General features: G+C 44.3%; 1 protein-coding gene and 1 non-coding gene across 3 annotated transcripts; one reads left to right on the top strand and one right to left on the bottom strand.

Annotated features, from left to right (window-relative positions):
• The first annotated feature begins 16,343 nt into the window (after positions 1 to 16,343).
• Positions 16,344 to 37,304, top strand: HDHD5 (haloacid dehalogenase like hydrolase domain containing 5). 2 transcript variants are annotated; one of them, XM_066381139.1, is made up of 8 exons: positions 16,344 to 16,499; positions 25,250 to 25,453; positions 26,728 to 26,840; positions 28,381 to 28,474; positions 29,690 to 29,723; positions 31,661 to 31,835; positions 34,054 to 34,242; positions 36,478 to 37,304. In XM_066381139.1, exons 1-8 carry the CDS (start codon positions 16,365 to 16,367, stop codon positions 36,809 to 36,811), a joined length of 1,278 nt encoding a protein of 425 aa, XP_066237236.1. In that variant the 5' UTR covers positions 16,344 to 16,364; the 3' UTR covers positions 36,812 to 37,304. The 2 variants fall into 2 exon arrangements, with proteins under 2 accessions (XP_066237236.1, XP_066237237.1); XM_066381140.1 differs by lacking the exons at positions 26,728 to 26,840; positions 28,381 to 28,474.
• On the bottom strand, positions 18,058 to 18,133 carry TRNAD-GUC (transfer RNA aspartic acid (anticodon GUC)). The gene has a single exon. It is a non-coding gene; the product is annotated as a tRNA-Asp (tRNA).
• Positions 37,305 to 70,563: the final 33,259 nt, after the last annotated feature.

The raw sequence follows: 70,563 nt of genomic DNA, 5'->3' as shown, positions 1-70,563 counted from the left end.
GTCTGGTGAGCTAGAAACCTTTGATTCTAGGAAACTCGGATAAGTCAGTAGCTTTGTGAGCACTGAATGTGAGTGGGTTTTAGAGCCCAGTGTATGTTTTTACTTGCCCGCGGGGTGCAAGCTAGGATTAAAGACTATGGCCCACCAGTTTGTGGCTCCGTTGTTTCTTTACCGACTGTCCGAATCCCATGCGAACCTGCATAGGCCGGGCTGCTGTGATGGTGGCCCTGGCCGTGGCTCCTGGCTTTACAGGTGAATTGGAAGGAGTTATGTGTAAGGTATTTTTCCCTGCCAAGGAAGAAGGAAGGGCGTTAGCCACGAAGTGTAGAATAGTAAAAGCTTTATTGAGTACAGAGCGCATCCTACCCGACGATGTTCCCTGGTCCCGGGGACACAGAGGCCAGGGAAGTTGCATACGGTGACTTCCGTGGGGAATATTTAAAGGGTCCTGGCTAGGGTGGTCACGCTAATATGACGTGTTGAAATCTCACTGGCTGATGGATAGTCGCTCTTTTTCCAAGGACCCCTGAGAAGTTTCTTTTGGCGTGCATGAATGTGGGCAGCTCTAGCCAAAGTTCTCAGGTCTGGTTTCTCACATAACCTTTCCCCAATGCCCACCGACCTTACATTATGTTCACTCCTACATCCTCTCATCCTCTTTCCCACCCCACCCATTTTCCCCACTATGTTTCCATTTCTTGTTTTCTTTTTTTTTCTTTATTTTAAAATTTATCGTATTGACATGGTTTCAAGTGTCCCACTCAATATAATACCATGTACACCCCTCATCATGCCCCCTGTAATAAGTTGTCAAAGAACTGTAAAACTTAGTATCGGCAACGCCATTTTAAAGAGGAAAAGTCAGGCTTCTTGCCCCCTCCTTTCTGTGGAGAGTGGAGGGAGAAGAATGTAGAACTTCCCAGCTTACAAGGACAACTGGGTCATCTAGTCATAATTTAACTATAGTTCTCTGGAAGGACTGAGGCCACTACTTGCAAGACAACAAAGAGGATAAAACTTATCTGAAAACTTCCTCTTCCCCATCCTTAAGATGCTTTAGGAGACAGTGTTTATATATCTTAAGAATTCCAACACTCTGACTCACTCTCCCCTCCTGGAGTCCTGAGAGTGACATATATCAATATATACCTCTAAACAAAGGGATCACTTGTTTGAAAAACTCCCCTTGTTTGAAAAACATGCATTCTATAACATTTTATATGCTTTCTAATAATCATCCCTTTTGAAATTCTTTATATGTAAAAAACTTGTAAACTAAACAAGCTAGTCCCACCACTTTTAGCAAAGGTATTTTTTATTTGGTCTCTCTCCTTATCCTAAGCTAAACATTTTATAGTGACAGGGATGGGGGTAGACACTAGAAGATTTGGAAATGTCTTTGCCTGGTATGTAAAACAATTACCACTACTGTGTTATCTCGTGGTGTAGGAATGCTTTTTCCTTTTAATATATCCTATAGATATGTGTTGTAAGCTTGTTAGTAATTGACCATGCTCCATCCTTACCCACCCCAACCAGTACTTGATTTTGTATAAAAGAAGGTCTAGAGCCTGACTAGGTGGTGGTGCAGTGGATAGAGCGTCGGACTGGGATGTGGAGGACCCAGGTTCAGGACTCTGAGGTTGCCAGCTTGAGCGCAGGCTCATCTGGTTTGAGCAAAGCTCACTGGCTTGGACCCAAGGTCGCTGGCTCAAGCAAGGGGTTACTCAGTCTGCTGTAGCCCCACGGCCAAGGCACATATGACAAAGCAATCAATGAACAACTAAGGTGTCGCAACAAAAAACTGATAATTGATGCTTCTCATCTCTCTTCGTTCCTGTCTGTCTGTCCCTATCTATCCCTCTGTCTGACTCTCTGTAAAAAAAAAAAAAGTAAAGAAAAAAAGGAGGTCTAGAACGGTAAGAGGGCCTACATGATTTGGGATCGTGCCCCATGTAGCTAGCCGGCTAACTAGTAAATTCCTCAAAAATTCATTTGGACTTGGTGTCTCTATGTAACCCATGGATTAAGGCAGTGATTTTCAACCTTTTTTGAGCTGCGGCACATTTTTTACATTTACAAAATCCTGGGGCACACCACCTACCAAAATGACACAAAATGACACTCTAATACAGTACATATTATACATATAGTTAATAATACAGTTTCTAAATGTATTTATACTCACTTAGTGTGAAACCTGGGCCTGTTTTGATGAACACAAAAGGGATATCCTGGCAGGAATGGTAGAAAGACACACACGAAGCTCTTCCTCAACAGTTCTCAGTCTCTCTCTGTTTTTAGTTTTTATCGCTGTCAAACTTGAGAAGCTCAGCTCACATAGATATGTGGTTGAAAATGGGAGCAATGTCAAAATAGCTTTGTTGTCCAGAATGGGGAACTCCTTGGTAATAGATAACCAAAAACTGTCCAAAGGAAGATCAGCAAACTGTAGCTTTAAAGTTAGATAACAGTGTGATACATTGTGATGCATTGTATATCACCCTCTGCGGGGGCCTCTTTTAAAAAGAAAAAGGTCAAATATCTATATACACCATCAGGATAGACATAACCACCTGAGGCTGAGGCTTCATCTAGTGGTGGCAACATTTACCTCCAGTCCTGACCAGGATTAGAAATCGGGACCATGGGGAGGAGTAGCAGCTTCAACTATTTGCAGCGGCCACACAATGACAAGTGCGAGGCAGCCCGAGTGGGGACCTTCCTGGGTGTGGATGCGAGGTGGCCTACTATTGGTTCATCGCTAGTGATCAGGATGAATCCTAGAAGGTGATTGGTCAGTGAGCGTTCCCTGTGCCTCCACTCTTCCTGTCACTGATAGCTGGAGGGATTGTGAGGGGAATGTTTATGTTCGGATGGAGGTGGCTGGCGGCGGGCCAGATAAATAGCCTCCCCGGGCTGTATCCAGCACGCGGGCTGTAGTTTGGGGACCCACGTTTAATTACCCCATGGCACACCTGACCATGTCTCATGGCACACTAGTGTGCCATGGCACACTGGTTGAAAAACACTGGTAAGGTACGGTACTTTACAACAGTGGTCCCCAACCCCCAGGGCCGCGGACCATTACCGGTCTGTGGGGCATTTGGTACTGGTCCACATAGAAAGAATAAATAACTTACATTATTTTCGTTTTATTTATCTTTAAGTCTGAACAATGTTTTATTTTTTAAAAATGACCAGATTCCCTCTGTTACATCCATCTAAGACTCTTTCTTGACGCTTGTCTTAGTCACGTGATACATTTATCTGTTCCACCTTAAAGGCCGGTCCGTGAAAATATTTTCTGACATTAAACCGGTCCGTGGCCCAAAAAGGTTGGGGACCACTGCTTTACAACACCCCACCCCATACGAAGTCTCTTTCCATTCCTATTTCACCCCTTATATCCCCCCTTCTATTTCCATTCCCCTTTTACTTCTGGATATTGCTACCCTGCTGTCTGTATCTATGTAAAATTTGACTAATCCCTTCACCTTCTTTAATCCGGTCTTCTCTTCCCTCTTCTCTCTGACAGCCATCCATCTGCTTCCTGTGACCTGCTTCTGCTTCTATTTTGTTCCTCAGTTTATTGTGTTCATTAGATTCCACATATAAGTGAGTTCACATGGTATTTGTCTTCCTCTTCCTGGCTTATTTCACTTAATATAATAGTCTCCAGGTCTATCCATGCTGATGCAAAAGATTAGATTTTTTTTTGTTTGTTTATTTTCTTTTCTTTTCTTTTTTTTTTTTAAGTTTTTATTTATTAATTTTTAGAGAGAGGAAAGAGAGAGAAGGGGAAGAGAGAAGCAAGAGTAGGTGTTTCTCCCATGTGCCTTGACCAGGCAAGCCCAGGGCCTTGAACCGGCAACCTCACTGTTCCAGGTCACCGCTTTATCCACTGTGCCACCACAGGTCAGGCTGATTTTTTTTTTTTTTTTTTTTTTCATTTTTCTGAAGCTGGAAACAGGGAGAGACAGTCTGACAGACTCCCGCATGCGCCCGACCGGGATCCACCCGGCACACCCACCAGGGGCGACGCTCTGCCCACCAGGGGGCGATGCTCTGCCCATCCTGGGGGTCGCCATGTTGCGACCAGAGCCACTCTAGCGCCTGAGGCAGAGGCCACAGAGCCATCCCCAGCGCCCGGGCCATTTTTGCTCCAATGGAGCCTTGGCTGCGGGAGGGGAAGAGAGAGACAGAGAGGAAAGCGCAGCGGAGGGGTGGAGAAGCAAATGGGCGCTTCTCCTGTGTGCCCTGGCCGGGAATCGAACCCGGGTCCTCCACACGCTAGGCCGACGCTCTACCGCTGAGCCAACCGGCCAGGGCTGATTTTTTTTTTTTAATGGCCGCATACTATCCCATTGTGTAAGTTTATCACAACTTTTTTTTTTTTTTTTTTTTTTTATTAAGCTGGAAACGGGGAGAGACAGTCAGACAGACTCCCGCATGCGCCCGACCAGGATCCACCCGGCACGCCCACCAGGGGTGACGCTCTGCCCACCAGGGGGCAATGCTCTGCCTCTCCGGGGCGTCGCTCTGCCGCAACCAGAGCCACTCTAGTGCCTGGGGCAGAGGCCAAGGAGCCATCCCCAGTGCCCGGGCCATCTTTGCTCCAATGGAGCCTTGGCTGTGGGAGGGGAAGAGAGAGACAGAGAGGAAGGAGGGAGGGGTGGAGGAGCAAATGGGCGCTTCTCCTATGTGCCCTGGCCGGGAATCGAACCTGGGTCCCCCGCACGCCAGGCTGACGCTCTACCGCTGAGCCAACCGGCCAGGGCTACAACTTTTTTTTAATAGGTTATTGTAACATCTTTATTTTTATTTATTTATTATTTTTATAGGGACAGAGAGAGTCAGAGAGAGGGATAGACAGGAATGGAGAGAGATGAGAAGCATCAATCATCAGTTTTTCATTGCAACACCTTAGTTGTTCATTGATTGCTTTCTCATATGTGCCTTGACCTCAGGCCTTCAGCAGACCGAGTAACCCCTTGCTTGAGCCAGCGAACTTGGGTCCAAGCTGGTGAGCTTTTTTGCTTGAGCCAGATGAGCCCGTGCTCAAGCTGGAGACCTTGGGGTCTCGAACCTGGGTCCTTTGCATCCCAGTCCAACGCTCTACCCACTGCACCACCACCTGGTCAGGCTCACAGCTTTTTTATCCACTTGTCCACTGATAGGCACTTGGGCTCTTTCCAGATCTTGGCTCTTGTAAATAATGATGCGGTGAACATGAAGGAGCATATATTCTTTTGAATTAGTGTTTTGAGATTAAAATGAACCTAATAAGCCTCAGCAATCTTGAAAATGAAGAACAAAGTGAGAGGTATCTCACATCCTGATAGCAAGTTATACTACAGGGCACTGCAATCAAAACAGTCTGGTGCTGGCAGAAAAACAGGTATACAGATCAATGAAAAAGAATAGAAAACCCAGAAATAAGCTCACACCTCTATCATCAATTATTAGTTGACAAAGGAGGCAAGACTATATGTTGGTCAAATAAGTTTGTAAATATGATATATGTTTGCTCGCTTATAGTTTGTATTGGGTGTGGGGGACAGGCTGTAAGCAGGCAGGGTCATTATAGCCTAAGGCTTAGTTTTAAGACTAAGCTTTTCCCCCACACCCTTGACTGTTGCATGATGTGGGGTGATACACTCTCATGAGGAATCACATTATGCCTCAGATAAGTGACTTTGTATCAGAGACTTCCTTGTTTGTATATTGGATTAAAGGTTTTGGTTTCTACACTGTATGGCCAGTAGCCACAGCCACCATAACAGCTGCCTGGCCCGTGCAGATTTGCATTAATTCGGACAGATGGTAATGAAACGATGGAGCCAAAAACTGGTAGGCCATCATCTTTAATCCTAGCTTGCATCCGGCAGGCAAGCAATACACACAGTGGGAAGACACTTCCCTTTCCATTCAGGGCTCCCAAAGCCACTGACTTATCTGAGTTTCCTAGAATCAAAGGTTTCTAGCCTGACCAGGCGGTGGCACAGTGGATAGCGCGTCAGACTGGGATGCAGAGGACCCAGGTTCTGGGATGCAGAGGACCCAGGTTCGAGACCCCGAGGTAGCCAGCTTGAGCGTGGGCTCATCTGGTTTGAGCAAAAGTTCACCAGCTTGAACCCAAGGTCATTGGCTCGAGCAAGGGGTTACTCGGTCTGCTGCAGCCCCACGGTCAAGGCACATATGAGAAAGCAATCAATGAACAACTAAGGTGTTGCAGCGCGCAATGAAAAACTAATGATTGATGCTTCTCATCTCTCTCCGTTCCTGTCTGTCTGTCCCTGTCTATTCCTCTCTCTGACTCTCTCTCTGTCTCTGTAAAAAAATAAAATAAAATAAAGTAGATGCTCTTTGAAAAAAAAAAAAAGGTTTCGAGCTCACCAGCCTTATTCACCTCTGTTCCCCATCTCCTTCTCTCTGCACAAACTGACTTATCCAAGTTTTCCTAGAACAAAGGTTTGTACCTTACCAGCCTTATTTACCTCTGTTCCCCATCTCTTCCTTTCTGCACAAACTCTGCACAAACTGGCTTCTCCCTCAGCACTCCGCCATCTTGGCTGCTTCTCCTGTCCTCCTCCACATGGCCTTTCTCTGCTCTCCTACAGCATGAGCTTCTCCTAGAATGCAATCACTTTCTCCCGGAAAAACGTGATCTCTCTATCTTTTAAAAAATCTTTTGGTGCAAAAGTCCTCCCCCAACACACATTAACATAATCACGCCCATCCCAAGCAAGAAGGGCAACTAGTATCATCACCTGGGCAACGGGCTTCCATGTGGGCAGCGCCATTTTTAACAAAGTGAGCATAATATATTTTATTTGCCCAACATACACTATAAGAGGAGAGCAGAGAAAGGCCACGTAGAGGAGAGGAGAAGTAGCCAAGATGGCAGAGTGCTGAAGGAGAAGCCAGTTTGTACCGAGTTTGTGGAGAGAGAAGGAGATGGGGAACAGAGGTAAATAAGGCTGGTAAGGTACAAACCTTTGTTCCAGGAAAACTTGGATAAGTCAGTGGCTTTGGGAGCCTGAATGGAAAGGAAAGTGTTTTCCTACTGTGTATATTTCTTGCCTGTCAGGTACAAGCTAGGATTAAAGCTAATGGCCCACCAGTTCTTGGCTCCTTTATTTCATTACCATCTGTCCGAATCAAATATGAACCTGCACAGGTCAGGCGGCAGTGATGGTGGCCGTGGATACTGGCTTTACAGTATGCAATGGAGTAAAAACAGTCTCTTTAAAATGGTGTTGGGAAAACTGGACAGGTATATGCAAAAAAATAAAACCAGACTATCAATTTACACCATTCACAAAAATAAACTCAAAATGGACAAAATGCTTAAATGTAAGTTGCAAAACCATAAAAATCCTAGAAGAAAACATAGGCAGTAGACTTTCAGACATTTCTCATAGCAATATGTATGCTGATATATATACTGCTCACAAAAATTAGGGGATATTTCAAAATAAATATGAAGCTATAAAATATCCTTTAATTTTTGCAAGCACAATATATATTTGGGAAAATTAAATAAAGGACAAAATAAACATGGGAATATGTCAAACTAAAAAACTTTTGCACAGCAAAAGACACCATGATCAAAATAAAAAGACAACCCACTCACTGGGAGAACATATCCGCTGACATATCCAATAAGGGCTTAATAACCAAAACGTATAAAGAACTTATAAAACTCAACAACAGGAAGACAAACAATTCAATTTAAAAATGGTCAAAGGGCCTGACCAGGCAGTGGCGCAGTGGATAGAGTGTTGGACTGCGGTGCAGAGGACCCAGGTTCGAGACCCTGAGGTTGCCAGCTTGAGCATGGGCTCATCTAGTTTGAGCAAAGCTCAACAGCTTGGACCCAAGGTCGCTGGCTCGAGCAAAGGGTCTACTGAAGGCCCACGGTCAAGGCACATATGAGAAAGCAATCAATGAACAACTAAGGTGTCGCAACGAAAAACTAATGATTGATGCTTCTCATTTCTCTCCATTCCTGTCTGTCTGACTCTCTCTCTGTCTCTGTAAAAAAAAAAAAAAAAAAAGGTAAAAGGACCTGAATAGACACTTCTCCAAAGAAGACATACAGATGGCCAATAGGCATATGAAAAAACGTTCAACCGTTCAACACCACAAATCATTAGAGAAATGCAAATTATAACACAATGAGATATCATCTCACAGATGTCAGAATGGCGCTCATCAACAAAGCAACAAACAACTAGTGCTGGCGAGGGTGTGGAGAAAGGGGAACCCTCCTGCACTGTTGGTGGGACTGCAGACTGGTGCAGCCACTGTGGAAAACAGTATGGAGTTTCCTCAAAAAATTAGAAATGAAGCAGCCTTATGACCCAGCTATCCTACTTCTAGGAATATATCTTGTATTTTTTTATGCAAAATAAATGAATACAAATATAACCATTCTATGTTCCCCTTCCTGATATAATAGACAGCATATTTTCCATACTTCTCTGAACTCTGCTCTTTTTACTTAACAATATGCCCTGGGGATCTTTTCATTTTGCTCCTTTCAAAGTACTTTTTTTTCCTCTAAATCCGCTGCTCTAAATGATAATGTTTCATTGTGGAAACACACTATAGTTTAATTAACAAGGCCCCTGTAGTTTGGCACTTGGATTGCTTTCAAATATCTGTTATTATAAAAATTGTTAGAATTTAAGTGATTATTTAGTGAATGAATAAGGGCAGGTGACTAGAGTTTCCTCGGGTCTACAGACATTCCTCCCTCACCCATTCCTCCATGACATGAAGGAGGCCTAGAGAAGTTGCTACATAGTCATGTGTGCATCAGCTGGTGGGCAGCCAGGTCTTTCTTTATAGATCAAAGACTTGGTCCAGGTATATTAGAAGTAGAAATGAAAAAAAGAAAAATAAATGAACAAAGTTTTGAAGGAAAAAAATAAGAAATCAAACATAACCTTTTTTCAAATTTTATTTATTGATTTTTAGAGAGAGGAGAGGAAGAGAGAGAAAGAAGCGGGGGGGGGGGGTGGAGGGGCGAAGCATGAAGCATCAACTCATAGTAGTTGCTTCCTGTATGTGCCTTGACCAGGCAAGTCCAGGGTTTTGAACTAGCAACCTCAGCATTCAAGGTCAATGCTTATATCCACTGTGCCACCACAGGTCAGGTTCAAACATACCGTAATTTTCTGTAGTAGAGAAGGGACTCTTGCAACATCATCTGCGCTGAAGGAGGGTGGAGGCCCTCTTCCTTGCTGGCCACAACCATTCCCTAAAACTGGGAGCTATACTTAGGGTTCCAGATCTCTTTCAGAAAACCCCTGCCCTTCTTTACACCTGAATATCCACAGGTCAGGCAATATACCATATTTCCCCATTATAAGACGCTCCCATGTATAAGACGCACCTTAATTTTGGGGTCCGAAATCTGAAAAAAAAAATGTATTTCATAAAGTTATTGAACTCAAGATTTATTCAGGCCCTGGCCGGTTGGCTCAGCGGTAGAGCGTCAGCCTGGCATGCGGGGGACCCGGGTTTGATTCCCGGACAGGGCACATAGGAGAAGCGCCCATTTGCTTCTCCACCCCCCCCCTCCTTCCTCTCTGTCTCTCTCTTCCCCTCCCGCAGCCAAGGCTCCATTGGAGCAAAGATGGCCCGGGCGCTGGGAATGGCTCCTTGGCCTCTGCCCCAGGCGCTAGAGTGGCTCTGGTAGCAGCAGAGCGACGCCCCGGAGGGGCAGAGCATCGCCCCCTGGTGGGCAGAGCGTTGCCCCTGGTGGGCGTGCCGGGTGGATCCCGTCGGGTGCATGCGGGAGTCTGTCTGACTGTCTCTCCCCGTTTCCAGCTTCAGAAAGATACAAAAAAAAAAAAAAAGATTTATTCATCATAAAATTCATACAACTTCTTATCTGCATGAGAAAGCAGAAAATGCAAATAAAAAAAAAACTATAATCACGGTATAAGATGCACCATTTTTGGACCCCAAATTTTCCAGAAAAGGGTGCATCTTATATATGGGGGCATATGGTATTGCGTTTCTATACATTAATAATGAATTATCAGAAAAATAAATTAAGGAAACAATTCATTTACAATTAAGAAAGAGTAACATACCTAGGAATAAATTAAACCAAGGAGGTGAAAAACTTGTACACTGAAAACTGTAACATATTGATGGAAGAAGTTGAAGAAAACACAAATAAATGGAAAGACATTTCATGATCATGGACTTGAGGAATTAATATTGTTAAAATATTTATACTATCCAAAACAATCTATAAATTCCATGCAATCTCTATGAAAAACCCTATGGCATTTTTCACAGAAATAGAACAAACAATCCTAAAATTTATTTGAAACAACACTAGACCCCAAGAGCCAAAGCAATCTTGAGAAAGAACAAAACTGGGGCCATCAGGCTGCTTGATTTCAAACTATATTGCAGAGCTATAGTAATCAAAAAGGACACATAGACCAATGGAACAGAATGGAGAGCCCAGAAATAAACTAACACCTATATGGTCAATTAACCTGTGATGCAGAGCCAAGCATACATGATGGGGAAAAGACAGTCTCTCCAATAAATGGTGCCAGGAAAACTGAATGGCTATATGCAAAAGATAAAACTGGACCTCTACCTTACATCATACACAAAAATAAACTCAAAATAGATTAAAGACCAGAAGTCATAAAACTCCTAGGAGAAAACATAGGCGGTAAGCTCCTTAACATTGGTCGTGGTTATGATTCTTTGGATTTGACACCAAAACCAAAGGCAACAAAAGCAAAAATAATTAAGTGAGATTGTATCAAACTAAAAAAGCGTCTGTTACAGCAAAGGAAACCATCAATAAAATAAAAAGGCAACCTACTGAATTGGAAATAAATATTTGCAAATACTGTATCTAATAAGATGTTAATATCTAAAATAGGTCCTGGATAGTTGGCTCAGTGGTAGAGCATTGGCCTAGTGTGTGGATGTCCCGGGTTTGATTCCCAATCAGGGCACACAGGAGAAACGCCCATCTGCTTCTCCAGCTCTCCCCCTCTTGCTTCTCTCTCTCTCTCTCTCTCTCTCTCTCTCTCTCTTCTCCTCCTGCAGCCATGTCTCAATTGGAGAGAGTTGGCCCTGGGCTCTGGGGATGGCTCCATGGCCTTGGCCTCAGGTACTAAAAAGAGCTTCATTGCGTTGCAGAGCAACATCCCAAATGGGCAGAGCATTGCCCCCTAGTGGGCTTGCTAGGTGGATCCCGGTCAGGGTGCATGTGGGAGTTTGTCTCTGCCTCCCCTCCTCTCACTGAAAAAAAAAAAAATAAATAAAAATATATATATAAAAAAACCTCATACAACTCAATAGCCAAAAAACCCAAACACTCTGATTTAAAAATGGGCAGGGGATCTGTATATATATTTTTCCAAAGAAGACATACAGATGGCCAACAGATACATGAGAAGGTGCTCCATGTTACTAATCATCAGGGAAATGCAAATCAAAACCACAGTCAGCCTGACCTGTGGTGGCGCAGTGGATAAAGTGTTGACCTGGAACCCTGAGGTCCCAGGTTTGAAACCCTGGGCTTGCCTGGTCAAGGCACATGTGGGAGTTGATGCTTCCTGCTTCTCTCCATTCTCTCTCTCTCTCTCCTCTCTAAAATGAATAAAGTCTTAAAAAAAAACAAACCCACACCATAATCAGATATCACCTAACCTGTTAGAATGGCTCTTCTCTCACGAAAATCAATAAATAAAATTTTAAAACACCCCCAAAACAAAATACGGAAACAATTTAAGTGCCAAGCATGGATGAAGGATAAAGAAAATGTGGTGCATACATATATATATAATGTAATATTACTCAGAAATAAAAACAATGAAATCTTGCCATTTGCAACAACCTGATGGACTTTGAGGGCCTCATGCTAAGGCAGCGTTTTTCAACCTTTTTCATCTCATGGCACATATAAACTAATAAAATTCTGTGGCACACCAAAAAATATATTTTTTGCTAATTTAACAAAAAAATTAGGTATAATTTTGATTCATTTATACCAGATGGCTATATGTTGTGTTGGCTGTTGTCATTTTTTTATATGACAATCTAAGGTAAAAGAGGTCAGTGCTTCTGACTAAATGGTCAGGTATTGCATGTTTTTTGTTTGTTTTAAGATTTTATTTATTTACTTTAGAGAGAGGGGCAGGGGAGAGAAGTGGAAAGCATTAACTCATAGTTGCTTCTCATATGTGCCTTGACCTGGCAAGCCCAGGATTTTGAACCAGCGACCTCAGCACTCCAAGTCAACTCTTTATCCACTGTGCCACCACAGATCAGGCAGATATTGCATGTTTTTTAAATTCCTGAAGCACACCAGTGTGCTACAGCACAATGGTTGAAAATCGCTGTGCTAAGGGAAATGAGACTGAGAAAGACAGATACCATATACTCTCTTATATGTGGAATCAAAAACAAACAACCCATCCCAAAACCAAGGTCATAACGAGAACAGGAAGACAGATTGGTAGTTACCGGAGGCAGGGATGGGTGAAATGGCTGAAGGGGGTCAAAAGGTATGAACTTCTGTTAGTGTAGGCAGCTCCAGATTAAAAGAGAAGAGAGCTAGAGTGGCTGGACCTGGTTGACTCTGGGAGTTACACTTAATCAGGCTTAGATCTGGAAGTTACAGCTACAGACACCCTAAAGCAGTGGTTCTCAAACTTTTTGCAGTTGGGATGCATTTAAAATCCTGCAAATAACTATAGGCGTACTATATAGAAATTTCTGAGAAATATGTTATAATAAGTAAAATATTAAAGAAAAAATATAAAGTCCAAGCGTGCTTTTATGATAATTAAATGAAATAAATACGACAAAATTAAATTTATTCTGATATTAAAAAACATTTTTCTGTTACATTTTTTGAGTTATGCTTTTTAGAATTCGTAAAAAAGAGGGGTTAAAAAATAAAAAAACGACAAAAGAGTTATCTTTTTATATATATATAGATACATTCTTAGTAAGATTTAGTAAATTTGGCAGGTCCCAGCGTGAATGTGTTAAGTTTTTCACTCTTGTGTTGATGAGAAACATGAGCTTGATGTGTCCTAGTGATTTCTTCAATGTTTGGGCATATATTTGAAAGGCAAACTCTCATTTCCTTGTCAAAACATTGAAGAATTCCTCTCTTTTTACTCTTAATTGTGTTGAGTGCAGAAAACCCCCACCATACATATCATCTTAACTTTACACCAAACAAAGCATAGAAGAAACTTGCCTCCAGTCTTTCCGGGGAACATGGGGGGTAGTGTAAACAATCCAGCACCACAGCTTAACAGCCTTTTGCAACCTAATCAGGCAAGTGAGGTGGGGGGTTGGGCAGACTGTCAGCTTACAGCCAATTCTCCACACCTCTGTTTCCCCAAAATCTAACTCCAAAAACCCTGTTGGTTTTTTGGTCCCCAACAGGCACATATATCTCTGGAATACCATAGGGTGCACCTGGAAATCTTCTAGGGCACACCAGTGTGCCCTGGCACACACTTTGAGAACCACTGCCCTAAAGGATAGCAGAATTCCTGCCCAGGGGATTAACATCCTTCCACTCCACTTTCTGTGTAGGGAGGAAGGACCAGCGTTCCTATTCCCCCAGAGAAATACCACTCTATTTCCCACAGACTACTGAGGTGAGAAAGAACCAGTAAAGGGGGAAGTTCCTTTGCTGGGTGCATGCGTGGTAGAAACCAAGATGATGCAAGCAGAAGTGAGCACATGGTCAGTAGAAACCAGATGACATAGCAGAATTTTGGGACATGCACAGTAAAAACCAAGATGATGCAGGGGAAGGCCTTATACTTTCAGGCATGTACAGTAGGAGCCAAGATGGTGACCATAAAGGGGAAGTGTCTAACCTGGGAAAAGAACCAGATGGGATGAGGGACATGAAACCCACAAAGATCAAGGAAAGGGATTGGGTAGGGGGAGAACCCAGCACAAGCATGTGATGGATTAGAAAAGAGATTGGTTAGTCTGAAAGAAAGCTGGCTCTTTCCCAAGCCTGAGATAATATAATCAAAGCTTAACACAGGTTTCTGTGGTGCAGTGGATAGAGTGTCAGACTGGGATGCATAGAACCCAGGTTCGAGACTCCAAGGTCACCAGCTTGAGCGCGGGCTCATCTGGTTTGAGCAAGGCTCACCTGCTTGAGCCCAAGGTTGCTGGCTTGAGCAAGGGGTCACTCGCTCTGCTGTAGCCCCCCGGTCAAAGCACATATGAGAAAGCAATCACTGAGCAACTAAGGTGCTGCAACGAAGACTTGATGCTTCTCATTTCTCTCCCTTTCTGTCTGTCTGTCTGTCCCTATTTGTCTGTCCTTCTCTCTGTTTATGTCACAAAAAATAAATAAATTTTAAAAAAACAATAAAAAAAAGCTTAACACAGTCTTGTCTGGGTGGCACAAGTTTATTCGTTTGCTGGCCTGTTCATCCGTGCATTCTCTCTGCAGCAGCTGCACAGCCCCAAGTGCAGGCTGGGGTGCAGCGGACAATGTTGGCTGGAGCAGAGCTGACAAGAGACTAAGCTAGCCAGACAGGGCTAGAGACTAGCTGGACTAAACCTTGGCATAGACTGAACTGAATTACAAAAGCCTCGGATGCTCTGCTGATTGCCCTTCTCCAGGGCTTGATGAAGACAAGGCTGAACTTCTTTCACAGTGGAGTGGAGTTAAGCCACTTGCTCGTGGATGAGACACTGGGCACAAGGGAACAGTCTTATGTATTTGCTCCAGCTGCAACAACTCTTACCACTACACCTAATCCTCCCATACATGGGTCCCTGAAATGCTTCTCTTGCAACTCTGTGGAAGAATCCCATTTCCACAACCAACACTTCTAGCTATAAGTAAATAAGCCCTATGGATGTAAAGTACAGCATGGCAACTATAGTTAATAGTAGATTGTGTATTTAAAAGCTGTTAAAAGAAGCCTGACCAGGTGGTGGTGCAGTGGATAGAGCGTCGGACTGGAATGCTGCGGACCCAGGTTCGAGACCCGAGGTCGCCAGCTTAAGCGCGGGCTCATCTGGTTTGAGCAAGGCTCACCTCAAGAAAGGGGTTACTCGGTCTGCTGAAGGCCCAAGGTCAAGGCACATATAAGAGAGCAACCAATGAACAACTAAGGTGTCGCAACGAAAAAACTGATGATTGATGCTTCTCATCTCTCTTCGTTCCTGTCTGTCTATCCTTATCTGTCTCTCTCTCTCTGTCACTGAAAAAATAAATTAATTAATTTTTAAAAATTCTAAAAAAAAAGCTGTTAAAAGAATAGATCTTAAAAAAAAATTCTTGGCCTCAAAGCTGAGGACCAGAGGGTATTATTGCTAACCCCTGAGTTAGCAGCGTCCCTGTCCGTCCCTGATGCCCACCTTTCTTCTTCTCCCTAATGTTAGATACATTGTAGGCTCACCTATTCTTAGTAATAACTACCATATCCCAGGACAAATCAAATGGTCTTGCCCTGGCTGGGTGGCTCAGTGAATAGAATGTCATCCTGGCTCACCGAGGTTGCAGGTTTGATCCTAGGTCAGGGCATGTAAGAGAAGCAATCAATAAGTGCACAACTAAATGGAACTAAGTGGAATGAGTTGATGCTTCTCTCTCTCTCTCTCTCTCTCTCTCTCTCTCTCTCTCTCCCTCCCACCCCCTCTCAAATTAATGGAAACAAAAGATTTGATCAGTTCATTAAAAAAGGGGCGGGGTCCAAAGGTGACATCCTACACATTTCAAATGGTGGGAACACACAACTGTGCTTAATTAGTAATCCAATCTTCTTTTGGGACAGTTACTATCTCAGGACTTTGTATTACAATCAGGTCTCAACCACCATACAAAGTGTAAGTCTGGAGGGATTACTTCTTTCCCCAGGCAACAGCACAGAGCCCAGCAGAAAGTAGGACTATAGTAAATATTCACAAATACAAAAATGAAGAATTGATGTCTGGGGATTTGAACTTGAAAAGAAAGGTTTGCTCTCCCACCCCTTCCTGGCAATCAAAAGTTTAGTTCCCTCCACATGCATCCCCTCCCCAGATGTCATCAAGGGTTGAGGGAGCTGGAACTTGGGGCTGAGCCCTACGATCCAGGAAGATAGCAGGCACAAAGGCCATGCCAACCGTGCACGACAGCCTGTGACCCCAAATGTCTGCCTACCTTGAGCCTCTTAGCTGGCCCGCGTGCTGCCTGCCCCGCACACTGCCTATGTCCCCGACACACACGCGCGGGACTACAACTCCCAGGAGGACTCGGGCGGCGCGGGCCGCTGATTGGCTGCACCGCGGCCGTGGGCCGGACAGACGCAGAACGCACAGGAGGCGGCCAGATGGCTGTTCTCGGCTCTCTGGCCTTGGTTCGTGGGGCAGCTGGGCTCTGGCGGCGGTCGGTGTGCGCGGGGCTCCGGGCCCGCTGCCCCGGGAAAGGTTATGCGGTGGGCCCCGCGCTAGGGAAGACCGCGCAGGTGAGCGGTCCGCTGGGCTCGTGGCGAGGCCGGGAGCGGCGGGAGGAAGGGAGGGCCGCCGGAGAGCGGCCGTGACTGGGCAGCTGCTGCCGGGACGCCTGGGGCGCTCATGTACCCCTCACTGTCTCTCCGACGACGCGGGCGGCCCGGCCTGTCTCTAGCCGGGGGCACGGCCCTTCTGGCGGGGCGCCCGGAGATAGCCCCCGGCCTCTTGCCCGTCTCGACCCCCGCCAGCCCCTGCGTTTTCTGCCCGTTGGTTTCGCAGGTCAGGGAATGGTGCGTGCGCCTCCCCTCTGGCTCCCACGATCACAGCCTTCTGTTTAATTCCCAGCTACATTTGAAAGAGGCTGGGGACTCGTGACGGCCTCCCCTGCGTAGCCGTACGGGGAAGGGGACACCCCTTTGCTGTGGCCGCGGTGCCCTGCGGCCTGCGGGTGAGGAGCCGCTGAGGTCCGCTTGTTACAGCGAAATCGAATTACCTAGCTCTCTTGGGCTTGGAGGTCGGTGTAACCCCGGTAAAAAACTCCGAAGCTGCAGTTCGGAGTCAAGTTTTGTTGTTGTTGTTTTTGTGACAAGCAGTCAGTGAGAGTCAGAGAGAGGGACAGACAGACAGGAAGGGAGATGAGAAACATCAATTTTTTGTTGTGGCTCCTTAGTTCATTGATTTCTCATATGTGCCTTGACCGTGGGCCTTCAGCAGACCGAAGGACCCCTTGCTCAAGCCAGCGACTTTGGGCTCAAGCTGGTGAGCCTTGCTCAAACCAGATGAGCCCGCATTCAAGCTGGTGACCTCGGAGTCCCAAACCTGGGTCCTCCACATCCCAGTCTGACACACTGTGCCACTGCCTGATCAGGCTGAAGTCAAGTTTTTAGAAACTTTTTTTTTTTTTTTTTTTGTATTTTTCTGAAGTTGGAAACAGGGCGGCAGTCAGACAGACTCCCGCATGCGCCCTACCGGGATCCACCTGGCATGTCCACCAGGGGGCGATGCTCTGCCCATCTGGGGCTTCGCTCTGTTGCAACCAGAGCCATTCTAGCACCTGAGGCAGAGGCCATAGAGCCATCCTCAGCTCCCGGGCCAGCTTTGCTCCAATGGAGCCTTGGCTGCGAGAGAAGAGAGAGACAGAGAGGAAGGAGAGGGGGAAGGGTGGAGAAGTAGATGGGCACTTTTCCTGTGTGCCCTGGCCGGAAATTGAACCCGGGACTCCTGCACACCAGGCTGATGTTCTACCACTGAGCCAACTGGCCAGGGCAGCAACTTTTTTTTTTTTTTTTTTTGTATTTTTCTGAAGCTGGAAATGGGGAGAGACAGTCAGACAAACTCCCGCATGCGCCCGACCGGATCCACCCGGCACGCCCACCATGGGCGAAGCTCTGCCCACCAGGGGGCGATGCTCTGCCGCGACCAGAGCCACTCCAGTGGCTGGGGCAGAGGCCAAGGAGCCATCCCCAGCGCTCGGGCCATCTTTGCTCCAATGGAGCCTTGGCTGCAGGAGGGGAAGAGAGAGACAGAGAGGAAGGGGGGGGGGTGGAGAAGCAAATGGGCGCTTCTCCTATGTGCCCTGGCCGGGAATTGAACCCGGGTCCCCCGCACGACAGGCCGATGCTCTACCACTGAACCAACCGGCCAGGGCTACAACTTTTTTTTAAAAGGCCAAACACATGTGGTAGACCACAGTGGTGGGTTGCTAAGCCTGGTGGTCACATCTGTCACCCTCACTTTCCCCTGTGCCACTTTGCCTTCTAAATCCATACTTTCTGTGAGTAATGATGATAATATTACACATTTCTATAATGCTTTCACAATAACCTTTGAGGTATTTTAAGTTAATTTAATTATTTAAAAAAACAAAAACAGCCTGACCAGGCGGTGGTGCAGTGGATAGAGCATCGGACTGGGATGCAGAGGACCCAGGTTCAAGACCCCGAGGTCACCAGCTTGAGCGCTGGCTCATCTGGTTTGAGCAAAATCCCACCAGCTTGAACCCAAGGTCGCTGGCTCCAGCAAGGGGTTACTCGGTCTGCTGAAGGCCCGCGGTCAAGGCACATATGAGAAAGCAATCAATGAACAACTAAAGTATTGCAACGTGCAATGAAAAACTAATGATTGATGCTTCTCATCTCTCTCCGTTCCAGTCTATCCCTCTCTCTGACCTCTCTGACTCACTCTCTGTCTCTGTAAAAAATAAAAAAAATAAAGGATCTTTCAAAAAACAACAACAACAACAACAAAAAACCAACCAGACCAGGCGGTGGCACAGTGAATAGAGCATCAGACTGGGATGTGGAGGACCCAGGTTCAAAACCTGGAGGTCACTGGCTTGAGCGAGAAGTGGCTGGCTTGAGAGTGGGATCACAGACCTGACTCCATGGTCGCTGCCTTGAGCCCAAGGTTGCTGGCTTGAAGCTGGAGGTCACTGGCTTGAGCACGGGGTCACTAGTTCTGCTGTAGCGCCTACCCTTCCCCATCAAGGCACATGAGAAAGCAGTCAATGAACAGCTAGAGTGCTGCAGGGAAGAATTGATGCTTCTCATCTCTCCCTTCCTATCTGTCCCTCTTTATCTCTCTCTCACTGTCACAAAAAACAAGCAAACAAAAAATACCGTATTTTCCCATGTATATCATGCACCCTTTTTTGAAAAATTTGGGTTCTGAAAACTGGGTGCATATTATACAGTGGTTGTAGGTTTTTTTACTTGTATTTCATGCTTTTTCACACTTGTTAATGGTATGTTATGGTAGGTTACGTTTTGCCATGTTCTGCCCAGAAATGGCTCAGAAAAGAGTTTTGTACAGTGCTGAATTCAAGTTAAAAGTGATCCAGCCCTGGCCGGTTGGCTCAGTGGTAGAGTGTCGTCGGCCTGGCGTGCAGGAGTCCTAGGTTCGATTCCCGGCCAGGGCACACAGAAGAAGTGCCCATCTGCTTCTCCATCCCTCTCCTTCCTCTCTGTCTCTCTCTTCCCCTCCTGCAGCCAAGGCTCCATTGGAGCAAAGTTGGCCTGGGTGCTGGGGATGGCTCTACAGCCTCTGCCTCAGGCGCTAGAATGGCTCTGGTTGCAACAGAGCAACACCCCAGATGGACAGAGCATCGCCCCCTGGTGAGCATGCCGGGTGGATCCCGGTCGGGCGCATGTGGGAGTCTGTCTGACTGCCTCCCCGTTTCCAGCTTCAAAAAAATACAAAAAAAAAAAAAAAAGTGATCCAGTTTGCAAAAGTGAATGGAAATCGTGCTGCTGAACATAAGTTTGGTCCTCCTCCAACTGAGAAATCAATCCAAGACTGGCTACGGGAAGAAGAAACCCTACTGAAAACGCCACGGCAGAAGAAGGCCACGAGAAGCAAGTCAGCAAAATGGCCTGATTTAGAGAGGGAACTGAAGATATGTATTGAAGAGCAAAGGGCAACTGGAATTTCTATGTCCACAAAGATGGTTCAGCATGAGGGAAGAATTGCTGATGAAAACGAAGTTACTGATTTCAAAGGAGGACACAATTGTTGCTTCAGATTCATGAAACAGAATGGACTAAGCATGCATACATGCACCAGATTTGCTCAAAAGATGCCTAAAAAAGTTATGAGCAGAAAGTCTTTGAATTTCATCGTTTTGTCATTCAATATTGGAAGACACATCAGTTTGAGTTGGGATGGATTGCAAATGTGGACAAAGTCCCCCTTCAGTTTGATGTCCCAGGAAACAGAACTGTTGATAAGAAGGGGGTGAAGCCTGACCAGGCAGTGGTGCAGTGGATAGAGTGTTGGACTGGGATGTGAAGGACCCAGGTTCGAGACCTTGAAGTCGCCAGCTTGAGCGTGGGCTCATCTGGTTTGAGCGAGGCTCACCTGCTTGGACCCAAAGTCACTGGCTTGAGCAAGGTGTCACTCAGTCTGCTATAGCCCCACAGTCAAGGCACATATGAGAAAGCAATCAATGAACAACTAAGGTGTCACAACGAAAAACTGATGATTGATGCTTCTAATCTTTCTCCGTTCCTGTCTGTCCCTATCTATCCCTTTCTCTGACTCTCTCTCTCTGTCTCTGTAAAAATAAGGGTGTGAAAATTGTAACCGTGAAGACAAGTGGACATGAAAAGAGCCATTATACAGTTGTTCTAGCTTGTTGTGCCGACGAAACCAAGCTGTCTCCTATGCTGATTTTTAAATGCAAAACAATGCCAAAAGAAGACATTCATCAAGGAGAGATTGTCCATGTTCATGACAAGGGTTGGACGGATCAGGATGGGATGAAGATCTGGTTTGAGAAAGTTTGGAGAAGGAGACCAGGTGGGCTCTTACACAAACCTGCCCTATTTGTGCTTGATCAGTTCAGGGCACACATAACAAAAATACACAAAGAAGATTGCTGCAAAGCAAAAAATGAAACTTGCCATCATACTTGGAGGCTTGACATCCCAGCTCCAACCACTTGATGCCAGCATTAACAAACCCTTCAAAGCTGTCACAAGAGACAAATGGAACTAATGGATGAAGTGTTCTGGGGACAATTTGACACCAGCAGGAAGAGTGAAGAAACGAACTTTCTTCACTCTTGGAGAAGTTTGTACCTGGGTGAAAAGATCCTGGGATAATATCAAGATTGAGATCGTTGTCAAGTTATTTAAGAAGTGTGGCATTTCAAATGTCATAGATGGAACTGAGGACGAGGCAATATATGAAGACAGTGATTCATCATCAGACACAGATGAGGACAAGCTAATGGATGGGAGTTTTGACAGTGATGAGGAGTTGTATGAATTTTATGATGAATATAACGAGTTCAATAACTTTATGTAATACTTTTTTTTTCTTCAAATTTTGGGCCCCAAAATTAAGGTGCTTCTTATACATCAGAGAGTCATATACATGGGGAAATATGGTACATAGTACTTTGTCCCCGGTGCTATTCCAAGAACTTCACAAGTATATAATTTATCCATATAACTTTCATAACAGCTCTGTGAGGTGTAGGTACTGTTATTACCATTTTACAGCTGGAGGAACTGAGGCACAGAGAGGTTAAGTGACTTACTTGCCCAAGGGCACACCACTGGTGAGTGGCAGAAGCTGGAACCCAGGGCAGTTTGGTGCCAGACTTTTAGCTCTTAACAGCTATGCTATAATTATTACCATTTTGCATATGGAGCAGCTAAGTTTCAAGGAAGTGACTTGGCCAGTGTCACAAAGCTAAAAGTACCTAAACTGGAAGCACAGATTGATAATATGTCGATGAAAGGACTGTAAACTGTGATAACATAAGTATAAAGAATAACTGCTAATATTTATAATTATTGTATTGGTTCTAGTGTCTTACTGGGTTCTGAGATATATCTGAGTGGCTTTTCTGATACAGTAGATAAAGGGAAGAGAGGGATGAAGTATATGATAGAATGTAAGAGTACTATTTTTTTTCTTTTTCCCTAAGTTTTTATTTATTGGTTGATTTTAGGGAGAGAGGATGGGGGTGAGAGAGAGAGGACAGAAACATCAATTTGTTGTTCCACCCCACCCATACATTCATTGGTTGACTCCCTGCACGTATCCTGACAGGTGATCAAACCCACAGCTTTGGCATATCAGGACAACGCTCTAATGCCAGGGATCCCCAAACTTTTTACACGGGGCCAGTTCACTGTCCCTCAGACCGCTGGAGGGCCACCACATACAGTGCTGCTCTCACTGACCACCAATGAAAGAGGTGCTCCTTCCAGAAGTGCAGTGGGGGGCCGGATAAATGGCCTCAGGGGGCCACATGCAGCCCGCGGGCCGTAGTTTGTATTTTTCTGAAGTTGGAAACGGGGAGGCGGTCAGACAGACTCCTGCATGCGCCCCACCGGGATCCACCCGGCACACCCACCAGGGGGCGATGCTCTGCCCATCTGGGGCGTTGCTCTGTCGCAACCAGAGCCATTCTAGCGCCTGAGGCAGAGGCCATGGAGCCATCCTCAGCGCCTGGGCCACCTTTGCTCCAACGGAGCCTTGGCTGCGGGAGGGGAAGAGAGAGAGGAAGGAAGAGGGGGAGGAGTGCTTCTCCTGTGTGCCGTGGCCAGGAATCGAACCCGGGACTCCTGCACGCCAGGCCGACGCTCTACTTCTGAGCCAACCGGCCAGGGCCCATGGGCCATAGTTTGGGGATGCCTGCTAACCAATCGAGCTATCTACCCAGGGCAGTATTAGCTTTTTTTTTTTTTTTTAATTATTTTTATTTATTCATTTCAGAGAAGAGAGAGAGAGAGGAAGGGGGAGGAGCAGGAAGTATCAACTCCCATATGTGCTTTGACCAGGCAAGCCCAGGGTTTTGAACTGGCGACCTCAGCATTCCAGGTCGACGCTTGATCCACTGCGCCACCACAGGTCAGGAGTATTAGCTTTTGAGTTGAATCCTGCCTGTACTATTTACTGGCTGTTTGACCTAAGGGAAATTACTTACTTTCTGAGCTTTAGTTTCCTAATATATGTAATGGGAATCTTACTTACCAGGCAGTGTTTTTGCAAGAGTGTGATAAATGTGGAGTACTTTGCACAGTGACTGGCATATAATAAGTTATCTCAAAAGTGGAAATGATTGGAGGAGACAGTGAAATAGACTATAGTTGTAATGTTGTTGTTTAAAACATACCAAACTGGCCCTGGCCGGTTGTCTCAGTTGGTTAAGAGCATCGTACGAAATGACAAGGTGGCGGGGTTCGATCCCCAGTCAGGGCACACCCGTGAAGCAACCGAAGGATGAATGACTGAATGGACAACAAATGCTTCCCTTCCCCCTCCCCTCTCTCCCTTCGCTCTGTCTCTCTAGAAATCAGTAAAAGTTAAGTCCTGGCTGGATAGCTCAGTTGGTTGGAGCATCATCCGGGAGTGCAGAGGTTGCTGGTTTGATTCCCTGGTCAGAGCATGTAGAGGAGCAGTTTGGTGTACCTGTCTCTCCCTCTGGCTTTCTTAAAAATAAAAACAAAAACAAAAAACATACCAAACCAACTTGAGATAAGAAGTAAGATGAACATCAAAGTAGTTCCTTTATTTCAAATTAATCTTAAACCACACATTTTATCAGTGCCACAATATGAACTTTAATTAGAGGATATGGTCCAGTACCTAGGGCTAATTTTTAAAAAATCAATCAAGTGATACAGAAGAAAAATCAGAATATAGATAAGAGAAAAATAAAACAAAAGATTATTCCTTTATCCTTTTCACTAGGGATTTTCACTTTTTTCTTTCCTTTTTATTATAACTTCATTTAAAAAAAATAGACTAGGCCTGACCTGTGGTGGCGCAGTGGATAAAGCGTCGACCTGGAAATGCTGAGGTCGCCGGTTCGAAAACCTGGGCTTGCCTGGTCAAGGCACATATGGAAGTTGATGCTTCCAGCTCCTCCCCCCCTTCTCTCTGTCTCTCCCTCCTCTCTCTACCTCTCTGTCTCTCTCTCTCCCTTTGTCTCTCCTCTCTAAAAATAAATAAATAAATAAATAAATAAAATTAAAAAAATTTTTTAAATAAAAAAAAAAAATAGACTATCTTTTAGAGCAGTTTAGGTTTACAGGAAAATTGAACAGAAAGTGTAGAGAAGTCCCTCTCCGTTTCCTTTGTTATCAACATCTTGCATTGTTAGTGTATGCCTTCCCTCTCCGTGTTGCTGAGTGCCTGGTACTGGACGTGCCTTCACCTGAGAAGTGGGGTTGATTCATTGTAGAGTTACAGTTGAGAGAACCTCAAGGATGTTGCTAAATTGTTCTGAAAACCCTCCTGTTCTAAGTAGCAGGGATTGAGGATTCTTACGTCTAAGAGAGCAAATCTTGTGACTGTTTAGAATATGGCCACTAAGACTACTGAAACTGAGCATGATTTTTGCAGCTATAGGCACAGATGAACTATTTCATTTTATATTTTTAATGATGTAAGTTTTCAGAAATCCAGGAACAATAATACAGCATTTTGAATAGTGTCTTTTCTTTTTTTAAAAAAAACTTTTTTTGTTTATTTTATTGATTTTAGAGAGAGGAAAAGAGAAAGAGGGAGATAGGAACACCAATCTGTTCCTGTGTGTGCCCTGACTGGGGGACAGACCTGTGACCTCTGCACTTCGGGATGATGCTCTATCCAGCCAAGCGATCTGGCCAGGATCATACCGAGAGAGGGCGGGAGAGAGGAGGGCGAAGGGAATCATTCGTGTTCCACTCAGTCATGCACTCTTTGGTTGCTTCCCATGTGTGCCCTGACTGGGGGTTGAACCTGCAACCTTGTCATTTCGGGACAACACTGACTGAGCTAATGGTCTGGAGCTAAGTCCTTCCTTTTAAGGGTCTCCTCCTTACTCCTCTTTGATTTTTTTTTTGTTTTGTTTTTAGTGAGATAGGGGGGGGACAGAAACAGACTCCTGCATGCACCCCGACCGGGATCAACCTGGCATGCCCACTAGGGGGTGATGCTCTGCCCACCTGGGGTCGTTGCTCTGTTACATCTGGAGCCATTTTTTAACACATGAGGCAGAGGCCATGGAGCCATTCTCAGAGCCTGGGCTAAACTCGCTCCAGTTGAGCCATAGCTGCAGGAGCAGAGGAAAGAGAAAGAGAGAGAGAGAGAGAGAAGCGAGAGGGGGAGGGGTGGAGAAGCAGGTGGGTGCTTCTCCTGTGTGCCCTGGCTGGGAATTGATCCTGGGACATCCACACACTGGGCTGATGCTCTACTACTGAATCAACTGGCCAGGACTCCCCTTTGCTTTTTGACTCAGGCAGTGGTGACTCTCTTCTCTTTGCAGAGCTCGCCTACATTTGGGTTCCTGCTGGACATCGATGGAGTGCTGGTTCGGGGCCATAGAGTGATCCCTGCTGCTCTAGAAGCTTTTGGCAGGCTGGTGGACGCCCAGGGGCAGCTGAGGGTGCCTGTGGTCTTTGTCACGAATGCTGGGAACATCTTACAATGTGGCAAAGCCCAGGAACTGTCAGACCTGCTGGGCTTCAAGGTAAGGAGGCAGCTGGAGACATGGAAGCCCAAGGACCTGGTTCCTAGTGGAACCCCCACTCCAGCTCCGACTGAGCCTCTCCCTCCCGGGGTGGGGTCCAGTATTGATGAGTCTGAGGGCATGAACTTGGTTCACTATAAATCTTTCAGCCCTGCTGGAAAATAACTTGAAGGTCAAGCTAGCCTCATGAGCACAGCCTCATCAACAGGGTCATTTTTTAATGTATACATATGTGTTGAGCACAGAAATCCTGCCCATGGACAGTTCAGCCTACTGTCTTTGTAGCCACTTCTTTTCTTCTGGGCATCATGGTTGTCTTGAATTGTCAGTTCTTACAAAGCAGGGAAGCATTTTTCCAAATCTCTGTACACAAGGTGGGGCTCTGCAGTAACAGCCCTTGTTTCTTATAAATAAGATGCACACAGGTGCATGAGCACTGTCTCCCAAAGCATCCGTTTGCACTCACGCGCAGCGCTCCATGTACTCCATAGTGACACTCATTCTTTGAGGCAGGGAGTAAACAAAGTGGCTGACTGATAAGGCAGTCCTGCTTGGAGTGGGTGGAGGGCGAGTGGAGCATCAAGCTGGCTCCCTTCTGCGGTGTTTGGGGGACAGGCTGCATTGTTGTCATTAGTGGAAATGTTAGCAGGCTGTCTTCAGGAAAGTAGCGTGAGAACTGGAAGTCAGAGTTAGCGGCAGAGTTCTGTGACGGTGACCAGGAACTTGCACACAAACCGTGTGCGTTCCCAGGGGAGCTGAGCAGGACAGGGTGGCGACGGTATCGGAATCCGTGATCGATGTGGGTCCCACTTGCTTGTTTTGTGTGGCAAGAGCCAATTAGAGCAATGGTTCTCATACCTGTTTGGGTGCTTTTTAGGAGGCAGGAAGGGGGGCTTTTCCCCCCTGCTTCTTTTTAATTTTAATTTTTAAAAATTTTTTTCCATTGATTTGAGACAGAGAGAGAGGAAGGTAGACGGGGGTGGGGAAGGGAGAGGGAGAGGGAGAAAAGCATCAACTCATTCCCAGTACTTGTTCCATTTAGTTGTGCACTCACTGATTGCTTCTTGTATGTGCCCTGACCAGGGATCGAACCCGTGACCTTGGTGCACTTGAAGGATGCTTTATCTGCTGAGCCACTTGACCAGGCCTCCCTCTCTCCCATTTCTTCTGGGCAGTTTTTCCTTCCTAGGTGAAAGGAGCTGCCATCTGTCTCCCATTACTGTCCCTCTGCTCCGTGTCTTCTCTTCTGTCCTGTCTGTTGGCTATCCCTGCAGGTGGAGCCAGACCAGGTTATCCTCTCACACAGTCCCATGAGGCTCTTCTCACAGTACCATGGGAAGCGGATGCTCGTGTCTGGGCAGGGACCCCTGGTGGAGAATGCCCGAGCGTATCCTTTTGGTGCTTCTTGTTCTGGCTGAAGAGGATGGGGGGCCATCAAGGTGTGCTGGATGCAGGGTGTCAGGTCTTGGGTTGTGGTGGGCTCCTGAGGGAGGGGGACAACCCTCAGGTGTGGCCAGTCTTGGTGCCTGGTGGTTTCCAAAGCCAGCCTACTGCACCTTCTGGGAGCTGAACATGCAGATTCCCGGAGAGTCCTGTGTGATTAAGTCTGAGATAAAAATTATTATAGCAATCTGTGTTTAAAATAGCAAACCAGGTGATTCTGTGGTTAGGTTTGGGAGCCAGTACTCTGGGGCTGTTCCTCGTAGGCTCTGTCAGCCTCTCTGCAGGGGTAATTAAGTGTCTACAGTGGACTTATCCTCTGGGCCATGCACACATTCCAAAGGCAGAAGACATGTCCCTGACATCAGGTGGCTTATTTATTGCTCTGCAGACCCTGTCTGAATTGCCAGCTCCTGTGTGCTTCCGTGCGCCAGCACTTCCTGTGCTGCGGGCTCCAGGGACAGGGCCCGTAGAAGCCCAGTGAGGGTGAGAGTTCATCGAAGGGCTCCTACTTGAGGCAGGAGTCACACACCCGTACATAATAAAGGAATACTTCAGATGGTGTGGGACTGAAGGCTTAAAAGAACAGGATCGGTTCTGGCTGTCACAGGTGTCAGGGGACAGGAATATCCTTGGAGCAGGAAGTAACTGTGGCTTCATGGAGGGCCATGGCTGTGCCACAGGAGAGGCTCCTGGTTTTCCATGCCGGGCGTGGTAAGAAGGGACGGTGAGGATCCCAGAAGCAGAAGATTGGAGTGGGACAAGTGGAAAATATGGACAGGAAGGGTGGTGCTGGGGGTGGGAAACCACAGAAGTAAACACAGGAAGTGAGCTAGTTTATCATGAGGGCCCTGGGGAGTCCCCAGGTTTATTGCCGGTAAATGATCTGATAGAAGCATTGTTTTTGGAAAGCTCATTTTGAGAATGATCTGAAACTAGGTTCAGTTACAATTGCAAGTGGGGATTAAGGACAGGAAAATGGAAGCAGGTTTTGGATAGTCAAGTCCGGAACTAGCTTACCTCTCCCCATGGCCTCCCCATTCTGGCGGAATACATTTCATCTTAAAGGTTCAGCTCAAGTCTCACTTCTCTAGGCTCTTTGCCCAGCTGCCCAGGCCACTGAGCAGTCTCCTTTTCTGAACTCCTTGGTACACAGAGGTGGCACTTCCCAGGGTGCTGGCTGTGATGGGCTTTGGGCAAGTGGGGAGCTCCTTGAGGACAAAAGTTCTTGTGCATCTGTGCGTGGTGTTGCCTGGTGACTGGTGCTGTACTGCTGGGGAGGGCACAGCCCTGCTCTGCCTGTAGAGAGATGGCTTCCTGCTAGCACTTCCAGGATTGGTGTTGGCTTTCCGGCGCTCTGTGCTCATTGGGTCACGCCTGTCTGGGGACTGGGTAGACTGGTTTGCTCAGGACTGGGTTGGTTCCTCTCCCTTTAAAGGCATCTCCCCCCAGAACTGTGTGGCTTTGTTTGCCTGACCTTGCTCCAGACTGGGCTTTGAGAACGTGGTCACTGTGGATGAGCTGCGGGCGGCCTTCCCTGTGCTTGACATGGTGGACCTCCAGCGGCGGCCAAAGACCACGGTAATGGGACCAAACACGTGGGGCCTTGGGTTTAGTTATGTCCTCCTGTGCCTCCTGGGCTCCTCTTGTTGATCTTGCAACTCCACTTCCTTAGAACTGCAACCAGTCCAACCACTCGGCGTTGTTTGTGACTGGCTGAGACCCTGCCAGAGCCCCAGAGTCTCTTCAGTTAGCAGCTTTGCCCTTCACCAGCTGGCTTCCCAGGATAGCTTGCAGGAATCAGCACCTTTGTTAAATTCTTCCTGCTCTGCTCCGTCCTGGGGCAGTGTCCTTGGGAAGCAGCCTGCTTTTAAAGTAACAGGCAGTTCAGTGTTTGGTGTGCTCCTTTTGGGTTCAGCTCGTATATGAACCACGAGTTTGATTTTTCATCTCTTCTGGTCGGCGGTCACAGGGCCTCTCCTTGCTCTTCTACAGAGCAAGACTGGCCCTGTCCCTCTTTTCTGTGGCAACTCTCTCTATATATCATGTAGCCTATGTTTTAAGTCAGACCACTATCTAAACAATATGCAATGTGTTATAAACACAGAAGTTTACTTTTAGTTACTTCTGTAGCTTTAGTCCTCCTTCCTTCAAGCTTTCCAATTAAGGAGAGCACTTTATTGCCTTGGAGAGCTTTGTCCTAGAACCATGCAGATTATGTGGAGAACCAGAATGTCAGGGTTGGAACAGAGCTCAGAACAGCAGAGACTGAGCCTCGCATAGGGCAGGAGACTTCACTGCGGGTCACACAGCTGGCTGGTGGCACGGCGGGACTGTTATAGTCCGGTGAAGGGATGAAGCATTGGTCATGTGCACGCCCCCACCTCCTGATCCACCATCAACAGAAACAATCCATCACATCTCATGGCCTCCTTTTCCCCATAGTGCACCTTCCCCTTTAGATGCCTGACTGGACTCTTGCTGGGCTCATGCCTTGTCTCCTGTCCTTTCTGGAGAAGGACAGCTGAGCGGTGTTTCCTCCTAGCTGACCTGTATGTGTGGAATCCCTCAACCTGTTCTGTGATTACCTAGTCATTCTTTCCTTGCCTTTCTTTGTGATTCTTCTCCCTCTGTCCTATCTTGCCTCTCCTTAGTATGGGCTTGACCATGGGGTGGTCTTCGCTCCTGTCTGGAATGAGGCTTTCCTCCCCCTCCCCCCCCGGAAGCCAGTGCGTGATTGTCCAATGGTGGAAAGTAGCTGCAGCATTGATGAGCCTGTTTTTTGTCTCTTGGCAGCCCCTTCCACGGAATGACTTCCCTGCCATCGAAGGTAATGAGGTCCCCTCCGGTGCGGCGTGGCTCTGGGGGCTCTTCCTCCTTCCAAGCCCTCCAGCTGCTGTCGCTGGGAGCATTGAACACAAGGTCCCTGGGTTCTGGCCTTGGATCTGCCCTTTATTGCTCCTGAGATATTAGATGTTAACCTTTCCTTTCCCATATCGCTTGCCATATTATTCCAGGAAAAACATGAGCTTAGAAATCTTAGAGTAGAAAGGTCCCTGGTAATCCAGTCCCGTGTTCATTAACCTACCAAACCCAGATTTCTCCTATGTAACAAAAATACTGTAGTGCCTCCTTACTAAAATGAAATGAAATTCATAATGTATTTTTCTATACGTATGTTAAAAAATAACTAGTTTAGCCTGACCAGGCAGTGGCACAGTGGATAGAGAGTCAGACTGGGACACAGAGGACCCAGGTTCAAAACCCTGAGGTCGCCATCTTGAGCGCGGGCTCATCTGGTTTGAGCAAGGCTCACCAGCTTGAGCCCAGGGTTGCTGGCTCGAGCAAGGGGTCACTTGCTCTGCTGTAGCCCCCTGGTCAAGGCACATATGAGAAAGCAATCAATGAGCAACTAAGGTACCGCAACAAAGAATTGATGCTTCTCTCTCCCTTCCTGTCTGTCTGCCCCTATCTGTCCCTCTCTCTGTCTTTCTCTGCCTCTGTCACAAAAAAAAACAAAACCCCAAAAAACTAGTTTAATGTAATTATAATAGGGAGAAATAAAAGGAAAAGTTTTAGTAAGGTAATTTGTACTTCAATATGTAATAATTATCCAAAAAGACGTAATGAAGTAGTAGCAAAATGATTGAACCAAGCATAGGATCACCATGACTGTTATAGCTACAAATGCAGACTGTTATGTTTATAGGTGATTTATTGATGACTCAAAAATTAGTAGGCAGTATTGTCATTGTTGATTTTGCAAAACGGAATAACTCTTGGTGGAATTTTGAAAAAGTAATGTATAGCTTACACATAAATCCAATTTATGTGATTAGTTACATTTAAAAAAAAAATCAGTTTTCATTAAACTACCAAAAATATTTGGTGTTTATGTGTAGCACAGAATTAGGGCTTAGGCTCAATTAATTATAACCAGGTTGTCCACCGACATGAATACCAGATGGGAGACTGAGATGTTCATAGACATGGGCAGTTTCTGATTAAGTAGGGCTGTCCTGAGCATGTAGCATCCCTGGTCCTTCCACAGTCCTCACCACAAGTGTCAGTCATTGTGATGAGTAAGATGCATCCTCCAGGTTCTAGAACCTGCCTGGGGGCAGCGGTTCAGTTCCCTGGACTCTAGCTGATCCCACAGCTTCCATTTGTTGAATACTCTGTGTGCAGCACAGGTTGAGTGCTTTTATAATTATATACATCTTGTTTTTATTCTCAGAACGACAGTAAGTGTTGTTACTGTGTAGTTGCTGAAGCTGAGGCTTGGAGAGGGTAACTAACTTGCCCACAATCAGAGGAAAGCTGGCACAGCCAGCCTTGGAGTTCAGGTCTCTATCACTCCATATCCCTCTCCTGGCTGTTAGGTTTCTTGCCCCTGGGCCCCGAAAGGAGTGGCTGAAGCCGGTGAGCACTTGCTAAGCACCTGTAGGGGAGGAAGTAGGAGAACACCCACAGCAGGAGGCAGCGGGCCTGAGACAACTGCACTTGTCTTGTTTCACCTCCTCCATGAAGTGTGGTAACACAATGACAGTGTGGCCCTAGGCTGTGCTCACCTTGGGTGAAGAAGTGTGTCCCTCTTTCCAGGCTGTGCAGGGAACCGTGCCCTTGCCAGGGTGAGTGTACTATGGGGGCAGCTTGTGCTTGGGTGGCTTCACTGGCCTCAGCAGGTCTTTGGGGGTCTCCCTGCTGCCGCCACAGAAGCACGCTCAGTGCCTGGCACCCTTACCCCTGTACCTTTGCTTTTTAAAGGGGTGCTCCTCCTTGGGGAGCCTGTGCGTTGGGAGACAAGTCTGCAGCTGATCATGGATGTCCTTCTCAGCAATGGGAACCCTGGGACTGGTCTGGTGATGGCCCCCTATCCCCATCTCCCTATACTGGCCAGTAACATGGATCTTCTCTGGATGGCTGAAGCCAAGATGCCCAGGTGAGGACACAGTCTCTGGCCTTGACCATGATGGCCCATTTCCAGCTGCTGCCTGAGCCGTCCTGATAGTTTCCCACTGTCATTTAATACTCTGGACCTTTAAGCCAGTACCTGGGTGGGCCCTGTAGTTGCCATGGTACTTTGGCCTTCTGAGAGGGTTTCAAGGGCACTTCACATCCTAATTATTAAATGAAATTGCAGCTGATTGAGCACTGAAGATGTATTGAGATGGTCTTTAACAAGCAGCACTTGCCTTCCAGAATCTTACAGAACGTGTTCTTTTGACTAGAGGAACCCAGATGATGGCCGCCTTCTGGGCATATTAATGCAGATTACTCAGTGGCTCTTCCTCTCTTCCTTCTCCCTTCACCCTGTGCACTGATTCTTTCCCTTCCTGTTTCCTTTGCCTCTGGTATCTGTATAGACTGGAGAACAGACCCAGTGGAGGAATGGCTTTCTCAGAGACACTTGTGGAGTGAGCCGGCTCATACACTCCCTGCGCACTGGTGTAGAGCTCACCTTTCCTGTCCTTTCCTGAGGTTGAGCACAGTACAGGCAGCCCTTTTTCTGGCCTAGCAGGTGCCTTACTGGAAGGGCAGCTGGTGGCTGATGTGTACTGTTTGTCTGTTCTTATCTGCAAGGCCAAAATCTAGGGTTTTCTTCCCCGCCCCTGACTCGCAGGGAGCTGGGTGAGTGACCCATTAGGAGGGCAGCAGGGCCCAGCTCTGCCTTGGGTCACACCGCTCAGTAGCCTATGAGATATGGGGGTACAGTGTTCTCTCTCGTTACTTCTCAAGTAGTTTTCTGTAGCTTGAGGGTAGGCATTTTTTCTGAAGTACTCTTCCTAGAGTTAGGGTATGCTGACACTACGTGAAGGGGTTTGGTTATATTGGCTGTGAACTGAATTGTAAGGGGCAGATTTCAATTTATAAACCAGATTTGAGGTTAATCTTTCGTTCAATAATTAAAAAATTGGAAATAGAATTTATTACATAAATAAATGACAAATAAACCTCAGTATTGTGCAGTTATCAGTTCAGATTTGGTTTAGCAGCAAGGGATGAAAGCCCAAAACAAAGTTTTCAGCAAGATAGGAATTTCTTTCTCGTGTAAAATAAGCCTGGAGTAGGTACTCCAGGTCTTGTGTGGAAGCTCCACCTGTCAGGGACACAGGCACCTCTGTCTTCCTGCTGTGCAGTTCCTAGCCCTTTCCTGCATAGTCCAAAACGGCTGCCTAACTTCACCATTGTACCAGCATTTCAGGCAGCAGGAAGGAACAGGGGAGGGTATAGCACAGCATCACCTCATCAAATTTTTTTTTTTGTATTTTTCTGAAGTTGGAAATGGGGAGGCAGTCAGACAGACTCCTGCATGCGCCCAACCGGGATCCACCCGGCATGCCCACCAGGGGGAGATGCTCTGCCCATCTGGGGCGTTGCTCTGTTGCAACCAGGGCCATTCTAGTGCCTGAGGCAGCGGCCTTGGAGCCATCCTCAGCGCCTGGGCCAACTTTGCTCCAATGGAGCCTTGGCTGTGGGAGGGGAAGAGAGAGACAGAGAGGAAGGAGAGGGGGAGGGGTGGAGAAGCAGATGGGCGCTTCTCTTGTGTGCCCTGGCCGGGAATCGAACCCAGGACTCCTGCACGCCAGGCCGACGCTCTACCACTGAGCCAACCGGCCAGGGCCCACCTCATCAATTTTAAGGGTACTTCCTAGAAATTTATCCCAGCACTTGTAATTTCACTGACCCTTTGGCTACAGCACAGTCACGTGGCCAAGCACACTGCTGCAGAGGAGGAAGGGAATGTAGTTGTTATACTGGTAGCACTGTGCTCTGCTGAAGATCGGCACTGAGGGAGAAGGGGAGCGTGGCTGCCACCAGTCTGCCACAGAGCTGAAGCAGAATTTAAACTTTCTGGAGTCCAAATGCTGGGCTACAATCCTAGCACTGCCACCTTGGGCAAGTTACTTAGTCTCTTTATGCCTCAGTTTTGCAGCCGTCAGATGAGAACAGTGGTCTGATAGGGTTTTCTGAGAATGAAATGTGGTGTGCATCTCCAGTGCTTGAACAGTGCTCAATAAATAGTATTAGGTAATATATGTCATTATTGTCAGAAATAATTGATTTTGGCCTGTCACCTCTGGGGCCCTGGAGTGAGAGGCTGTGCCTGCAGAGCCCAGGGACGGAGGACTGAGCTGCTGGGTGCTCTTCTCTGGCAGGTTTGGCCATGGCACCTTTCTGCTGTGCCTGGAAACTATCTACCACAAAGTGACGGGCAGAGAGCTGAGGTATGAGGGCCTGATGGGCAAACCCAGCATCCTCACTTACCAGTATGCGGAGGAACTGCTGAGGCAGCAGGCTGAGAGGCGGGGCTGGACCGCCCCCATCCGGAAGCTCTATGCTGTCGGGTAAGCCCTATCTGCCTCCTTAGCCCTCCCCAACTTCCCCTTCCCTCGCTCCCTACCCTTGTCTTTTCTATTTTCTGTGTGTTTTTTATTACACACACACACATGCATGCACACACAAACGCATATATGTACTGAAGGTAGAATCACCCTTGGTAATTTTTAAAGTGCCTTTTAGAGCTCAGGCATTCCCCATGCTACCTGATTGCATAGTAATATTCTTTAAGTATATTTATATATGTAATTAATGTACATGCTGTATTATTATTATTATTATTATTATTATTTTATTTTACAGAGTCAGAGAGAGGGACAGACAGGAACGGAAAGAGATGAGAAGTATCAATCATTAGTTTTTTGTTGTGACTCCTTAGTTGTTCATTGATTGCTTTCTCATATGTGCCTTGACCGCGGGCCTTCAGCAGACCGAGTAACCCCTTGCTCTAGCCAGCAACCTTGGGTCCAAGCTGGTGAGCTTTGCTCAAACCAGATGAACCCATGCTCTAGCTGGCGACCTCAGGGTCTCTAACCTGGGTCCTCCGCATCCCAGTTCGATGCTCTATCCACTGCGCCACCGCCTCGTCAGGCTGTACATGCTGTATTAATACTGCATATATATGACATATATGTAATTGTTGCATGGGCAGTGAAAAGGGAGAAATGAGAAAAAATGGCAAGAGGGCACATAAAAGAGATAGGAGGTGGGGACACCTGTAAGAGATGAGCTTTTGTTCATTTGTTCATTCATTCAGAGGTGGGAAGAAAGGGAATGGGAAAAGAAAAGGAGAATAGCATTTCCTTTGTGATTTTTAATTGTTGCTAACTTATGCTTTTTTTGAGAGAGAGAGGGAGGGCAGACAAGAAGGGAGAGAGATGAGAAGCATCAGTTCTTCATTGCAGCACTTCAGTTGTTCATTGATTGCTTTCTCATATGTGCCTTGTGCCTTGACCAGGGAGGAGGCTAAACCAGGCTGGTGACCCCTTGCTCAAGCCAGTGACCTTGGGTTCAAGACAGTAACCTAGGCTTCAAGATAACAACTTTGGCCTGACCAGGCGGTGGCGCAGTGGATAGAGCGTCGAACTGGGATGCGGAGGACCCAGGTTCGAGACCCCAAGGTCACCAGCAGCGTGGGCTCATCTGGCTTGAGCAAAGAGCTCACCAGCTTGGACCCAAGGTCGCTGGCTCGAGCAAGGGGTTACTCAGTCTGCTGTAGCCCCACGGTCAAGGCACATATGAGAAAGCAATCAATGAACAACTAAGGGGTCGCAATGAAAAACTGATGATTGATGCTTTTCATCTCTCTCTGTTCCTGTCTGTCTGTCCCTACCTATCCCTCTCTCTGACTCTCTCTCTGTCTCTGTAAAAAAAAAAAAAGTTAAAAAAAAAAAAAAGGTAACAACTTTGGGGTCCTGTCTATGGTCCCGTGCTCAAACCAGCGACCCTGCCCTCAGGCTGTCGACTTCAGGGTTTCGGACCTGGGTCCTTTGTATCTCATGCCAACACTCTCTCCATTGCACTACCACCTGGTCAGGCTAACTTATGCTTTTTAAAAAAATTATTGATTTTTAGAGAGAGTTGAGAGAGAAAGAGGGGTGGGGAGGAGCAGGAAACATCACTCTTAGTTGCTTCCCATATGTGTCTTGACTGGATAAGCCCGGGGTTTTGAACCAGTGACTTCAGCATTCCAGGTCAAATGTTTTATCCACTGTGCCACCACAGGTCAGGCACTAGCTTATGTCTGTATACAGTATTATATTTCAAAAATTGAGAAGAGGTTTTAAAAACAGACAATGCTAAATTTAGTTTAAAAGTGGAGGACTTGGGAGAGAACGTTTTCTCTTACCTGAGGTTGGGCTAGTCTGGGATGGGCTTCCAGATGTCCTAGCAGGAGGCTCAGAAAGACTCCCTGTGGTCCTGGTCTCCTCAGCCTGCAGGCAGCGTTGTGTGCAGGCGATGTTGCTGAGGAGGAACACTTCCCCAAGGGTGCCCTCCAGCCATTTCCTCACCAGTGGTCTGAGCCCATGGCACAGGGCGCGCCGAAGCCAGGCCTGCCTGTTAGCTGTCGGCCATGGAATTCTGGCCACTCCGGTAGCCACACAGGTGACAATAACAGGGCATTTATATGCTTGACCACTTTGATTTGTGTCTTATGCACAATGTCCTCTGCTCTCCGTACCTCACAACACTGAACTTAGGTTTTCTCCTCTTTTCTTTTCCGGTATGGCTGCCCCTGCTAGTGACAACCCTATGTCTGATGTCTACGGTGCCAACCTGTTCCACCAGCACCTGCAGATGGAGAAGCACAAGGGGGCAGAGGAGCTGGGGCCTGGGGGTCTGTGGAAGGAGTGGCCCTCAGCAGCCCAGAGCTGCCTCTCCATCCTGGTGTGCACTGGCGTGTACAGTCCTCAGTCCCCAGGGGCCGTAGAGCCTGTGGAGGGAGGAGGGAAGCCTCCCTTCCATGGACACCGGGACTTCAGCTTCAGCCCAGGGCTGATGGAGGCATCCTACATTGTAAAAGATGTGTACGAGGCTGTGCAGTTGGTTTTCCACAAGGAGGGCTGGGTTTTATAGTGAGGACTGGGTGATCCAGGCTGGGCGAGGGGGGCGCCTGGAGCTGTAGGTGAGTCCCATTTGCTGGCTTCTCCCCACGTCAGGGCCTGCTGCCCCACTGATGTGACACTGTTGGCTACTTAGAAGAAGACACTGGCTTTTTCTACCACTGGGCAGTAGCCACTGAATTGTACCTAGGTAGCATTATGGGTAGAACTCTCAGGATTTTCTGAGTCCAATTCCTGTCTGCCTCTTCTGGCAGTCTGACCTCAGCCCATCGCCTTTACCTCTGTGCCTCAGTTTCTCCTCATTTCAGTAGGGACTTCTGAAGGGGAGGGCAACATGGAAAAATGTGGAAATTTCTGCAGGAGCTTTGTGTGCAGTGAGAGCTCTGCTGTGCACTAGCAAGGCGTGTTGCTAACACTCAGATGGTACTTTTTACTGTATTTCAGCTCACTGCCTGAGCTTATTTTTTTAAATTAAAATAATCATAATAAATATCCATTATGCCGTCTCTTGTGAGGCTCTTTATGGAACATACAAACTATGTCTTGGGGAAGAATGCTGGAGGGTGAGTGGTGGGTAATTTTTACCCACAGACCCCCCAGGAGGGCTTGGTGTCTCCTTTGCCACCTTTGCCCCTCCCACCCTGTCTGGCCATGGAGCAGTCTGTCTAAGAATGAGTTATGCCCAGGCTTTGGTGTATACTTAGCAATTTTCTGATATGGGAAAGGAAAAGGACCTTGCCTGTGGTTTTTCCGGAAGGAAGGAGCTTTCTCTGCAGTGATTCTAGAGGATATGTCTCGTCTTCCCTCTAGGAATAACCCATCCCATTTCCCTTGGTCTGTTTCACCCATGACCTTGCATTTGCCAAATCCCCGTGCCAGTTCCCACACCTCCAGCTGTTGTTTGTTGTGGCACAGGCAGAGCCCCCCCCCCCCTTCTCACAACACTGTCCTTGGCTATGTTTGACTGACTACTTGAGACCTGTGTTTAGATAGCTGGTGGTTGTTTAGAATGGAGGGAGCCAAAGTGGCTAAGAACATGGCCAGTGAAATGGGAGGGGCTGGAGAGCCGGTGTCTTGGAGGCTGAGTGAAGAACACACTCCATGAAGGGGGCAGTGAAGAGCTGTGCTCCCCTTGTAAACATCAGAGCTTAGTCCCCTCCAAGCCGCACGCAGCCTGACCCTTCCCCAGCACCATAAGCAGTCTGGGTCCTGCCCCAGTCCTCCCTACATCAGACACCAGCAACTCACCCTTGCCTCACCCCATCTCCCACATCTAGTCCACCAGCAGATCCTGTTGGCTTCGCCTTCAGAGTGGGCTGGTCTGAGCACTTTGCAGCTGTCCACGCCACCCTGGTCCCAGCTGCTGGCTTCTCTTGGCTGGCCTCTCTGTCTCACCCCCTACCCCCACTCCACTGTTCTCCACTCACTGGCCCAGAAGCCACATCATAAGTTTGATCTATTCTCTGATCAAAACCCTCCTGTGACTTCTCATCTCACTCAGTGTAAAAGCCCAAATTCCTTCACACAGCATGGACTGTGTCCTGCCACTTTCTCCTCAATCATTTCCTACTGGCCACACGGTTGCCTGCTGGTCCACCACACACTCCTGCCTCCTGGCTCTACACTCGCTGTCCCTCTGCCCCATTTCTAGTATCCACAAGGCTCATTCCTCTTTAAAAAAAAAAGCCTGACCTGGGTTGGCACAGTGGTTAATGTGTCAACTTGCAACACTGAGGCCCCAGTTCGAAACCCAGGGCTTGCTCGGTCAAGGCACATATGGAAGTTGATGCTGTCTGCTCTAACCCCCTTCTCCCTCTTGTCTCTCTCATTTTTATATTATTAAGTGAGAGGCGGGGAGGCAGAGACAGACTCCTGTATATGCCCTGACTGGGATCCGCCCGGAAAGCCCATTAGGGCACGATGCTTTGCCCATCTGGGGTGTTGCTCTGTTGCTCAGGAACCGAGCTCTTAGCGCCGGAGGCGGAGGCCATGGAGCCATCCTCAGCACTCCGGCCAGCTTGCTCCAATGGAGCCTTGGCTGCAGGAGGGGAAGAAAGTCTCTCTCCTCTCTAAAGTGAGTAAATAAAGTCTTTAAAAAAAGAAAAGCCTCACTTCACCCTAGCTCCTTTTTTCATCACTTTCTTCAATATGGGAAGAAAAGATGGTGGATATGTCACCTCAAAGAGGCTCCCTCAACTTCCTGGTAAAAAATCCTTCTTGCTTAATTTTCTCTACTCCTTATCACCCACCCTATGACTCATTATTACTCCTCATTCTGTCTAGTAAAATATAAGCTCCATGGACTTTGTCCACATTGATTCACTCTGGTACCCCATACCTGCGGGCCTTGCACTGCGTAGGGTGACAGTCCCTGTAAACTGTCCTGTATGGTCCTTAAAGACAAATGGGCTTTCTTTTCTTTCTCCTTTTGGGGACCACAGCAGAAGCGAAAGGTTATAGGTTTTGGCGTTGGACAGGCCCACCCTCCAACCCCAGGTCTGTCCTTCACTAGCCAGATGGCCTTGGGCAGTTTCCTCTTCTCCGTATTTCCCTTTTCTCATCTGTAAAATTGGCAATGTGCATTTCATCAATGAGCTATTTTTAAGTACAGTACTGTGTCATTTAGGATTTTGTTCAGCTGCTTGTCACAGAAACCTGACTACAGTGGCTCGAACAAACAGGTGCTTATTTCTCTACACAGGCAGTTCAGAGGCAGGCGTTTCAGGCTGTGGAAGTAGTGCAGGGCCACCGAGGACTCAGGTACTCGCCCATCATCCTTAGCACCCTTAGTATGTGTCTGTCTGTCCGGTGGCAAGATGTACCTGTGTACTTTCAGGCTGCACATCCACATTCTGAGGAGGAGGGGGAAAGAGCAAAGATGTTTTAAAGAACTCTCCCAGAAATTCCACCTTTGGACTTGGGTTCTATGTGATTGACTCCATCTGGGTCACACGGGCACCAGTGGCTGCACGCAGGCAAGGCAGCGCACGCTGCTGCTCAGACAAGACCGGGTCTGTCTGAAAGGGAGGCTGGTGGGGGGGTACTGGGTTGACAGCTGCAGTACAGCTCTGGCTCCAGCACCAGGGACCCAGAGGACATTTATTTAACTGTGATTGTTTCTTCAGGAGCTCTGAGGAAGCACCTTGTCTGTTACCTGAACCACTGGGTCAAGTAAGTCTTGCCAGCTTACATGTGTTTATCAGGCAACCTTTTCCAAAGTGTTTTAGAACAGATATTCATCCATACTTTGCTAGAGCCTCACAAAGCCCCTAATGGAGAGAGACAGTTCTTTTGTGTGTGTGTGTGTGTGTGTGTGTGTGTGTTTATGTAGTTCAAGTGTCACATCGAATATATCTCCCTCTCCCCCACCCCGTGTTCCCTTTGATACCCTTTGCCCCCTCTCCCCAGTGCCCTCCCCGCTTCCCTCCAGGATTTGCTGTCCTGCTCTCTTTTTCTCTGTGTTATGTATACATAATTTCACTATTCCCTTTCCCCTCTCTTCTCCTTTCCTTCTGTTCCCTTTGATCCCTCCTCTTCTCTATTCTGTTCCTCAGTTCACATTGTTCCTTGGATTCCTCAAATGAGCGAAGTCATATGATATTTTTCTTTCTCTGCCTGGCTTATTTCACTTAACATAATAGTCTCCAGGTTCATCCAGGTTGTCATAAAATGTAAGATTTCCTTTTTTGTTCATGGCCCCATAGTATTCCATTGTATATATGTACCACAGCTTTTTAATCCACTCGTCCACTGATGGACACTTGGGGTGTTTCCAGATCTTGGCTATTGTGAACAATGCTGCAATAAACATGGGGGGTATATGTCTTCTTTTGAATCAGTGATTTGGTATTCTTAGGATATATTCTTAAAAGTGGGATAGTTGGGTCAAAATAGCAGTTCCATTTTGAATTTTTTGAGGAAATCCCACAGAGTTCTCCACAGTGGCTGCACAAATCTGCATTCCCACCAGCAGTGCAGGAGGGTTCCCTTTTCTCCACACCCTTGCCAGCACTTATTGTGTGTGATTTGTTAATGAGTGCCATTCTGACAGATGTGAGGTGGTATCTCATTGTGGTTTTAATTTGCATAATTATTTAATTATAAATTGTTTATAATTTTCTGAATTCAAGTCTTTAACCTCCTTGGTTAAATTTACTCCTAAGTACTTTATTTTTTTTGTTGTTGCAATAGTAAAGGGGATTGTTTCCTTAATTTCTCTTTAAGACAGTTCATTGTTGGTGTATAAAAATGCCTCTGATTTCTGAATATTTATTTTATATCCTGCCACCTTGCTGAATTTATTTATCAGATGCAGTAGTTTTTTGACTGAGACTTTAGGGTTTTCTATGTACAGTATCATATCATCAGCAAATAATGATAGTTTTATTTCTTCTCCAATTTGGATGCTTTTTATTTCTTCTTCTTGTCTGATTGTTGTGGCTAGGACTTCTAGAACTATGTTGAATAAGAGTGGTGAAAGGGGTCACCATTGCCTTGTTCCTGATCTTAAGGGAATTGCTTTTAATTTTTGCCTGTTGTTGGCTTTGGGTTTGTCACAGATGGCCTTTATTATGTTGACGTATGATCCCTGTATTCCCACTTTGCTGAGAGTTTTGATCATAAATGAGTGCTGGATTTTATCAAATGTTTTTTCTGCATCTATTGATATTATGTGATTTTTCTCTTTTGTTTATGTGATGAATCACATTGATTGATTTGGGAATATTATACCAGCCTTGCCTCCCAAGAATAAATCCTACTTGATCATGGTGTATGATTTTTTTCATATATTGCTAGATCCAGTTTGCTAATATTTTGTTGAGAATTTTAGCATCTAAGTTCATCAGGGATATTGGCCTATAGTTTTCTTTCTTTGTAGTGTTTTTGCCTGGTTTTGGAATGAGGATTATGCTCGCTTCATAAAAGGAGCTTGGAAGTCTTCCCTCCTCTTGAATTTTTTTAAATGGCTTGAGAAGGAGAGGAGTTAGTTCTTCTTTGAATATTTGGTAGAATTCGCCTGTGAAGCCATCTGGGTCAGGGCTTTTGTTTGTTGGGAGGTTTTTGTTTGTTTTTTGTTGTTGGGAGTTTTTTTAATAACTGTTTCGATCTTATTTGTAGTAATCGGTCTCTTTAGGTTTTCTGATTTTTCCAGATTTATTTTTGAAATATTATATATTTCAAGGAATTTGTCCATTTTACCTAGGTTGTCTAATTTTTTGCTATACAGTTCTTCATAGTCTTTTCTTAAAATCCTTTGTATTTCTGCTGTGTCAGTTGTTCTTTTCCACTCTCATTTCTAATTTTATTTATTTGAGTCCTCTCCCTTTTTTTCTTGGTGAGTCTGGTTAAAGGTTCACCAATCTTGTTTACCTTTTCAAAGAACCAGTTCTTGGTTTCATTGATTGTCTGTATTATTTTTAGCCTCTATGTCATTTATTTCCGCTCTGATCTTTATTATTTCCTTCCTTCTACTTCCTCTGGGCTTTACTTGCTGTTCTTTTTCTAGTTCTTTTAGATGCAGGGTTAAGTTGTTTATTTGAGCTTTTCCTTCTTTTTTTAAATTTTTTAAAAAATTTATTTATTTTTTAGAGACAGAGAGTGAGTCAGAGAAGAGGGATAGACAGGTACAGACAGACAGGAACGGAGAGAGATGAGAAGCATCAATCATTAGTTTTTCATTGTGCGTTGCAACACCTTAGTTGTTCATTGATTGCTTTCTCATATGTGCCTTGACTGTGGGCCTTCAGCAGACCGAGTAACCCCTTGCTGGAGCCAGCGACCTTGGGTTCAAGTTGGTGGGCTTTTTGCTCAAACCAAATGAGCCCGCACTCAAGCTGGCGACCTCAGGGTCTCGAACCTGGGTCCTCTGCATCCCAGTCCAACACTCTATCTACTGTGCCACTGCCTGGTCAGGCTTTTTCTTCTTAAGGTATACCTGTAATGCTATGCACTTCTCTCAGGACTGCTTTTGCTGTGTCCCATAAATTTTGAGTTCTTGTATGTTCATTTTCATTTGTTTCAAGGAAATTTTTGATTTCTTCCTTGATCTCATTGTTAATCCATTCATTTTTTAATAACATGCTATTTAGTCTCCAAGTGTTTGAATGTTTTCCAGTATTTCTGTTGTAGTTAATTTCTAGTTTCATGCCATTGTGATCAGAAAAGATGCTTGGTATGGTTTTAATCTTCTTGAATTTATTGAGACTCATTTTGTGTCCTAACATGTGGTCTGTCCTAGAGAATGTACCATGAGCATTTGAAAAGAATGTGTATTCTGCTGCTTTAGGGTGAAAGGTTCTGAAGATATCTATTAAATCCAGTTCATCTAATGTATCATTTAAGGCTGCTGTTTCTTTGTTAATTTTCTGTCATGAGGATCTATCCATTAATGTTAGTGGGGTATTGAAATCCCCTGTTATAGTATTGCTGTTGATCTCGCCCTTTATGTCGATCAAAATCTGCTTTATATATTTAGGTGCTCCTGTATTAGGCACATAGATATTTATAAAGGCTATATCTTCCTGTTGGATTGCTCCCTTTATCATTATGTAGTGACCTTCTTTATCCTTTACTGTAGCCTTTGTTTTAAAGTCTCTTTTGTCAGATATAAGTGTTGCTACCCCATCTTTTATTTCTTTTTCTTTTGATTGAAATACTTTTTTCCATCCCTTCACTCTCAGTCTATGTGTATCTTTTGTTCTGAGGTGAATCTCTTGTAGGCAGCATATGAACAAGTCATGTTTTCTTTTTTTTTTTTTTTTTTGTATTTTTCTGAAGCTGGAAACGGGGAGAGACAGTCAGACAGACTCCCGCATGAGCCCGACTGGGATCCACCTGGCACGCCCACCAGGGGGCGACGCTCTGCCCACCAGGGGGCGATGCTCTGCCCCTCCGGGGCTTCGCTCTGCCGCGACCAGAGCCACTCTAGTGCCTGGGGCAGAGGCCAAGGAGCCATCCCCAGCACTCGGGCCATCTTTGCTCCAATGGAGCCTGGCTGCGGGAGGGGAAGAGAGAGACAGAGAGGAAGGAGGGGGTGGGGGTGGAGAAGCAAATGGGCGCTTCTCCTATGTGCCCTGGCCGGGAATCGAACTCGGGTCCCCCACACGCCAGGCCGACGCTCTACCACTGAGCCAACCTGGCCAGGTCCACAAGTCATGTTTTCTTATCCATTCAGCTACCCTATGTCTTTTGATTGGAGCATTTAATCCATTTACATTTAAGGTTATTATTGATATGTAGTTGTTTATTGCCATTTTATTCTTTAAATCTACAGTCCTCTTTTTCTAGATTATTTTTTCTTTCCTTTGCTCTGTTTACAGCAGGCCCCTTAACATTTCTTGTAGCATTGGTTTAGTTGTAATGAATTCCTTGAGGGTTTTTTTTTGTCTGGGAAGCTTTTTATTTCTTTTTCAATTTTAAACGATAACCTTGCTGGATAAAGAAGTCTTGGTTATAGGCTCTTGTTTTGCATTACTTTGAATATTTCTTGCCAGTCCCTTCTGGCCTCTAGTGTTTCTGTTGAGAAGTCGGATGTCATCCTTATGTGGGCTCCTCTGTAGGTGATTGACTGCTTTTCTCTTGCAGCTTTTAGTAGTCTTTCTTTATCTCTTAATTTTGGTATTTTAATTATGATGTGTTTTGGTGTAGGCCTCTTTGGGTTCCTCTTTAGTGGGACTCTCTGTGCTTCTTGAATGTGTGTGACTTTTTCCTTCATCAATTTAGGGAAGTTTTCAGTTATGATTTCTTCAGTCAGATTCTCTATCCCTTGTTCTTTCTCTTCTCCTTCCGTAACCTCTGTGATGCTGATGTTGTTTCTCTTCGTGTTGTCGCAGAGCTCTCTTAGAGTTTCCTCAGACTTTTTGAGCCTCTTTTCTTTTTGCTGCTCTACTTCCATGCTTTTGTTTATCGTGTCCTCTAAATCGCTGATTCGATCTTCCGCTTCATCCAGCCTGCTTTTAATTCCTTCTAGTGTAGTCTTCATTTTTGATATTGTATTTGTCATTTTTGACTGATTCTTTTTTATGATTTCAATGTCCTTTTTGATGGTTGCTATTTCTTTATTTTGGTGCTCATTACATCCATCCATTGTTGTTCTAAGATCTTTGAGCATCCTAACAATCATTATTTTAAACCCTGCATTCAGTAATTTGGTTACTTCCATTTCATTCATTTCCTTTTCTGGGAATTTCTCTTGTTGATTTATTTGGATTGCATTTCTCTGTCTTCCCATTTTTTCTATGTATAGACTCCTCATTTGGGTGTGCTGTTTGAATAGCTAGCTGAGGCTAGGGTTTAAGTTTTCTGCTTCTAGCTATCAGTTGTGTTAGTTCTAGATCTTCTTGGGTTGGCATCATCTGTTGTTTGTAATCTGCTGTGGGCTGCTTGTCAGCAGCTACTGCTCTTTTTGCTGTTTGTGTGGGTGGTTTCTGTGCCTGGGTAGTGTGTGAGGGGCCAACCTGTCTATAAGGATCAGCTTCCTCCTGCTTAGAGCTGTCAGCAGCTTTGTACAAACTGCAAGCTCCGAATGATTTGCCTCCGCTTTTCAGCTGTTCCTCTTGCAGCTGCCTCGTCTTTCCAGAGTCCTCTGTTGAAGGACTGTAGTGTGGGCCCAACTGGCCTCACCTAACCTACCCCACAGATTGCAAACTTGTTGGGTTAGGGCAGCTGAGGTTACGAATACAACGTTAGTGGGACCCCCTACTTCAGGGGTCTCATGGGCTGTAGCTCAGTACCAGGAATGTGGCCCCTACTCCGGGGCCTAATCCCTGGAGAGGGGGAAGTGGGCATGGCTTGCTCTTTGGTCCCAGTTATCACTCTATCCAGACTTTTTTTTATAAACCTCCATAGGGTATGGCCACAGGAGTGTGGTGGGTGTGGCCTCTGAGAATCAGAGGTGGTGTCTGCCCATCAGTTCTCTGGGGGTGGGGCCCATTCTCAGCAGTGGAGGGGGGAGGTGTAGCTCGGGTCTCACCGGAAACCTGAGTCGCTGACCCTCCCCCTGCTTCTTCGCCTTTTGGAACGACTCTTTCCCCTGGCTGGATATGGAGAGATTTCCAGGGGTGGGGCAGCTGCTTTTCCCCAGACTGGTGCAGGACAAAAGGATCACTCCTCCCATGTAAATGTCCACTTTAGCCCTGGAGAATGACTCAGTGCAGGTGTTCTGGTCACCCTCACCATGTCTCTCCCTATGCCTCCAGCTTTACACTTTTCTCGTGCAACTCCAGTCCTCTCTGCACTTCTGCCCCTGGTGCCCCAGCCAAGTGGTCACAAGAGAGATTTTCTGTGCAGGCCCTTTAAGACTGAATCTACCTTTCTAACCCCCCCCCAACCCCCGCAGACAGAAACCCTGCTCTTTTCACCACTCAATGCTGTCTGGTTGCTTCTTCCAGTCACTGGGTCTCCAAGCTGGGGCTCCAGGCCTGGGGCTGAGGCCCCCCACTTCTCAGGTTCTCTCTCCCCACAGTGAGAGTCCTTCTGGGCACTCTGCCGCCTGTCGCTCCTGGGAGTGGGGCAGCCCCCACCTGGTCTCTGCACTTCCTACCAGACTCAGTGTGGCTTCTTCTGTGACCCTTGGTTATATTAGAGTCCTCTTTGTTTTGTCTGAAGTTGGTTTTTCACAATGGTTGTTCTTAAATTAAGTTGTAATTAATTTGGTCCTGGGAGGTGGCTGTTGTAACATCTGCCTACTTCTTAGCCATCTTGGAATCTGAGACAGTTCTTAATCTATTATTTTTATAAACAAGGGCATTAAGGCAGAGGTTATTCATTTTAGAAACATTTATTGAAGATTTGTATACTTAGCTCCATTGTAGGTGCCATAGCAGTGACCAGTCATTGGCAACAGTGCCTGCTCTGTGGAGTACACCTTTTAGTGACAATGTGTCCAAAGTCATTTAATGAAGGGGTCTGGCCTGACATTGAGTCTCCTAACTCTGATTCCAGGGTTCTCCCCAAGGTGGGTGCCAAGAGCCTCCCATCCTTAGGCAGCCCACTACCCTTACTCCAAGTATTGCTCTATGTCCTGGAGCAGCTGCTGTTGTGTATAGAGCCCAGTTGAGCTCTCTGTGGGCCAAATAGTTTGAGCTTACCAAATGGGATAACAGGATAGCACAGAAACAGGTGGGAAATAAAGCTGAGTGTGGCTACTTGGGGAAGAGTCTTGCAGGGTTGAGAACCCTGAGCTCCAGGTTGAAGTGAAGGAGTAACAGCATCTCTGTCACCCTGGGTCTCTCTTGTTAGCCATTGCCTTGGAGTCGGAACGTAGGGGAACTTCTTCAGTGTTTCTCTTGGTGGCAGCAGCTTCTGGCCTCCTGAGGACCCCTGTTGCTGCCAGAAGCAGGTACCATGAGCAGGCTGGTGATCGGTTCCCAGGAGAGCAATGGTTGCTGTAGCAACTGATGTTGCCTTGAGGGCAGAATTTTAAAATATCTCAGCTATAATAGTTATTCTTTCCCCATTCACACTGTCACTTCTCCAGTGCTGAGCCATGCTGGTATGCCTGCTTCTCTGCTTGGGGCTCTTAGCAGCTTTTTCGAGGACTGAGGTGGGAGGACTGTCTCTGGGTGTAAACTGCTAGGGCGTAGACAGAATTTTAGTGTTTGCTTCCAGGCTCCTCCAGCTCTTGGTTCCAAAAGCCTTCTGTTACACTTTCTTTTTTGGGAGGCACAGGAGAGAGGGCCAGCTTGAAGCTTGCCTGTCCTCCTCCCACTCTGACTTGAGCTTTCCGGCTCAGACCCTATCTGAACAACCTTAGCATTCCTGGGACCTCTCTTTGGGGAAGGGAAGGACAGGTCCCTTCTTGTCAGGTTTTCCCTTTGGTCTTTCTAACTTCCTATTTTGGCTTCATGGATTCACTCTACAAATGACTACTGAGCACCTACTAAGCCCCAGGATAAGAAATGAGAAACTGCCCTGTCTTGGAGAACAAGTTGCCTTGTTCTTGGACCCTGACCTTGGCCCTATCAGATTTCATTTTTTGTCAAGTTACAGTAACTCAGTGTTCTGTTGACAGAGGGAGGGATGCCAACCATGGGACCAAACAGCAGTCTGAAGCATATATGAAATTTATGAAAATGTGACTTATTAAAATGTGTATCTCTTGCCTGACCAGGCGGTGGCGCAGTGGATAGAGCGTCGGACTGGGATGCGAAGGACCCAGGTTCGAGACCCCGAGGTCGCCAGCTTGGGCGCGGGCTCATCTGGTTTGAGCAAAAGCTCACCAGCTTGGGTCCAAGGTCGCTGGGTCCAGCAAGGGGTTGCTCGGTCTGCTGAAGGCCCGCGTATGAGAGAGCAGTCGATGAGCAACTGGGGTGTTGCAACGCGCAATGAAAAGCTGGTGATTGATGCTTCTCATCTCTCTTCGTTCCTATCTGTCTGTCCCTGTCTATCCCTCTCTCTGACTCACTCTCTGTCTCTGTAAAAAATACATAAATAAATACATAAATAAATAAAAAGAAAAAAAACATAAAATGTGTACTTCTTATTAATTTCATAGTCTGATGTGCATAGGTAGCTCCTCTCAGCCTTTCTCCTCCAGGTGGTGACTCGGACCCAGGCACTTTCCATGCTGTGGTGCTCTCATTTTCAGCCTGTGGTCCCTGAGGTCTCTTTGGAAGAGGGAGAGGAAGGGGGATGACTGGAGCGATCTATGGCCAGACCTGGTAGGGGTGTACATCACTTCTGTCACTCTCATTGGCCAGCCATATGGAGCCAGTGCAGCTCCTGGCATAAATGGAAATGTGGTCTTCCTCTGTGCCTAAGCAAAGGCAATGGGATCAGCTGGCATCTAGCCTGTCTCTGTTGCCACATTACAATTTACTAGGATAAATAAGTTCTGCTTTGCCTGACCAGGCGGTGGCGCAATGGATAGAGCATCAGAGTGGGATGCGGAGGACCCAGGTTCGAGACCCCGAGGTCGCCAGCTTGAGCGCGGGCTCACTGGTTTGAGCAAAAGCCTACCAGCTTGAACCCAAGGTCGCTGGGTCCAACAAAGGGTTATTCGGTCTGCTGAAGGCCCGAGGTCAAGGCACATATGAGAGGGCAATCAATGAACAACTAAGGTGTTGCAACACGCAATGAAAAACTAATGATTGATGCTTCTCATCTCTTTCCATTCCTGTCTATCTGTCCTTGTCTATCCCTCTCTCTGACTCTCTGTCTTTGTTAAAAAAAAAAAGTATATATATATATAAGTCCTGCTTTGCTTAATTTTTGTTTATTTAATTTTTTATGAAGAGATTAAGTAAGGTGAACGAAAAGTGTGTATTAGAATTATTTTTTGTACAGATGTCTTTAATCTATATAATTTTATTTTATTTTATTTTTGTATTCCCATCATCCCCTTCCCCTTGGCACCTATCAACTTGTTCTCTAACTTGTGGGTCTGTTTCTGTTTTGTTTATTCATTTTTTAAAATATTTTCTACATATAAGTGAAATCATATGGTATTTGTCTTTGTCTGATTTGTTTCTATTAGCATAACACTCTAGATCCATTCTTGTTGCAAATGGCAAAATTGCATCTTTTTTACTGCTGAATATAATATTCTATTGCATATAGATAGATGATAGATAGATAGATAGATAGATAGATAGATATTCTTTTATCCATTCATCTATTGATGGACAACTATGTTGCTTCTATATTTGGCTATTGTAAATAATACTGCAAGGAACATAGGGACACATATATCTTTCTGAATTAGTGTTTTTGTTTTCTTTAGGTAAATAACCAGAAGTGGAATTTCTGGATCATATGGCAGCTCTATTCTTAATTTTTTGAGTGATCTCCATACTGTTTTCCATAGTGGCTGCACTAATTTACAATTCCATCATCAGTGCATGAGGGTTCCCTTTTCTCAACATCCTCACCAGCACTTGTCATTTGTTGATTTATTGATGATAGCTATTCTGACAGGTGTCAGGTGATATCTCATTGTGGTTTTAATTTGCATTTCCTTGATGATTAGTGATGTTAAACACTTTTTCATATGTGTGTTGGCCATCTGTATGTCCTCTTTGGATAAGTATCCTCTATTCAGGTCCTCTGCTCATTTTTAAACTGGATTATTTGTTTTACATGTTAAGTTATATGAATTTCTTAGAGATTTTGAATATTAACCCCTTATCAGATATGTCATTTGAAAATTTCCCATTCAGTAGGTTGTTTTATTCATTTTGTTGATTGTTTTCTTCACTGTGAAAAAACTCTCTAGTTTGATGTAATCTCATTTGTTTATATTTGCTTTTGTTTCCTTTGAGGAGACATATCCGAAAAGATATTACCAAGAGCTATGTCAAAAGGTTTACCGCTTATCTTTTCTTCTAGGTGGTTTATGATTATTGGTTTTACATTTATCTTTAATCCATTTTGAGTTTATTTTTTATTTTTAAGTTGTTATTGATTTTAGAGAGAGAGGGGAAGATAAAGAGAAACATTGATTTGTTGTATTTCTTATTTATACATTCATTGGTTGGTTCTTGTATGTGCCCTGAGGATTGAACGTGTAACGTTGGTGTATCAGGATGACACTGTATCTAACTGAGCTACATGGCCAGGACTTGAGTTTATTTTTGTATATGATATAAGGAAGTGTTCCATTTTCATTTTTGAAAATATGTCCATTCAGCTTTCCCAGCACTTGTGCTGTGGAATCACTGCTGTGGAGTTGGGAATGCTGCCCATGTCTGATGCTGGAGTCATGGGTGCAGGGCCCTCCAGGGCAGCGTCATAGCTGAATGCCTGGTGTTATATCTCAATGGTCAAAGACATCTTGCCTAGAAGCTCCTAAGCTCAAGAACAGGCACTTCTGATTGTCTCCAAGCCATTGTAAGACTGGGATCCAGGTGCTTTTTCCTATATAGATTTCAGAACTGAGCCCCTGCCACCAGAGTGAAATTTGATGATTATGCTGACAAACAGATATTCATGAGGAAAATTGTCTAGCTGCTGCAAATTAGCAAAGTTGCTCGGGCAGAGTCCTTTTATTCCAGAGTTTCTGTTTTGCTACCACAGAGCTGCCTATAGCCTGAGCTCAGGTACCAGAAGCTCGGTGGACCTACATCTTCCTAGACGCTGTTGTGCAGTCCGGACCCAAGCCAAGGTGTGAGTGGCATTGTGTCCGTGGTGACACTGAAGGCCTTGGGCACTGACCAGAAAAAGCAAGCTGCTGGGTCACTGTTGGGAAATTTTGCAGCTATGTTCACTGAGGATATTGACCTGTAATATTCTTTATTTGTAATGCCTTTGTCTGGTTTTGGTATCAGGGTGATGCTGGCTTCATAGAATGAATTTGAAAGCAGTCCTTCTCCTTCCACTTCTTGAAATAATTTAAGAAGAATGGGTATTTTTTTTTCTTGAATGTTTGGTAGAATTCACCTGTGAAGCTATCTGGTCCTGAACTTCATTTTGTTGTGCTTCAGTATCATTCCAAATAATTGGTTTGTTTACATTTTATATGTTTTCCTGGTTCAGTCTTGGAAGGTTACATCCTTCTAGGAATTTGTCCATTTCTTTTAGATTGTTGAATTTGTTGGCATATACTTGTTTTATAATTCTTTGTATTTTTGTGGTACTGTTGTAACTTTTCTTTCATTTCTGACTTTATTTTCACTCTTTTTTTCTTGATGAGTTTGCCAATTTTGTTTATCATTTTTAACAAACAGCTCTTAGTTTTAGTGATGTTTTCTAAAATTTCTATTTTTTTCTGAACTGTTTCCTTTTTTGCTTACTTTGGTTTATTTTTATTCTTTTTTCTAGTTCCTTTAGGTATAGAGTTAAATTGTTTATTTGTGATTTTTCTTATATCTTGAGTTAGGACTGTATAGCTATGAATTTTCCTCTTATTACTTCTTTGGCTGAATCTCATAAATTTTGCAAAGTTGTATTTTCATTTTCATTTGTTTCAAAATAGTTTTTGATTTACTATTTGTATTCCTTTTTGACCCATTGGTTGTTTAGTAGCATGCTATTTAATCTCCCCGTATTTGTGGGTTTTCCCCAGTTTTCTTCCTGTAGTAGATTTCTAATTTTATACCATTGTGGTTGGAAAATATGCTTGATATGATTTTAGTATTCTTTAACTTACTGAGGTTTGTTTTGTGGTTTAATATGTGATCTCTCCTGGAGAAAGTCTCATGTGCACTTGAAAAAAATGTGTATTCTGCAGTTTTCAATAAAATATTCTAAAATGTCTATTAAGTTGATATGATAAATGTGGCATTTAAGGCCATTATTTACTTATTAATTTTTCTGTCTTGATGATCTGTACATTGATATGAGTAGTATATGAAAATCCCCTATTATTATATTACTGTGAGTATCTCCATTTATGTCCATTAATAATTGCTTTATATATTTAGGAGCTCCTATGTTATGTGCATAGATATTTATGATTTTTATATCTTCTTCTTGTATTGACCCACTTAAATTATGTAATGTCTTTCTTGTCATTTTTTACATTTTTTTGTTTTAAAGTCTTATTTTTTCTGATATTAGTATTGTTACCTCAGCTTTCATTTCATTTCTGTTTGCATGCAATATCTTTTTCCATGGCTTCATTTTCAGTCTATCTGAGTCTTTGATTGTGAAGTGTCTCTTGTAAGCAACATATAGATGGGTCATGGTTTTTATTTTATTATTAAATTTATTAGGGTAAAATTAATTAATAACAAATTTCAGCTATACAACTTTTTTTTTAAGATTTTATTTATTCATTATAGAGAGGGGAGAGAGAGAGAGAAGGGGGAGGAGCAGGAAGCATCAACTCCCATATGTGCCTTGACCAGGCAAGCCCAGGGTTTTGAACCGGCAACCTCAGCGTTTCCAGGTTGACGCTTTATCCACTGCACCGCCACAGGTCAGGCTCAGATATACAACTTTATAGTATGACATCTGTATCATCTATTGTGTGCTCACTACCTGAAGTCCAGTCTCTTTCTGTGACTGAATATTTGACTCCCATTACCCTCTTTGTCTCCTGCTACTCCTTTTCCCTTCTGATATCCATCATTCTATTGTTTGTATGTACGAGTTTTTTGTTGTTCATTTGTTGCCTTTTGTTTTATATCCTATGAATGAAATTATATGGTTCTTATTTTTTCTAGTCTGATCATTTCACTATCATGATGCTCTCAAGATCCATCTATATTGTTACAAATGGAAATATTTCTTTGTTTTTTTTTTTTTGTTTTTTTTTTTTTGTATTTTTCTGAAGTTGGAAACGGGGAGGCAGTCAGACAGACTCCCGCATGCGCCCCTCCAGGATCCACCCGGCATGCCCACCAGGGGGCGATGCTCTGCCCATCTGGGGTGTTGCTCTGTTGCAACCAGAGCCATTCTAGCGCCTGAGGCAGAGGCCACAGAGCCATCCCCAGCGCCCAGGCCAACTTTGCTCCAATGGAGCCTTGGCTGCGGGAGGGGAAGAGAGAGACGGAGAGGAAGGAGAGGGGGAGGGGTGGAGAAGCAGATGGGCGCTTCTCTTGTGTGCCCTGGCCAGGAATCAAACCCGGGACTCCTGCACGCCAGGCCGATGCTCTACCACTGAGCCAACCGGCTAGGGCCGAAATATTTCATATTTTAAGAACAATTTTATTTATTGATTTTACAGAGAGAAGGGGGGCCAAGAAGTATCAACTCATAGTTGCCTCACTTTAGTTGTTCATTGGTTGCTTGTTGTATGTGCTGTGACTGGGAAGCCGAGGGTTTTGAACTGGCGACCTCAGCATTCTAAGTCAAGGATCTATCCACTACCACCACAGGCCAGACAGAAATAGTTCATATTTTTAACAGCTGAGTAATATTCCATTGCATATATGTACCTTCCTATCTTTATCCAATCATCTATCAGAGGACACTTAGGTTGTTCCCATGTCTTGGCTACTGTGAATAATACTGCAGTGAAGGGAGGAATACATGTATCTTTATGAATAAGTGTTTTCAAGTATTTTGTGTAGATACCCAAAAGAGGATTTTCTAGGTCATATGATAGCTCTATTCTTAATTTTTCGAGGCACTTCAATTATGTTTTCCATAGTGGTTTTACCAGTTCACATCCCCACCAGCAATGTTGGAGAGAGACAGAGAGAGAGACAGATAAAGTCAGACAGACAGGAAGGAAGAGAGATGAGAAGCATCAACACATAATTGCAGCACCTTAGTTGTTTACCGATTTTCTTCTCATATGAGCCCTGACCAGGGGGCTACAGCAGAGCGAGTGACCCCTTGCTCAAGCCAGCAACCTTGGGCTCGAGCCAGCAACCTTGGGCTCAAGCCAACAACCTTGCGGTCATGCCTATGATCCCACGCTCTATCCACTGCACCACTGCCTGTTCAGGCTGAGGGTTCCCCTTTTCACATCCTCTCCAATACTTGATGTTTCTTGTCTTATCAATGATAGCCATTCTAACACGTATGAGATGGTATCTTGTGGTTTTGATTTGGATTTCCTTTATAACTAATGATGTTGAACATCTTTTCATATATCTGTTGGCCACCTATATGTTTTCCTTGGAAAAATGTTCAGGTCCCCTGCCCATTTAAAAATAGGATTGTCTGGTTTTTTGTTGTCGGGTTGTATGAATTCTCTATATATTTTGTATCACAAGTATTGCTTGTAAATATTTTTTCCTATTTATTTGGTTGCCTTTTTAAAAAATAATTATTTTCTTTAAAATTTAAACATTTTTAAATTGATTTTGGAGAGAAAGAGAGAGAGAGATAGGAACATTGACCTGTTCCTGTGTGTGCCATGACCAGGGATTGAACCAGCAACCCATGTGTTTCAGATCTATGCTCTAATCCAGTGGTCCCCAAACCCCGGCCGTGGACCAGTACCGGTCCATGGGCCATTTGGTACCGGTACACAGAGAAAGAATAAATAACTTACACTATTTCCATTTTATTTATATTTAAGTCTGAATGATGTTTTATTTTTTTAAAATGACCAGATTCCCTCTGTTACATCCGTCTAAGACTCACTCTTGATGCTTGTCTCGGTCACTGATACATTTATCCGTTCCACCCTAAACGCCGGTCTGTGAAAATATTTTCTGACATTAAACTGGTCTGTGGCCCAAAAAAGGTTGGGGACCACTGCTCTAACCAACTGAGCTCTCTGGACAGGGTAGTTACCTTTTTGTTTAGTTAATAGTTTCTTTTGCTGCACAGGAGCTTTTTATTTGATATAGTCCCATTCACTTCTTTTTTGTTTTGTTTTGTTTTGTTTTGTTTTCTTTCTTTCTTTTGAAGAGAGACAGGCTTCTACATGTACCCCGACCAGGATTCATCTGGAAACCCCCATCTGGGGCCGATGCTCAAATCAACCTAGCTGTCCTCAGAGCCTGAGTCTGATGCTTGGACCAACCGAGCCACTGGTTGCTATAGGAGGAGAGGCAGGGGAAGAGAAGCAGATGGTCACTTCTCATGTGTGCCCTAACTGGGGATTGAACCCCGGATGTCTGTATGCTGGGCTGACACTCTATCCACTGACTCAACTGGCCAGGGACCCTATATTTTCTTTTACTTCCCTTGCTTTCCAGGGTCAAGTTCACAAAGAACCCTCTGAGCTTTCCTCATTAAAAAAAATTATTTTCAGTTTGCTGTCTGATTGGGTGCCTTCCTCTACCTTCTCTCCCAAATTGCTGGTTTGATTTTCTGCTCCATCTAATCTACTGTTGATTCCCTTTAATGAAGTCTTCATTTAGTTGTTATATTCATTTCTGACTAGTTCTTTTTTATGTTTTCTATCTCCATTTTTGTGTTTCCTATCTCTTTGTTAAAGCTCACAGAGTCCATCTACTCTTCCCCTAAATTCGTTCAGCATCTTTATGACCAGTGTTTAGAGCTCCGCATCTGGTAGATTGCTTGCTTCCATTTTATTTAGTTCTTATTCTGGAGTTTTGTCCTGTTCTTTTGTTTGGGACATATTTATTTGTCTCCTCATTTTGGCTACATCCTTGTGTCTGTTTCTGTGTTAGATAGAACTGCCATGTCTCCTGGTCTCGGTAGAGTGGTCTTATATAGTAGGTGTGCTGTAGGGTCCAGAAGCATAGTCTCCTTGGTCACCTGAGCCTGGTGCTCCAGTGGTGTCCTTTGTGTGGATTGTGTGTGTTCTCCTGTTGTAGTTCAGCCCTGATTGCTGTTGTGATGTTGGTGGGAGGGACTGAGGGTGCCTGGAACGACCGGCAACCTCAGTGTTCCAGGTCGACACTTTATCCACTGCGCCACCACAGGTCAGGCTCTACAAAACTTTTAAAAAGCACAGACACAAGATGCAGAAAAGGTGGGATCAGGGGTCTTCCAGCCTCAAGGACTGAGAGCCTCGATATGCAAGTCCTCACCATATTTATTTGTCTTCTTTATCTACTTATAAAGCTTCAGTGCATGGGGTAATCATTCTCTAGTACATCAGGGCAAGCTTTCTTGTAAGCACGTACTCAGGGGAAATAGGAAATGGCAAACAGAGTACAGAAGCTTCTTGTGCAGATAATCATGACAGGGACCCAGCATTCCTAAGTATACATGTTCAAGGTAACATTCTGTTCTCAGGCCATTTTCCCATATTTCCCCTTTCTGTTTTCTTAAAGCAGCAAAAGCAGATTTTTTGCTTTCCATTACATTACTTGCTGGAGGCTTTGTTGCATGCATCTGAAGACTAAAAAGAAGTAAAGCAAGATTATGCATAATAAGACAATTTCTCCTAGCTGTCCGGAGCCCCATTGTTTAATCCAAGTTACTGGATTTAAAGATTGCAATCCATCAGCTATGCCAGCCGTGGTGTGAGAGGCAGGTAAAAGTTGCAGTTTTGATTTTTGCATATTAAGCACTTCAGCTTGAAGCTGACTGATGTTAAGACTTAGATAGTCCTTACATCCAAGGATATGCCTCCGGACAGTTTCCCACGGGGTCCAAGTTCCATTAAAACTGTGAGGAGTAATACAGTAAGCAGTCTGGTTCCAATCATAGTGTAATTTTAACTGCATTTTTACATTTGTAATTCTTCCCCTAACACCAAAACAGCATTCTGTAGATCAGCCAGGCAGGAGTTAATTTCCTGGTCAATATGTGCCTGGCTTCCCCAGGCTTTGCTAGCATTATCATGCCATTTTTGGACAAATTCTATAGTTTGTATACTTTGGTGTAAAGCAACTCTGGACATGGCTGCCACTATAGCAAGAGCTATGATGCCCACGATAGCAGCAATAAGTATCCTGATGAATCTCTTAGATCACTTTAAGACATCCTTTAGAATCAAAAGAAAGGCATGCGTATTGGGAGAAGCTTCCCACAGTTGGGTCTGATTTACTGGGATCCATATGCCCATTCTCCTGAGGAGCATGTAGCTGGAGGTTTCATTATACAAGGAAGCATTTAAACAAGTATGTAAGGTACAAGTTTTGCAGGCAACACTTTGATCAGAGATATTATAAATGATCCTACAAGGAAAACGTAAGGGTTGCAGACACAAACTTGACGATAATGAATAAAATTCCAGGACATATTAAAGGACAGTATAGTTAGTTAAATGCGTATATTGTCCGTCCTATATTTTAAAAGGCTTGATACTTGAAAGGGATTTTCCAAATTGTTGTTTATCATGGACCAGAGTTGAGTTGAGGACTTGGGGGGCCATACCCATTCTGTGCCAAATAATGGAATGGTCAGAATGCGTGGTGATCCGGATATGGTTATGGGATGACACACTCCATCTCAAGGCTTCTTGAGTGTCACAAGTCTCATTATTCCTGCTGCACATACGAGCTGCATACCCCTTGGGTGCCCGCTCTATGTCAGTTCCATAGGACTATTGAGCAGCAAGACACTGCTAGGCCTGCGTTAATCCTCCCAATGGGTTTTCTCACTTTCTGGCGTCCATAACACTGGAACCTTGCCTAACAGCAAATCTGGAATCTGGTTCAGGGTATGATTAAGTTGAGCATACTGAAAACTCAATCCTGATAAAAAAATGTAATTTTATTTGGACACATTACTCTGTTTTGGAGTGATGGCTCACCACACCTGATGAGTTAAATTTAAGCACCCTTCTTGTGTCCCAAAGCAAATGGCCATTCCGACTTCTTAAAACCTAGAGACACATTGGAAGTAGTTCCTTCTTCCCTTGGGTGTAATGGTAGCCATGGATCTTTGAGCCCTGGAACCCAGGAAGAATCATTCACATAAACAAGGGTTGGATTATCATCCCACATAACAGGCCATAATAATGGGGGGTTAGATATATAGGCCCAATAAGTATCATTTTTCTCAGCAGTTATGATGGGAACCATACTTAGCTAATACAGCAAAAAGAGCAATAGTCATATTAGGGGCAGTCATAGGAGATCATAGACTTTGTAATTGTTCTTCAGCTTCCTGACAGAGATGCTTGATCTGTCCCTATATTGGCAGGGTTGCCTTCTGAGTCATCTGCAGTGGCCCCACCAATTGGGTGGTCAACAGAGTGAGCCCTCCCATCTGCATTATGGGAGGCTCCGAGTCCCACATGAACTTTTTCCGCTTTTGTTTGCTCATGGTATGGCTTCAACCGTCGAGATGGAATCCAGATAGGAGCTTCACCTGTAGAAGGTGACACTCAAGCAAATCCTCATCCCGACCTTAATAATTGACCAGTGTTCCATGTGTCTATTAAGGGATCCTGCCCCCATACCGTGAGCTGCTACTCTCCTTCGGATTGGAGAGTAGGGGTATGGTGTTTTTCTGTTGCTGAGTGTTGCCATGAAATAGGGTAATTCAAAAAATTAAGAGTAAATAAAGCTCTGGGTAACTGGATAGAGGGTGTCTCCTTTGCTCCCTCTTTCTGTTTACTTAACATTAATTTATTCATCCTCTCAACAATGGCTGCCCTTGAGGATTATACGGGATTCCAATGACGTGGTGAATATTCCATTGGGTAAAGAAGGCCACCATGGAGGAGCTGAGATAAGCCGAGGCATTGTCTGTTTTTTTAATTTAAAAAATTTTAGAAGTACTTTTTTTATTTTTTATTTTTTTATTTTTCTGAAGCTGGAAACGGGGAGAGACAGTCAGACAGACTCCCACATGCGCCGGATCGGGATCCACCCGGCATGCCCACCAGGGGCAACGCTCTGCCCACCAGGGGGCGATGCTCTGCCCCTCCGGGGCGTCGCTCTGCTGTGACCAGAGCCACTCTAGCGCCTGGGGCAGCGGCCAGGGAGCCATCCCCAGCGCCCGGGCCATCTTTGCTCCAATGGAGCCTTGGCTGTGGGAGGGGAAGAGAGAGACAGAGAGGAAGGAGGGAGGGGTGGAGAAGCAAATGGGCGCTTCTCCTATGTGCCCTGGCCGGGAATCGAACCCGGGTCCCCCGCACGCCAGGCTGACGCTCTACTGCTGAGCCAACCAGCCAGGGCCCATTGTCTGTTTTGATAGTGGTTGCAGACCCATTACCGCGAAGCAGGCATAAAGGTGATTGTTCACATTGTGCAGTTTCACCTGTTTGAGCAGTGGCCCAAATGAAATGTGAGTATGTGTCCATAGTGACATGACAAAGGCTTGTTTCCCAAAGCTGGGACATGTATCACATCCATTTGCCAAATTTGGTTAGGGGTAAAGCCTCTGGGATTAATGCCAGGATGCAGTTGTTTAGGATTATTAAGAATCTGACATTTAGGACCTGTTTGGACAATGTGCCCGGCCATTTGCCAGGAAATAGGAACGCATGTACGTAAGCCTAGAGCATTGACGTGCACCAAGGCATGAAATTGCATAGCCTCAGTGTAAACGGGGATAATAAATTTATCAACTTTAGCATTACCTGTGGTTAATGGACTGGGTAAACTGGAATGCGAGCGGATATGAGCGATGTAAAAAGGAGCAGAGCGAGAACAAATAACTTGCTAGAGGTCAGAAAATAAATGATAGAGAGGCTGAGGTGATGAAGACTTAATATGTGCCGTCTCAATATGAGAGGCTACCTGAACCACATAAGCAGAATCACTAATAATATTTATAGGATTTGGGCAATCTTGTAAAATAGCTAAGACAGCATAGAGTTCAGCCTGTTGAGCAGATAATCCAGGAGTTGACAACTGTCAATACGTATTGCTAACACAACCAGCATAGCCATTACTGGATCCATCTGTGAAAAAATTTGGAACATTCAAAATAGGTGTTGTTTTTGTGATGTAGGGGAGTATCCACTCAGTTCATTTAATAAACTGAAAAATTGGATTTTTGGATAATTATTGTCTAGGACACCCAGAAAATCAGCAAAGGCAGTTTGCCACTTATATGGTCTGGAAACAGGAAGTAACTTCCTGCATTGTTAAAGGCAGAATAATAGCAGAAGGATCGTGACCATGAAGGGAGTAAATTCGCTTGCATCCTCTTTCCACGATAGTGGCTATACTGTCAAGCTAGAGAGAAATAGATTTGACAGTAGTATTGGGAAGAAATAACCATTCTACTAAGTTATCGTCCTGAACTATAATATAATGCTTGTCGAAGAGTGCAGAGAATGAAAAATCAATAGTTGTAAATGCCAATTTGCAACTATGTGATCAACCTGTGCTTCCTGTATTTTCTTTCATATAATTTGTAATTCCTGTTTGGCCTCTGGTCTCAATGTTCGAGGACTATGAAGATCTGAGTCCCCTCAAGATTTTATTTTAGAGTGATGTCACGGAAATGGCGCCGTGAGCAGCGCGTCCGACAGATCTCCCCAAAATCTCAACAAATTTATCAACTAGAAACAGAAAAATTTATCCTCGGAGCATTCCGGAGTTCCACACAAACTGAAAGCAAAAGGACTGTTATCACTTGAATCTGAGAGACGAGGGTGTGGAGGAAGCTAACTACCGCAGGGACGTTCATTCAAGCCGTGGAGGGAGTGCGCCTGTGGTAAGTCGGCCCACACTCGGGAGCGGCGAGCAGCCGCCGGCGCGCGCCCGGTGCCGCAGTCCAGTCGCAGAGCGAGCACCGCCAGCTTCCCCAGCGGCCCGCGCACTGCGAGTGAGAGTCCCCAGCCACCGGTGCCCGGAGCACCCCATTCGCGCGCGTGCCCTGGGCGTCCCTTGAACCCAGAGTGCCCCACTGGCCCGCACATCCAGGGTGCCCCATTATCCCGCGCTCCTGGTGCACCCCAGCTGCCAGCGGCGGGGCGAGCGGGAGAGGCGCCAGGGCTGTCTTCCTATTTGGGAGATTCTCTGCGTGGGTGGGGCACCTCACCCAGCCATTCAAGCTAACAATCAAGCGTTGGGGGAGGGGCGCGGGCAGCCTGAAATACTTTCTGGAGCACAGCTGCGGATCCAATCACTGAAATTAGCTTAACCCACGAAATCTGCGCACCCATGGGGCTCTAATTGATAAGATCTCTCTCAGTTCATTGATCCAAGACAAGAGGCGTGATATTTTTTAGTGCCTCTTGCTAAAGGGGCGGGGGCAACTTCTGATTGACAGAGCCTCCATATTCAGGAATAAACACTAACAAGAGGGACTTGGCAGATAATAAGATCTATAATACAATAGTCGCAAGCAGCGACTAGTGCCTCTTCTTCCCAGCCAAAACAGGCTACAAAGTGTGGAAAGCCTGGGTTGAGTGGTCCAACTGAATGCTAGGCGCTGAACAGTCACCTTGACAACAATTGACTCCCAGCCCCGCCTGATTACGCTGGAGGCTCTGACTGCCAGAGCCTTTCCCAAAGCCTTGCGCTGAATGGGGATAGAGTGGGGATTTCCTAGCTCTTTGAGCCTCTTACTCCCCAGGCAGAAGCAGTAGCAGCCTTATAGCTGGATCACCAGGCTGCTAATTCAGGAAGGGGAGACTAGGAGAGAGACTCCAGGAAAGCAAACTCTCTCATTGTTGAACCCTGCAAATGCCAACAAGCCTTGACTACCAGCAAGACTAAAGCCAATTATGTGACATTGCCATAGAATCCCATCAACTGCAAATCCCTACCTAAGTGTGACACAGAGACAGAGCCTGGGGTACAGAGTCACCGACCAGGAAGAGGGAGAGAAAAGAAAAAGGAAGAAGTTAACCTCTCAAAATCAAGAAAAATCCACAGACTTTATAACTTGTTCCACTAATTTTTCATTGTTGTTGTTTGTTTCTTCTATCTTATTGCCTTTATTATTATTATTTCTATTTCCTCCACCTTGGTCCGTTTATTCTCTGCCCATCTTATGCTTCCCTTTTCTTGAACTACACTACCCATGAGTGTTACATTTTATTTCTTTTCTTCATCCTCACTCCCCTTTAAGGTTACACTCCAAAATACTTAACTCTCACTCTCTCCCCTTTTGTTTTTTTTGTTTTGCTTTATTTTGTTTTTTTCTCTTCCTTTTTTTCTTCCTTTGTTTTTCTCTTTTTCTTATTTTTTCCTTTCTATTCGTTTCTTCTTTTCTCCTTTTACTTTTCCTCCCATTTAATCCTCAATCACAAACAAATTATTTAATTTGGGACTCGTTTTTTTTGGGTTTTTTTTTTTTCGCTTTTGGTTTTGGTTTTTTGTTTGTTTGTTTATTTTTGTGGCATTTTGGGTACTTTTTACGTTGCTTTTTAACTCACTAGCATTCCTCCCAACTCAAGGTCTCCATTGTATTTACTCTTCGCTCCACTGATTACAACAGATTTTTACTTTTTATTTTTATTTTTTTTCTTCTTTATTATTCCTTTTTTTCCCCTTTTTTCTGGTTCCCTCTTACCCCTCTCATTATATCTCTTAGTCGACCATCACTTACAAGCAAATCATCTTATGCTTGTCTAAGATTTTCTCCTTTTTTTTTTTTTTTTTTGCATTTAGTAGGTCCCTACTCCCTTTTTTTGCCCCTTGAACTCTTCACCCCAAATCAGGCCCTCCGTTATAGGCAGTTTTTGTTCCATTTAGCATAATATAATTCACAGGTCATCACGATATTTCCCTGAGGAGGGGAGAGGAGGGGAAGAGAAGAAAGAAAAAAAGGGGGAAATAATAAATTATTACTGTTTTTTTTGTGGGGTGTTTTACCTTTTTTTTTTTTTTTTTTTTTTTTTTTTTTACTTTTTACTCTTTATTAATTCTAATTAGTGCTATCAACAAGACCACCCTCAGATGCCAATAAGAAAGAGGAAATCGAATATTATGGATACAAAAGATAGAGAGATAACACAAATAGATGTGGAAAAATCTATGGAGAAAAGATTTAACATATTGGAAGCCTTGGAGCTAAATGACAGAGAATTTAAAATAGAAATCTTAAAAATACTCAGAGATATACAAGAAAACACAGAAAGGCAATTTAGGGAGATCAGAAAACAACTCAATGAACACAAAGAATATATTACCAAGGAAATTGAAACTATAAAAACAAATCAAACAAATGAAAAACTCAATTCACGAGCTGAAAAACGAGGTAACAAGCTTAGCTAACAGAACAGCCCAGATAGAAGATAGGATTAGTGAAATAGAAGACAAGCAACTTGAGGCACAACAGAGAGAAGAGGAAAGAGACTCAAAAATAATAAAAAACGAGAAAACCCTACAGGAATTGTCTGACTCCATCAGAAAGAATAACATAAGAATAATAGGTATATCAGAGGGAGAAGAGAAAGAAAATGGAATGGAGAATATACTCAAACAAATAATAGACGAGAACTTCCCAAGCCTGTGGAAAGAACTAAAGCCTCAAATTCAAGAAGCAAACAGAACACTGAGTTTTCTTAACCCCAACAAACCCACTCCAAGGCACATCATAATGAAGATGACACAAACCAATGACAAAGAAAAAATTCTCAAGGCAGCCAGGGAAAAGAAGAGTACAACATATAAAGAAAGGCCTATTAGATTATCATCAGATTTCTCAGCAGAAACTCTACAAGCTAGAAGAGAGTGGACCCCAATATTTAAAGCCCTGAAAGAGAGGAACTTTCAGCCAAGAATACTATACCCATCAAAGCTATCCTTCAAGTACGAAGGAGATATAAAAACATTCACATATACAGAAAAGATGAGAGAATTTATCAGCAGAAAGCCCCCACTCCAGGAAATACTAAAGGGGGTTTTCCAACCAGATTCAAAGAACAAAAGAAAACAAAACCACAAGTAACAGCTCCTCCAAGAACACAATAAAACCAAACTTAAACTGTGACAACAAAAGAAAAAAAAAGGGGGGAGAGGATGGAGATTAACGGTAGCAAAGGACGATGAAGTGCAGAAATACTCATAAGATAGGGTACTACAATGAATATGGTAGGTACCCTTTTCATTACTTAATGGTAACCACCCTTGAAAAAACCACCACAAAAACACTTGACTTAAAAAAGGTAGCAACAGAGGAAAGAAGAATGGAATACAAACAAACAAAAACAAATGATAGAAAAACAAAAGAGAAGAATCAAACAAGATACAAAACTAACAGAAAGCAATTTATAAAATGGCAATAGGGAACCCACAAGTGTCAATAATTACACTAAATGTAAATGGATTAAACTTACCAATAAAAAGACACAGAGTAGCAGAATGGATTAAAAAAGAAAATCCAACTATATGCTGCCTACAAGAAACACATCTAAGCAACAAGGATAAAAACAAATTCAAAGTGAAAGGCTGGAAAACAATACTCCAAGCAAACAACACCGAAAAAAAAGGTGTAGCAATACATAATTTCATAATGATTAAGGGGAAGTTGAATCAAGAAGACATAACAATCCTTAATATATATGCACCAAACCAAGGAGCACCAAAATATATAAGACAGCTACTTATTGACCTTAAAACAAAAACTAACAAAAATACAATCATACTTGGAGACCTCAATACACCGCTGACGGCTCTAGATTGGTCATCCAAACAGAGAATCAATAAAGATATAGTGGCCTTAAACAAAATACTAGAACACCTGGATATGATAGACATCTATAGGACACTTCATCCCAAAGCGACAGAGTATTCATTTTTCTCTAGTGTACATGGAACATTCTCAAGAATTGACCATATGTTGGGCCACAAAGACAATATCAGCAAATTTAGAAAAATTGAAATTGTACCAAGCATATTCTCTGATCATAAAGCCTTGAAACTAGAATTCAACTGCAAAAAAGAGGGGGAAAAACCCACAAAAATGTGGAAACTAAACAACATACTTCTAAAAAATGAATGGGTCAAAGAGGAAATAAGCACAGAGATCAAAAGATATATACAGACAAATGAAAATGAAAATACGACATATCAGAATCTCTGGGATGCAGCAAAAGCAGTAATAAGAGGAAAGTTCATATCACTCCAGGCCTATATGAACAAACAAGAGAGAGCCCAAGTAAACCACTTAACTTCACACCTTAAGGAACTAGAAAAAGAAGAACAAAGACAACCCAAAACCAGCCGAAGAAAGGAGATAATAAAAATCAGAGCAGAAATAAATGAAATAGAGAACAGAAAAACTATAGAAAAAATCAATAAAACAAGGAGCTGGTTCTTTGAAAAGATCAACAAAATTGACAAACCCTTGGCAAGACTCACCAAGGAAAAAAGGCACAGGACTCAAATAAATAAAATCCAAAATGAAAGAGGAGAGATCACCACAGACATCATAGATATACAAAGAATTATTGTAGAATACTATGAAAAACTATATGCCACCAAATTCAACAATCTAGAAGAAATGGATAAATTCCTAGAACAATACAACCTTCCTAGACTGAGTCATGAAGAAGCAGAAAGCCTAAACAGACCAATCAGCAGGGAGGAAATAGAAAAAAACTATTAAAAACCTCCCCAAAAATAAAAGTCCAGGCCCAGAAGGTTATACTAATGAATTCTATCAAACATTCAAAGAAGACTTGGTTCCTATTCTACACAAAGTCTTCCAAAAAATTGAAGAAGAAGCAATACTTCCAAACACATTTTATGAGGCCAACATAACCCTCATACCAAAACCTGGCAAGGATGGCACAAAGAAAGAAAACTACAGACCAATATCTCTAATGAATACAGATGCTAAAATACTAAACAAAATACTGGCAAACCGAATACAACAACATATTAAAAAAATAATACATCATGATCAAGTGGGATTCATCCCAGAATCTCAAGGATGGTTCAACATACGTAAAACGGTTAACGTAATACCCCATATCAACAAAACAAAAAACAAAAACCACATGATCTTATCAATAGATGCAGAAAAGGCATTCGATAAAATACAACACAATTTTATGTTTAAGACTCTCAACAAAATGGGTATAGAAGGAAAATATCTCAACATGATAAAGGCCATATATGATAAACCATCAGCCAACATCATATTAAATGGCATAAAACTGAGAACTTTCTACCTTAAATCAGAAACAAGACAGGGTTGTCCACTCTCTCCACTCTTATTTAACGTGGTGCTAGAAGTTCTGGCCAGAGCAATCAGACAAGACAAAGAAATAAAAGGCATCCATATCGGAAAAGAAGAAGTAAAGGTATCACTTTTTGCTGATGATATGATCCTATACATCGAAAACCCGAAGGACTCCACAAAAAGATTATTAGAAACAATAAACCAATACAGTAAGGTCGCAGGATACAAAATTAACATACAAAAGTCCATAGCCTTTCTATATGCCAACAATTAAATATTAGAAAACGAACTAAAAAAAATAATCCCCTTCACGATTACAAAAAAAAAAACAAAAAAAAAAACCTAGGAATAAACATAACGAAGAATGTAAAGGACCTATATAACAAAAACTACAAGGCAGTATTAAGAGAAATAGAAAAAGACACAATGAGATGGAAAAATATTCCTTGTTCTTGGATAGGAAGAATAAATATAATTAAAATGGCCATATTACCCAAAGCAATATATAAATTTAATGCAATTCCCATCAAAATTCCTATGACATTTTTTAAAGAAATGGAACAAAAAAATCATCAGATATATATGGAACTATAAAAAACCCCGAATAGCCAAAGCAATCCTAAGGAAAAAGGATGAAGCTGGGGGCATTACAATACCTGACTTTAAACTATATTATAGAGCCACAATAATCAAAACAGCATGGTATTGGCAGAAAAATAGACACTCAGACCAATGGAACAGAATAGAAAGCCCAGAAATAAAACCACATATATATGGTCAAATAATCTTTGACAAAGGGGCCAACAACACAATGGAGAAAAGAAAGCCTCTTCAACAAATGGTGTTGGGAAAACTGGAAAGCCACATGCAAAAGAATGAAACTCGACTACAGCCTATCCCCGTGTACTAAAATTAATTCAAAATGGATCAAAGACCTAAATATAAGACCTGAAACAATAAAGTACATAGAAGAAGACATAGGTACTAAACTCATGGACCTGGGTTTTAAAGAACATTTTATGAACTTGACTCCAATGGCAAGAGAAGTGAAGGCAAAGATAAATGAATGGGACTACTTCAGACTAAAAAGTTTTTGCTCAGCAAGAGAAACTGATATCAAAATAAACAGACAGCCAACTAAATGGGAAATGATATTTTCAAACAACAGCTAAGGGCCTAATATCCAAAATTTACAAAGAACTCATAAAACTCAACAACAAACAAACAAACAATCCAATAAAAAAATGGGAAGAGGACATGAACAGACACTTCTCCCAGGAAGAAATACAAATGGCCAACAGATATATGAAAAGATGCTCAGCTTCATTAGTTATTAGAGAAATGCAAATGAAAACTACAATGAGATACCACCTCACCCCTGTTAGATTAGCTATTATCAACAAGACGGGTAATAGCAAATGTTGGAGAGGCTGCGGAGAAAAGGGAACTCTCATCCACTGTTGGTGGGACTGTAAAGTAGTACAACCATTATGGAGGAAAGTATGGTGGTTCCTCAAAAAACTGCAAATAGAACTACCTTATGACCCAGCAATCCCTCTACTGGGTATATACCCCAAAACCTCAGAAACATTGATACGTAAAGACACATGTAGCCCCATGTTCATTGCAGCACTGTTCACAGTGGCCAAGACATGGAAACAACCAAAAAGCCCTTCAATAGAAGACTGGATAAAGAAGATGTGGCACATATACACTATGCAATACTACTCAGCCATAAGAAATGATGACATCAGATCATTTACAACAAAATGGTGGGATCTTGATAACATTATAAGGAGTGAAATAAGTAAATCAGAAAAAAACAAGAACTACATGATTCCATACATTGGTGGAACACAAAAACGAGACTAAGAGACATGGACAAGAGTGTGGTGGTTACCAGAGGTGGGGGGAGGGAGGACATAGGAGGGAGGGAGGGAGAGAGTTAGGGGGAGGGGGAGGGGCACAGAGAACTAGATAGAGGGTGACGGAAGACAATCTATGGGCGAGGGGTATGCAACATAATGACAAGATAACCTAGACATGTTTTCTTTGAATATATGTACCCTAATTTATTAATGTCATCCCATTAACATTAATAAAAATTTATTAAAAAAAAAAGATTTTATTTTAGCTTCTCCTTACCCTAAACTCTAAATGACCCCAGAACTTACTTTTTATAAAATTCCCTATCCCTGGCCTTGGAGCGAGGTTTGCAAAATTGCACAGGTGGCAGGGGTGGTAAACCCTAGAATGTTTAGAAATGTTTTTGTTAGGCATATGAAAAATTTATCACTGTGTTACCATCTTCAAAACTTATGACATTAGTATTTAGAACAGTTTTTTCTCAAATTGATTCTATAGGTAAACATTGTAAAAAGTCAGTAAAATTTAATGAGCTTGTTAGCGAAATTAGTGGATATGTTTTACTGCTTTGTTTGATTGCTTTTGTATCATGCATCGCTGGGTTCTTCCTCCTCCCTATACCCCAATCAGTATGTGATTTTTTTTTTCCGTTAAAAGCTAACCTCAAACTGTGTTTGGGGCTGCTTGATTTGACTGACTTAGGTCTCTGTGGGGTTGCCAGCTTTGAATAAAGACTCCTTTGAATTTGCACTTTGGTGTGGAGAGCTTTTGTATACACTTGCCGGTTTCATTACAACAAAAATAGTAATGGCATCTCTTAGAATTTGTACCTTTTGTGGCTTGTCATGTTATCAACTTATAGTGCCTAGGTAAGAAACCAGGTAAGTTTGCTGTACTTTTTCAGGGGCTGAAACTAGGCCTGCCTTGGAGACAGAAATTTGTAAATTGTTATACATTTGGGCTAATAATTCTTAAAATACCATCCATATAATAGATTAAGTAACAGGAAGGATATTGTAGCCATACAGGTTCAAGTGCCTTAGCCACAAAATTTTGACATATGGTGGGACTATTAAGCATACTTTGTGGTAATACTTTCCATTGAAGTCTTTTCCTAGATTCTTTAGCATTTAGAAATGGAATAGAAAAGGCAGATTTTTTTGCAGTCAGCTTCAGGTAAATGTATAGTGAAAAAACAGTCTTTAAAGTCTATTACTAAAAGTGGCCATTCCTGGTGAATCATAGCTGGATTAGGCAAACTGAGCTGTAGTGGCCCCATCGGCTGGATAACAGCATTGCTGGCTCTTAAGTCAGTTAAAAATCTCCACTTCCCAGATATTTTCTTTTTTCTTTTTTTTTTTTAACAGAGTCAGAGAGAGGGATAGACAGACAGGAACGGAGAGATGAGAAGCATCAATCATTAGTTTTTCATTGCGTGTTGCAACACTTTAATTGTTCATTAATTGCTTTCTCATATGTGCCTTGACCGTGGGCCTTCAGCAGACCAAGTAACCCCTTGCTCGAGCCAGCGACCTTGGGTCCAAGCTGGTGAGCCTTGCTCAAACCAGATGAGCCCACGCTCAAGCTGGCGACCTCAGGGTCTCGAACCTGGGTCTTCCGCATCCCAGTCCGACGCTCTATCCACTGCGCCACCACCCAGTCAGGCCCAGATATTTTCTTAATGAAAAATATTTAAGTATTTACTGGACAATTCCAGGGGCTTAAAGATTCTTCAATACGCCCCTTTTTGAGTTGTTCTGTTAACAAGTTCATGTAAAGCTGTAAAGCCTCCAACTTTATTGAGTGGCTACTGTTCTACCCACAGTCAAGCAGAAGAGTAGGTGGCAGAAGAGGAGCAGGCAAAGGAGATTTAGGAGCTTTGCCCCAAGTGTGCCCTCCAGCACCATGTACTCAGTCCTGCTGAATTCATCCTCATTGTTCTCCCAGTCATCATCATCCTCCATTTGTAAAGGTTCAAGGACCGATTTTACTAAGGTCCATGAGGGCCAGATGATGAGTGGGAGAGGCACGCCCTGCACATGGAGTCTTTTTAATTCCTTTCCAACCTTTTTCCAATCCTGTAACTCTAAGCTGCCTAGAGGAGGAAACCAAGTACAATGCTTTTCAATAACTTGCAAAAGCTCTAATTTAGCTTCACAAATTTTCACTCTACCAGCCTTCAACAGCTGTTTTAAAAGGCAAACATAGGGGCGTTATTTTGTTACACTGTCCCCATTTCCCATTGTTACCCTGTAAAAATTCCTGAGAGCGTCTTTACCTTCCAATTACTTGAAAGGGCATTTTTCCTCCCTCCACTCAAGGTTTTGCAGCATTATACCACAGTTAAATTTGCTCCCGTGATCCTCCACATTGGGCGCTACCCCACATTGGGCACCACTTGCAGAGACCAGCTCTGCAAAGGACAGTCCTGAGTGGAAGGTGCCACAAAACTTAAAGAAAGCGCAGACACAAGATGCAGAAAAGATGGGATCAGGGGTCTCCCAGCCTCAAGGATTGAGAGCCTCAATAGGCAAGTCCTCATCATGTTTGCCTTCTTTATCTGCTTATCAAAAAGCTTCAGTGCACGGGGTAATCATTCTCTAG

This window comes from Saccopteryx leptura, chromosome 4 (assembly GCF_036850995.1).
Source record: "Saccopteryx leptura isolate mSacLep1 chromosome 4, mSacLep1_pri_phased_curated, whole genome shotgun sequence".
Lineage (NCBI taxonomy): Eukaryota > Metazoa > Chordata > Mammalia > Chiroptera > Emballonuridae > Saccopteryx > Saccopteryx leptura.
This window is presented reverse-complemented; position numbering and strand designations above follow the sequence as displayed.

Excerpts from the sequence above, each read along its gene's own strand:
- HDHD5 (XM_066381139.1), top strand. The coding sequence starts at position 16,365 with ATGGCTGTTCTCGGCTCTCTGGCCTTGGTTCGTGGGGCAGCTGGGCTC. Across the intron at positions 16,500-25,249 it reads CGCTAGGGAAGACCGCGCAG|AGCTCGCCTACATTTGGGTT; the intron begins GTGAGCGGTCCG and ends TTCTCTTTGCAG. Across the intron at positions 29,724-31,660 it reads TGACTTCCCTGCCATCGAAG|GGGTGCTCCTCCTTGGGGAG; the intron begins GTAATGAGGTCC and ends TGCTTTTTAAAG.